At 34.9% G+C, this 60,842-nt stretch overlaps 1 long non-coding RNA gene across 1 annotated transcript; it reads right to left on the bottom strand.

Moving 5' to 3' along the window:
- Positions 1 to 34,224: 34,224 nt before the first annotated feature.
- Positions 34,225 to 40,943, bottom strand: LOC106147000. The gene is made up of 3 exons (XR_001231695.1): positions 40,848 to 40,943; positions 37,014 to 37,050; positions 34,225 to 34,463 (listed from the first exon to the last, which is right to left on the bottom strand). It is a non-coding gene; the product is annotated as an uncharacterized LOC106147000 (long non-coding RNA).
- Between the last annotated feature and the right edge of the window lie 19,899 nt (positions 40,944 to 60,842).

Genomic DNA, 60,842 nt, shown 5'->3' with positions numbered 1-60,842 from the left:
TGCTTCCTGCTTTCTTTCTTTCCTCCTTTTGTCTTTTTTCAAAAACATGGCATGTAGCAAATAGATGTCTAGATTTAAAATCAATTCTGCCATTTGGAGCGAAGTTACTTTTTAACCCAGGTGTACAACATGCTTAGCAGTCTTCAGACCAGTTTAAGTTGCTTCCTGTTGATGGCCTCATTTCAAATGCAGATGTGTCCAGGCAACACTCTCCCTTTTCTCTGCCACTAACATGAAACAAAAGAAAAATAATGAACTTTTTCATTTTTCTTCAAATTTCTCCATAGTAGAAACTGTAGCAAAATGGAATAATTTCCAAAATCTAGCTCCAAGTGCATATATTGTAAATGTCTTTCTAAAATTTACAGAAGCCAAAACACTATTTTAAGCCCTTTGAACAAATCACCATGACTCAGAATGGCCAGTACTGACTATGTTAAAGTCATTGTTACCTGTGACACCATGTGAAAAACAAGGAAAATAAATCTAACCTTTTAGCAAACCATGTTTCTAAAATCATTGACGTAATACTTTTGCTAATTGTCTAGGGGATAACTTTCTGTAAATGGTGAATTTAGCTAAAATGAGCAGATGATTTAAGGTTGAAAATATTATTATTATATAATTGGCATTAAGAACCTCACTGGAAACTTCAGGGCAAGTCTAGATTACTGTTTCTCTAAATAAGTTGTTTGAAATAAATACATATATTACCTCTTATAAGAAATGAGATATTTTGAATGTTAACTAGTTGTGTATTTTTTTTAAATATAAGTACCCTACACCACAGATAAAATATTCATGTGCAATTAAAAGTAACAGGGAATGGAATTTGCAGGAAGACTGAATTTGTGCTGCTGTCACCTTCAGGTCAAATGATTCATTAATAATTGAAAACAAAGCCAGGGGATTTTTTTAAAAAGTAAATTTGACATCTGAAATTAAACTTGCTGCCTCTAACCTTGATTCTTAAGGAAATAAAAACTAAAATACAATCTTATATGGTTGGATATCAATTATTTGCCTTGATAATTATATATAACTTGTTGAATAAAAGCCAAAGTAATTCCCCAATTTTTCTTCTTCATTTTATCATTCATCTAATTTATTTTGTTAAAAATGTTGTATTCACATCCATCTACAGTTTGCATTTTTTCAAATAGAAAACAGCTGATTTATTTAACAGTCCATCTGAAGTATTTATGTAACTTAAAAGATAGAAAGAAAATTATTTCATAGGCTATGTTATGGTTGATATATTGTGTCAACTTGGGGAGTCTAGAGGTTTGGCAACGTATCTCAGCAGGGAGCCAGGGTGCTTACTTTGTATACATCCTGAGCCTGTGCAAGAGGAGGGCATGCAGAGGGTGTGGATATAGAGGACCACCCCCATTCCCCCAGAGCAGGTAGACTACATAAAAAAAGATATATATAAAGGACTGGTTGCTGGTTCTTTGGAGGAGCTCCAGTCTTCATCTTCAGCTTAGTTATCTCCTGGCTCCTGGTGCAGACTGTTCAGCTTCCACCTGGGATTCTTCAGCCTTCTAGTGTAGGCTTTCTGGCCTTCATCATAGACTCTACAGCATTCTGTCACAGACCCATCAGCTTCCTGATACAGACTTGTACAGACATTGCAGTGAGCTCCAGGTCTGGGGCTGGGCTCTTCAATCTCCAGCTTGCAGACACTCTCTGCATGCTTCCTCATCCAATTCTGTGGCTGTCCATTACCAGTCAAACTTATAATTTCTTATACATTTACATGTCTTGTGTTATATCTGTTTCCCTAGTAAACCCTGATTGATACAAGCTATTTATTTAGGGGACAAATGGATACTGTTCCTTGTTTGAACTTAATAGATGCAGGATATTTTGAATACTAGGATAGTTTTATACTGTCTTGATAATCAAATTTCTAAAATATATTCAAATATATAACTTTATTGTGTGGTCTCAAGAAATTTATTTAATTCCTTGCAGTCTTTATTCCATTATCCATTAAAATGATAATAAAAATATTTATCCCATAAAATCTTTTATCATTATGGAGAAGTTCTGTATGTTAGTTGAGATGCATGAGTGGTTGTTGCTTACTAAGCACATCTCTTCTTCTTTCAGGCTATTGCCTTTCCTTACTGCCTACAATGTTTTGGATTTATGTGCATTGTTCCCTTGTCCTTCTCTCACCTGTTTGGTAAGTATTGTCCATGTTCTCTGACATACAGCTGGAGCCTTGGGTAAATAACACTGATGCACACCTGTCTGTTGGTGAGAGATTTAAGTGTCCTTCATACTGGGAGTGGTTTCACCAACTCAATTAAAGCTGCTACTGGAAAAAAGACTGATAGTCCCCGATCCAGAAGAATGTCTTCCAGCAAACTGCCTTCAGATTTTAACCTTAACACTGGTTGTTCCTTGCGTCTCTAGATTACCAACCTATACTACAAATTTTGGAATTGCCAACCTATATAATCATATACTCTAACTCCTTCAAATAAATCTCTTGGATTTCTTTTTCCAGTACTAACATTAGTAGTACTATTAGTACTAAATAATAATAATAATAATAAGAGTACTACATGGTTAATGAATAAGCAAACACATTATGATGTACTGTGCTATATTATGAATTCAAATAAAGCAGAAATAAGAGTGGAGAGCAGTCAGTGGCACATAATTTTCAAATAGAAGGAGCTATAATTTAGATCTGAACATTTCCCCAATGCCCATGTGCTGAAGGATTTCTTAGTCTCTAGCCTGTACATCACTGGGAGGAGATGGGCTGTACTGAGAGAAAGTAAGTTTGGAGGGGACGCTCTTAAAGGAGATACTGGGAACCCAGCTCTTCCCGTCTCTTTTCTTCATGGCTGCCATGAAGCAAGCAACTCTTGTATCACAAGCTCCCTGTCAAGACGAGCCTTCTCTCCACAGCCACAAAAGCAGCAGAGTCAATCAATCATGGGCTAAATCCTCTGAAATTATAAGCCAAAATAAACCTTTACTCCCTTTAAACTGATTTTTTCAGGTTTTGCTGCAGTGACAGAAAGCCAAATAACACAGACTGTGAAGAGTGGATGGCATTTGAGCCAAAATGTGAAGAAGGTGTTATGGCTTATACCTAGATGTCCCACCCAAAGCCTCGTAGGTGGGGCTTTTCAGAGCCAGCTACATTTACAGTGGGATGCTGGGATTAAGGATGCCCCACCCCGGGTGTGGGTGGCAGTAATCAATAGGCTTACAGCTTGATGGAATAAAAAGAGACAGAAGCTGCTAACATTGCTGCTGTTTGCTGCTTTGTTCATTCCTGCCTACCCTGAGCTGTTTCTCCTTTGTGGTGCCCCTCTACCAAGCCAACCTGCCTTGGGGCCAGGCGATTACAGAACGAAACCTCTACAAACTGTGAGCAAAATAAACATTTTCTCCTTTAGCTTTGGGTGTTGGGTATTTTGTCTCAGCAAGAAGAGAAGCACGAAAAAGAGAAGGTGAGATAAACCTTGCTGGCAATGGGAACAACAGAAGTCCAAAATGAGAATAAAACAAAGAGAAAGACCAGGAGAAAGCCAGATATGCTCAAGAAATATGTCCGTATGTCTAGACAAGAATGAACAAGAGAGAGTGGTAGATATATAAGTCACAGAGGCCAGGACAAAAATCATAAAGAACACGGAGAGAGGATGGTAGTACTGTAACTCTTCATTTGAATGATATAGGAAGATTGAAAAATATTAGCATAGGTTTGCAACTTTCTAAATTGGGTTTTCATATATTCTGGCTACTTAATTGAAAAATAATCAAATGAGAGTCTCACAGGCAGTATTCGACGGCCTATACCGGAGGAATTCTTAGGTTTTCACAAATCAGGATAGGACTAAGCACATCTGAAATTCTTAGGATAGGCAGGCAGGAAGAGAAGACTACGGCAGTGTTGGAACCCCACAAATCCAAGTCATAGCTTGTTACAGGCTGGGTTCTTGCTCTCCCTAAAGGAAATTTTAAAATCTGTTGAAGATTTTCCAAATGACTAAGTTATATACATTAATGACATTCTCCCTATTTTGTATAAGATAATTACAGCATGTAATGGAGTATGTAAAATCTCTTCACCACAGCACCAAGATTAGTGTCTGCCTGAATGAATGAGAGGATTTGTTTATGTTAAAAATGATCGCTGCTTCCTTCCTGCCCTCCTCCATTCCTGAGAGACTCTCTGTTGCAGTATAAGTCTCTCCATACAAAAGCATACAAAAAGGGAGGTCTAGGGAATGTAGTAGGTTTTTGTAGCAAAGACATCAGAAGAGGAAGGAACAGAAACAAAGAAACCAGTTAGGATACTAAGAGGCCAAGAATTGGGAAAATCACATCCAGAATGGATGAAAATACAAAATGTAAGTCTTCCTAATGTCAAGACTTGTACAGTGGTGAGTCCAGGGGGATTAGAAGACAGGGAAAGGTTTGCATCTTTCCAAGGTCCCAGAGAGTTTTGGAACCTTCTTGCTACTGGACAGTGGTGGCTGGGACAATACAAGTGTTTATTTATACAGTCCTCCCTAGCTCTGTCTTGCAAGAAACTTCTTGGGGACATCATAGCTTCCCTCCAACAAGGCTTTCAGCCATAATTCTTTGCATTCATCCCTGAATGCCAATGCATTTAGGGTGATTATTAATCCACTATCTCATGCATAGTAAATTCCCAATAAATACCAATTAGTACTACTGCTTTGAAGTCAAGAACCTTTTCTTTCTAAGCAAGCTAATATTGTTTCAGATTTCTTAAAAGTTAAATGTATAAATGGATATGAACCTAGAATGTGCTAAGGCTATGGTTTTAGAAGAAATAAAACAGGCTTTGAATTACATTCTAGTCTTTTTATAATCTGATAGCTGTATGTAATTTACTTATTCTCTTATTATGTCTTGCTGTATTTCATAGAGTTCTTTAGAGGTAAATGGAAATATTTATGATCCTGTAGCTCATTGTAGGCTCCGTATTAACCTTTTTTTTTTCTTTCTTTTATAAAACCAGCTTAAAATAGCACTCTGGGTAGACCCTGAAGGCTTACTTTCTCTACTCCATAGAGTTCTAAGAGTTGTCTAAGATTGAGGCCCAAAGCAGAGTAAAACTTTGATTACTCACCTATGCCTCTGTCTTCAAGAATTTTGCCTATTTCATCTCCCAGCAGTTGAAGTGTTCCCATTTTAACATTTAGATCTTTGAGCCAGTTTGGTTTTAGTTTACTACTTGGTGAGGTATGTGGTTCTAGACTCAGTCTTCTGCTTATGGACATCCAATTTTCCCAGCTCCACTTAACAAACAGGGTATCTTTCACTTAGCATGCATGCTTGGGTACTTTGTCAAATATCAGCTGGCTATTCCTGGGGTTGTTTCTGCTTCTTCTATTTTGTTCTACTGAGAGTCATTTCTGTCCATCCCTTGTACTCTAAGTAACAATTTGGCCATCCTTTAAGATTGTAACACACAGTGTACTTACTATTATTATTCTCTAATAATTTTGGTATGAATTTTTATTTTTTTTAATAGAAGGGTGCTTTCATATTTTCTTTATTAATATCTACTTTTGAAGGCCAGGGGTTTAGCTCAGTGGCACAGCACCTGCTTGGCAAGCATGAGGTCCTGAGTTCAATTCCCTGTACCTCCCAAAAAAATCTACATTTATTACTTTAAAATACTAAATGAATAAAATATTAGATTCTCTCCTCCAAAAAAATTAACTGTATTTCCTAAATTTCCTCCAGTGAGGTGCTTTCTTAGTCTGTTTTCTGTTGCTAATAACATAGTATCACAGACTGGGAAAGTTACAAGGAAAATAGGTTTATTTCTGTTAACATTTTTGGTCTAAGAGCCAGTGTTCACGCTGAGTGAAGGACAGAATCTTTAGGCGGCACGGGGCACAGCATGATAAGGCATAGGGCAAGAGCCTTAGACAAACTGCCTTTATTTATTTATTTATTTATTTTGTTTTTTTTCTCCAGTACCGGGAACCGAACTCACGACCTTGCGCTTGCCAGGCAGGAGCTTTGCCGCTGAGCTAAATCCCCAGCCCCACAAACTGCCTTTATAACAAAATCTTCAGCTCACTCATTAATTCACTAGTTTCATGAATGGATCAATCTATTTTTGAGAGTAGAGCCTTAGTCAGTTCTTAAAGTCCTACTTGATCCCACCTCTTAGTATGTCACAGCAGGGATTAAATTTCATCCCATGTTCCACGGGAAAGCAATCATATTCAAACCATAGCAGGCAACTTCTCCATTTAAGAAGTTTCCCTTGGATACAGCATCCTCTCATTTTAGGTGTTTGTGTAGGTGTAGAGCCTAACTGGACAGGCTTTCTGTACATTGTTTTCTGGTTTGGTTATACTTTGTGTAAGCACTGTGGCAAATCCTGAATATTATATATATATATATATATATATATATTTACAGTTCATATGCTTATTTTAATAAAGCTACCATAGTACCACCTATGTGTACATAAATGTATACATTGCTTCTTGCTTTGTTGAACTCTATAACAGAAAATTTCTTCTAGAGCTAAACTGACCAAGGCTTTAGGTATTTTTGGTTAGCATACAGATCTCTGCTTTGTTTTTAAATTTTAAGTTAATTTTATTTTCATGAGAAATAACTCAATTTATTTTTCATAAAAGTGTAAATGCCAAGAAATGTACTACTGGACCATTGATAAGTGATATACTAGAGAATTTATATTCTATTTTCTGTTATGTAAAACCAACTAAAATACTAATTTATACTTAGTGTCTTCTAATAGCTATTCCTTACAAAATTATCAAATAAGGAACATAATAGATTACAGGATATTGCATGTAACCTTTAAATTGACTTTAATTAACCTTTATGAAAAGGTTAAATTAAATAAATTAATGTGCATATATATATATATATACACATATGATAATGTGATTCGAACAGAAAAAAAGAGCATTCACAATCAGTTAGCACATGCCTACTATTTTCCAAGCACCCCCAAACAAATACAAAAGCTGAGTAATCTGATTTTTCTTTCGGAATAAAGAAGCTCAGGGTCAAGACATTTGAATTGTTCCTCTAAATAACAGTCCTCTGTCTGTCAGACTGCATGTCCACACTCTTCCTAGAACATACAATTTTCAATTTTAAGGAAGGAGAGTTCTATTTTACTAGTTTATCTCAGCTTTTACCCCAAAGATCTTTTAAACTTCAGTGCTCATGTGCTTATCCCATGTGATTTTTCTCTGGGGAAGTTCAGGGTGGGGCTGCAAATGATTTCATAATACTCAATTACGGAATCTAAACCATATGGCTGTATTCTATGTTTTTGCAAACAGACTGTTATCGCCACACAACGGTAGCAGTACATGTGTAATTACATGCTCAGACAGTAGTGGAACAGCAAGCTTTGCTTTCTTCCACAAAAAAGTATAACAGTGTAGCTACTGAGGATAGCATGTGACATTATTTTATATCTTTTGCTTATAATATAGTAGAATTTTAAAATGTAGGCTTCTTGGAAATTAAAAACTGTATTTCAAGTGAAGTATTTCCTCAAAAAATAGTTTACCCTGAGTTTTGCATAAATAAATGTATACACTAAAATTATGTTTCAGAATATTTGTTTATTTATATTTTCTTAAATATTCTGCCAGTTTTTTCAGTACTATAACAAAAGCTACTATGCTTTTTTCACCATTTATAATTTAATACATTCAAATTAGTGCTGTTTGAGTAAATCATATCTAATATTGGGAACATTGTTAAAATTCTTTCAAGTTTAGTAAAGGAAGAGAAAATCTTTTCTGGGAAAAAGCTAAAGAAAGTTTCAACAGTCATTTGTGTATTTAGGCAAAGAAAGACTTGAATAGCTCAACTCATGGTCTCACTCTGTTAGTAAATAGAACTACACTTACATCTCCTCCAAAAAGAAGTGATTACTCAGACCGTGCATTGTCTGTGATGAATGCAAATTGCAAACTAAGTGATTCTTCTAAGAACATGAGATTGTTTTTCCTAAGTAACCTATTCTAAGCCAGACACAAATCATAGATATAGGAACAGATGATGTTACCCAATGAAGAAAAAAAATCTGCTTTTCTCAAAAATGTTATTGCGGGAGCATGAAAGATTACACCTCCAAAGAAGATGAGATTGAATTTTCCCAGCAGATATGTTAAAGAAAATACCAAATATCAAATGCTCACATTATTTAGGAAATATACTTTTTTCAAGGTCATGAGATAACAAGTTTGAGTATGAAAGAGTATGAAACAAAGCTGAAAGAGGCTTTGTTTGCAACACAATATTTATGTTTGGACTGAATTGGATAGGTGAGTACTGAACAAAGACTTTGCTTATGTAAAAATAAATTGTGCTTGATAACACTTAAATCATACATTAGTAGTAGCATATTATCATATATTTGATTGATAAGTGATTCAAAGAAGAATAATAAATATTTGAAAGTGAAATATTTGACCACAAACAATCCTATGAATTTTGCATTATCTTCTACTGTGAATTTACATATGTATATATATGACCTCTTAATTAAAAGATCTTATTTTAAATGCTCAAAATATTTTGGAATGCAAATTGATGATTTAATGGTAAAATGCTCCAGAACATATGGACTACATTTCTCAGTTTCATTACAGTCCCCTTGGGTTTTCAAATATTGAGAAAAATCTTAAAAGAAAAAGAATCAAAAACATGTGAAAAATAGCTGAGTGTTTCAATGAACTCCAAATCAGCAGAATTTGCCCCTCCCAAGTGTATAATTGACCTAATTCACAGGATTTTTGTACAACTACATATTTTATTTTTGTCAGTGTCGTAAACATCATTTACTAGGCATCATAATACCCAAAAGTTTTCCTTTTTACTCATATTTTCTTTTGAAAAGCTGAAGTTAAAAACAGCATTCTGAAAGCCCATCAAAAATGAAGGAAGTGAACAAATAAAAGTCAGCAGTCTCAATCAGTCCATTTTGTTGGCTTATTATTTTTAAATATCTATTAAAGGGTGGTATGGCTTATGTAAGACATATTACTAATTTTTTATCTCTAAGTATTTGTTTCATTTGATCAAATGATCTGAAAATAGAATTAAGCACAGTATAAATTTTAGATTCATATCATATTGTTAATTTCAAACAACCAGAGGACAGATGGCTGGGGGAACAGCTAGTTCCCACTGGAGCCCAAGCAGTCGCTACCCAAGACCACCACTGGGCTGATAGCCAAGCCGGAGATTGGAGCAGGAGACATTTTTAAGTGTGTATTCTTGAAGGTCTGAGAAGGAAAAAAACCCAGACTTCTAGTTATTTTAAATTTTCAGCTATTAATCAGGAGAAAGATGAAAACCCCTCTACTTTCTTAGAACATTTATGAGAGGCACTGGTAAAACATAGTTACCCAGCTCCTGATTCAATAGAAGGACAGAGTTTACTTTAAGTCATGCTTATTACCCAGTCAACCCCAGATATTAAAAAAGAGTTACAAAAGATAGCTTTTGCTCCAGATAGCTCAGCGGATACTTTAGTAAAAACTGCCTCCTTATTCTTCTCTAATCAGTACCAGGAGAAAGTCAGGAAGAAAGACAGAGACCAAAAAGTGGTTGTGTCTGTTGCAGCCTCAAAAAAAACCAACCCTAAGTCTGATTCCCTGGGCTCCAAGAAGAGCTCAACGACCAAGTTCATCTGCTATTGCTGTCAAATGCCAGACCTCCTTAAGAGGGATAGCCTTTCAGAGGCCCCCAAGCCATGCCCTGATTGCCAAGGTATCCTCTGGCAGTGAGTCTGCACTCTGAGGCAGAGGCCCCAGAGCTCAGTCTTACCCTCCCAGGTGGTCCAGAAAGACTGAAGGCCCCAGGACTGCCTGCTTCCTCTGGCCAAACTGTCATCTCTACCTGTCATCTCTACAGAGGGGCCCTGAGTAATCATGATCAGAGGGAAAAAACAGCCTATTGCTGGACATTGGCACAGGTCTCTTTGTCCTTCTCCAACCCTGACCTTCCTTCCAGTCTTCATACCTCAATAAAACAGATACATAAAAATATATATCTCATATCTTAAGCTGTAACTGGGATGACTTTGTTTTTACTCATTCCTTTTTGTTATGCCTAAAAGCCCAGCTCTCATCCTGGAAAGATTTTCATCCTGTCTAAATACTGTAATATATAGTGCTGTTCATATACAAAAATTTAGAGTTTTTTCATTGGTCAAAATAAGGTGTTAGTCTAGTTTTCATAATTCATCAAAAATTTAGAGATAATTATAACTAAGTCTGGAGGTACTTATGACAAAATGTTAGACTCCATCAATGCAGGGGCCTAAGAGCCAGAGCCTTATAATAGCTGTCCCTTAAAAATAGTTTTTAAACTTACCTGTCAGCTCTAATGCTTGTGCTTTGATCATTCATGCTCTAATTTCTTGGAAAATTTCTTCTTGCCTTGGGAAGACTAGACCCCAGTTAATCACACAGACCGAACCTATAACAAATATGCTGAATTCCTTTTAGATTCTTTTTACTGGGATCCACCAGATCTTGCCTAAAGAAAGGGTTATATGACAGCTGGTCTCTCTCTCTTACATGAAAAAGTAAAATGAATAAGACAAGCTATCTTCCAAAATTGGATGACATTAGACATTCTAGCAGCAGCACAGGGAGGTCCTTGTGCAATATAAAAACTAAATGTTGTGTGTACATTCTTATTCCTTTTCCTAAGGTCACAGTAGCTGTTCAAAATATTAGACAACAAATCAATAATATGTCAGACTCTAAAATCCCCTGGACCTTATTCTTATTGTCTTTAGGGGAAGTCATTACAGACTCCTCTTGGAAATCTTTGTTGACTGTACTCATAATTATCCTGTTGTTCTTATTACTTGGCCCATGTATACTTGTTTCTTTGGCTTTGTGTCCTCCAGACTTAAAGCTATATGCCTACCCAGGATGTAAGTGTCTGGTGTCTATTGAGAACCTTTAGATAGACCCTCTGGAGAGTATCTTTGACTGCCAATCAACAACTACCACACCCTTCAGCCTGAAGAAGCCAGGGCAGTCATTGCCCATTATTCCCTCACTGCAGTTCAGGTTACTTCTTCAAAGGGGGAAATGTTGTAGGTAGCTGAGGTAGATAGAAATATTACAGGCAGTTAGACAGGGCCAGACCCTAGAAGGAGCCAGTGCAGAAGATGGGATATCCTGCAAGTGGAGAGACAGGCACTTCCGCTGTGGGCCAGACCTAAAGACAAAAGCTAAAACAAATGCACCCACATACTTCCCTAGGGGTGGACATCAGGGACTGATATTCTAAATAGGTAGCAATCACTTTAAAAAAACCAGGAAGAGTCACTAGCCCCATCCCCTACAGGAAAAATCCCTGTTCTGCTATGTGACTTTCTTTCCCATTCGATCCTGATTTAATCAATTTTATCTGAACAGTTATATTCGTAAACTTATTTGTTGACCATAGTTTTGTCCCACCTCACGCCCAGCTAGCAAGTTCCCATGTTTCCCACCTTAGACCTGCCTCACCTCCTGGTTTTGCCCTATAAAAATCCCTAGGAAAAGCAGGGTCCTTAGCTACCCACTCATGCCCCCTCTGTCCCTCTCTCGGACAGAAGTTTTCTTTCCCTCAATAAATATATTCCACTCTCAAAAAAATAAATAAATAAATTTTAGATTCATGCTATTTGAAAAATATATTAAAAACTTACATGCTTTGACTTTATTTGAAATAACAATGATTATGATTCTCAACATCTGCACCATATAATTTCTTTACAATTGTGAGAAAATGCAGAATCCACTCATGCTGCAAAAATATTTTAAGACTTCATTAATTACATGATAGAAATAATTCATGCTTTCATAATAATAAAAAAGTATTTTGTTGTGAAGTTGAGAGAAGAACAAGTTTCACTGAGCTCCAAAACATTTCCTGGGAGACAACTATTAATTAGACACAGAATAGCCAAGTTCCTGATGTTTGCTTGCTTAAAGATAAAGCAAATATCTTCTTACATTCCCTATAATCTTCAGGACACTCTCATTCTTTTATTTCCAAGTTAAGTTCTTGTCACCTCTGATTCACCACTTTTCTTCCTTTCCCGGTTTCAGCCAGAGTTTAAGTCCTGTGCATGCTCTGGATTTGAGTGTTAAAATTTCCCTTACATTCCCTCTGTTATCACTCTAATCTAGATTTTCACTTGCTTATCCTCAAACTGTCTCTTACAGCACACCCTAAATGCTATGATTCACCCTGCTTTGTCCAATGTATTTTTCATCATCTGAAATCTCATGACCCACTCTCAAATGATTCAAATCTGATCATCTTTTAAGGCCAAGATCATATTGCTAGTCATAACTTTGGTAATAAACGGGACAAGGAATGAAATGCTATTATTTCATGTATTTGAAAGACCTAAAATGATGTACTCATTTTATGATATTTCTTTAAATTGTAACATTGTTCTGACTAATGGATTAAAAGTTTAGAAATTAATTTTTTCTTTTTCATTTTATGAAAAAAATAAAATGATTTCATAGCAAAATAATAGGACAATAACAATAGCTAATATGTTGTATATTGCTATCGTTAAAGTAGTTACTTAGAGTAAAAGATATGGTCACAGAAATTCTCTAGTCTATATTAACATGAACCTTCCTTTTCAATGAAGAGACATTAGTAGTAAAACTAACTTGCATTGTTTTTCTTTTCTCTTCCTTCCTTTCCTCTTTTGCCTAACACAGTTCCTTTTGAATAATTTTTCCTATTTCACAGTATCTGTTCTACATTGTAGACCTTATTTACTCTTTTAGTTTCTCATACCAGTGAAACAATAGGATGTTTATACATATGAGTCTGATTTATATCACTTATGAGTATGGTCTCAGGTTGTATCCATTTACCTCTAAACTTCTCAAGTTTATCCTTCTTTATGGCTGAGTGCACCTATGTTTATAGCAGCACAGTTTGTAACAGGTAAGTCTTGGAAATAATACAAATGCCCATCATCTGAAGAATGGATAAAAAAATGTGGTATTTTCAACTTTTTCTGATATTTTTGAACCTCTACCTGCACAAGTGGGCATCAGATTGCCAGTTAGAGACATTATCGTACAAATTAAAATATATGAAATATATATTTGTAAAGCAAATAAAATTATTTTAAGGATTCCAAATTAAATTTAATCAACTATGACCTTCTTTGTCACAATGTAGATAAGTAAATATTTTAGCTGGTGCAGTCAATGAATACCTATTGCTACTGTTAGTCTATGTATGTTGTGATACCTAAACCAAGGCCTTGTTGGAGCTATCAGTGGAGAAATATCTAACTATTTAAATATTTTAATTTATGTCATTTCATATGAAACAAAAATTACAGGATGAATGTAAAATTTTAGATTTCTAAATTTTTGAGAAAAATTGAACTTTGTTTGTTTGTTTTTCTCCCGTACCGGGAACCAAACTCACGACCTTACGCTTGCCAGACAGGCGCTTTTTGCTGCTGAGCTAAATCCCCAGCCCCTGAAATACTTTAAAAATAGTTCCATAAAGCTTTAACAGCTACATCTGTCTGTCTATACCTATCTATATCTACCAGCAAAGGAAGATGAGTAATAGTACTTTACATCTGCTTTACTTTACATATGATTTGTTTGTTTGTTTGTTTGTTTTATAATATCTGTGCAAGAACCGCCATCAGTTAGGACTATAAGGGAGGACTATAAGTTTTCTTCTAATTCTAAGATTCTGTCATTCTCTGATCATATAAAAATTATATTTTAAGAAACACTATAAACACCAAAGAATCACACATGACACACACAGTGCATAAGGTTAAAAAGCATATATGTTCTCTTTCAGTATTCTTCATCTATTATACTTCAAATCCTAGAGTAGTAAGTTTCCAGAAATAAAAGCAAAAGAGTAATAAAGGACTTTCTTGAAATAGTCTATTATGCTGATGGAAATCTAAAGCAAGAAGATGTAATATAATAAGCCAGGATATGTGTTTCACAACATGAGACAATCATGATAAGAAATGCCTAGCAGGTTAGTAATGTACACTCCTTTCTTGGTGTCTATATGATTTTTCCAGAGATGATTTCCATGAAGGCAGCAATTTAAGGAGGGAGACTCACTGACTACCATTGGTAACATCCAGTAGATTTATATCCAGGAAGGAATGAAAGATGGAGAAAGAAGTAGGAATAGAAAGAAGGTTTATTGCAGGCACACTGAAATATTCCCCATTCTGCTTGGGCAGGTAAGTTCTTTGCTGAGGTTATCATCTTTGGAAATCAAACACCTGTTTCTTCAGCCTTTGAAAGCAGACTCATGTAAGTGACTTTCAAGGAGGTCAGGGGCCTTCAGTCTCAAACTAGCACCGCATTGTTGATCCTTCTTTTCTGCAGCCTCCAGCTTCTTGGACTGAGAAGTTATTGGGTCTTCTGGCTCTCCAGTACACAAAAGGCCACTGTGGACTCTTGGTTCTGATTCTGTAAACCTATCTAATAAATAAATGTATATGTATATATATATATCATTATGCAAGGAGATATATAAATATTATATATACTAGACTAATCATTAATGGCTATGCATGTACACAATTTATCAGGACTGAGTCCCCAAAGTTTGCACTGTGGTTTGTGTCAGTAATATTCCCTGCCATACAACTCCAATTTCATCTCTTCCAACTACATGTTCTGTAAAGAATGAACCCTACAGATTGGACTATGAATGGAACAGAAAAAATAGACATGTCCAACTGAAATATACAATGTGATGTAAAGGAAAATGATTTATTTCGGAAAGGAAAGTGCTGCAACTTTTTCCCAGTTGGATTCTGGTTGATTTATTATCAGTTAATTAGAACATGTCAAGTAGGATTAAATATTGAATAACTCGAAAGGATTTACAGTCATGGTCCTGAGACTAGCAGTGAAAACTAATGTGCAGCAGCATTAATTTCAAAAGACACAGTAGCCAAAGGAATGTAAGTTGTCTCTGTGATGAAATAAAAGAGTTGTGCTTGCAGATAGATCATTAGCTAATATTGACTCTTGCTCTAAAAGCTGTCAGGGCTTTGCTATGCAACTCTGAAACAGCTGGGAATGTTGTGTCAGGGGAGAAGCATTCTCCCCTCTCCATGGGGAGAAGCACTTTAGCTGGGTTGCAATGCAAAAGCTAGTTAATCACTAAAAGCATAACAGCCACATATTTCCTCACTGGCCAAAGAAAAATACATTTTTTACCATATCTTGAAATATTTGCTTTATTTCTCAGACATCTATTAAACACTCACAAAGTGATAAGTATTGAAGATTCTCAGCAGTAGATACAGGACACATCACCTCTGCTTGGAGAGTGACCAGATTGCAGGGGTGCTATCATTGAGTAGCTGTTAGGAGGTGGGGTCTGGCCAGAGAGGCAAGTTGCTGGGGAGTCACTTGGAAAGATATATCTTGCTCCCTGCTTCTCTCCTCCAGCTCTGCTACCTCCGACCGCCATGAAATGAGCAGTTTTCCTTCCCTCTGCCATGCTGGTTTTTGTCCTGGAGCTGACCATGGGTATAAGCAGGAGCCAAAATTAGTTTTCTCTCTTGAAAGTGGTGGGTGTCTGGTGTTGTGTCTCAGGGATGAGGAAGTGACTAAGACAGGGTAAACATATAAACTCATCCTGGGCAATGAGACCTGGGTAGAAATCAACACGGAGTCTAGTACAAGTTATGTTCTTTGTACAAAGAGAATGGGTCAGCCAAACTAATCTAAGTAAACACTGTTTTGTGCATTTCCTTCCTTCTATTTGTAACAGTTTTCTAGAGCTACGAGAGTGCCTCCAACTGGAGGGCTTAAACAATAGGAAATTACTGTTTAACATTTCTGGAGGCTGGAAGTACAAAATCAAAGAGTCTGCAGGGTTGGGTCTTCTGAGGGCTTAGAGGGGAATATATGGTCCATACCTCTTTCTTCACAATATATATGGTCATTTTCTTTCTGTATCTCTTCACATCATTTTGCTTCTCTGCATATCTGGTTCTGCATCCAAACTGTCCTATTCATAAGGGTACTAGTGACATTGTATATAGATTCTATCTCCAAAAGGTCACATTCTGGGGAATTGGGGTGTTGTGACTGAATGCTTTTGCCCCCTCCCAATTTATATGTGGAAACTCTAACTTCCAAGGGAATGATCTTAAGAAGTGTGGCTTTTGAAAGGTGACTACACTATGAAAGTGAAGCTGTTATGGAGCTGACTGTTGGTCTTGTAAAACAGCCCCAGTTTGCTTGTACACCTCTTTTATCATGGGAGGACACAGATATAAGGTACTGTTTATAGAACAGAATAAATATCCTCACTAGACACTAAATCTGCTGGTATCTTGAGATTCACAGTGTAGAACTGTGACAATTTATGTTGTTTTTAAGTCACTTGATTTATATCATTTTGCTATAATATTCCAAATCAACTCAGATGGTGGGCTAGGACTCCAGTATATCATTCTTAGAGTGCACAGTTCAACTCATGATACACCTCAACTGTGATGTTGATGTATACTGATCATATGGATCAGTTTTTCAGTTACTGAGATAAAATATCTGACACCCATGATTTAAAGAAACAGAGGTTTCTTTGACTTATGATTTCAGAAGGTTCAGTACATGATTAGTTGACTCTAGGTAGAAATGGCATGGTAGAAGGTTGTGGTGGAGGAAAGATGCTCAGCCCATGGAAGAAAGGAGCAGAGAGATCAGGCAGGGCCAGAGAAGTGTGTACCCTCTAAAGTCATGCCTCAGTGACCCATTTCATCTAACCAGGACCCTAACAGCATATTAAGCTATAAACTCAGCAATACAGGAATCTTCTTACCACTGTAGCACTCCCACAATCTAATTACACTACAAAGCCCCTCCACTGAACTTTAGAACTTTGAAAGACTTTTTAGATCTAAACCACAGCACAAGGTAAAGTATCTTGCAATCATGAAAATGATATTTAATTTCAAAAGAAGATATGAGTATGGAGCAAGTAGCTGGAATAAAAATCAGTGATACCACTAGAAAGCAATGCAACAGCCCTGCCTAATTCAGAATCATAAATTCTCAAAACTACATTTCTAAATAATGAATATAAGTCAGTGCCTTGTTAATGAATTAATATTTATTGCAGAAATTGTTGAATACTCTGGAAAACTAAGTATTTTCTGAATTAAATTTTATTCTGCATTCATTATGTGTAAGTATGTCCATCTGAAAATGATCTCTTCATATATGATTTTATTAAGTGACTTATATCTTTATATTTCCCTAATAACAAAATTTATGATTTCAAGAATTGATAAATTTATTTTGATTGTCAAGGAATCTGAATAGAGTCCATCAAAGGAAACAAAGACTTATTAATTTCTTCATTTATAAATGGCACAAAAATGCTTTGTTTTTACACAATTAACCATGGAAATATTATCTCCCAGTGATTTGTAAATTGATTTGGTTTGTGATGCAGTTGATTTACATAGCATTGACTGAATGCTTTTGTTGTTGTTTATGTTTGTTCAGTGCCCTGTTTCTTGAAAATCTTACTTATTTTTTCATGTAGAAATATTTTGTTCAGTGTATGTAACCATGATAGATGAGATGATTTCATTGCTCAAATGTTTTTCGATTCCATAGCATGCTTAATGTTTATTCTTGTTTACAATCAATTTCATACTTGTATTGTAATGACTGGTATATTCTGCACAGAACACCTTGGATGGCATATTTTAATCTTTTCCATTAGTTATGAGAGCTTCTTCGCTGTTTAATTGTCTTATTTTTGCTTCTTACTCTATGTAGGCAGTGAGGCACATTTTGTCCTATTCACACAAATAAATTCGCGTATTATGTTTACCTTATACATGTTCTTTGTATTCCAGTCAATATATTATTAATTTTATGTAACCTTGGAAACACCAAATTCCAAAGAAGGAATATTAGATTGGGAAGCTGTTTTACAACTGGCCAACTGTCCTAGTCCACTTTGTGCTTCTATGACAGAATGCCACAGAAAGGGAGAACTTACAAACAATAGAAAATTATTTGATTCTGGAGGTTTAAATGTCCAAGACTGAGAGGCCTCATTTGCTGAGGGGTCTCTTAGTTCCTCATCACATGGCAAAAAGCATCAAGTGGTGAGACAGTGAGAGAATGAATTTAAACTGTCCGCTCTTTTATAGTCACTGCTGATCCATTCACAGGGATGGGAACCTCATCACCTAAACACCTTGGGGGGAGACATATGAATCATAGCAGCAACAATAGCCAGACCTCAATTTTTATAAAGAGGAAGCACAAATCACTTTCTAATGAGGAAATCCTGAGGTAATGTACCAATGGAAATTTACCATTACCTATGATCCATTTTAAGGGGAGCATCATCTGAGAGATCTTATGGAAATTGTTGTAAATAAGTATAAATGTTTGAGTTAAGGAGATATGGTTAATTTACAGTAATCTCAGATAGTTGATTTTCTTAGGTTAAACAATAAACAAAGCAGTAAGAATTCAATTAGAATTTTTACTTTGAGAAGAAGTAAAAAATTTTATTTTATATTTACTTTGCTGTTTGTTTTAAAATCAGATGGTGCTTTCTTTCTTCTCTTGTTCATTTGGCTAAATTTGGGATTGATATAAAAATAATAAGATTATTGTTTGGAGAGAGCAATAGTCCAATAGATGGAAAGAAGGTTGAAAGAACCTTAAAGAAAACAATGCTATCTGCGTCTTTATTGTATAATTCTTATACAGGTTGTTACCTCATATTTATATTCTTGCATAGTGAGGTAACCAGTACATGCATATTTACCTGTGCTAAGTCATGGTTACATGACTATGTCCCACTGTGCATCTGTTCTAGACAAATGTCACTTCCTTGGGTGTCCTTAGATGCCTTTGAGCTTTGAAGTGGTCTGAGTGGTTCCCCTCAGATATTAACTCAGATATTCTCATCACTGAAGATGCTCAGGTCCTTGCTGTTACTGAGGATGGCTGTGGCTCTCTTCAGGTAAGCTCTGGTTCTTAACTTGAACATCAGTTCCTGGCTTCCAGTGCAGATCCTTCAGCCTGCTGGCACAGATCCTTCATCCCACTGGTGAACTTTCTATCTTCCACCACTGGCCTTTGGCTTAAAATGTAGTAATAAATCAAACTAATATTTTGTTAGGCAGAATATTCAAACATATATGAACAGATATATTTACTATCAATAAATATATTGCATTGTGAATAGTGTTTATTAAATAAAAATTGTCATGAATAAATATTCATGCTAAAAATAAATTATTATGAATATATGTGCATAATAGTTAATTATCTAGTAATATTAGTAAAAGAGATGGAATATCATGACCTAACTTGGTTGGAATTTTTTCAGTGCTAGATATGGTCTGCAGTTATATACAGTACTTAAAGGTATCTGACAGCTTCCAACCCTCAAAAGAGGAGATAGCTCATGGTAATTCACAATTGGGATAAGTGTATGTTTGCCCACTCTTCTGTCTAAGAGAATCCGCAAGTCAGATGGTTTTGAATAGAGAATCTCTCACAGGAGTTGTTGACACCATTGCCCCACTTTATTCTCTGGACCACTCAAGAGCAGGCAATTTATGAGACCCTTGGATGTGGGTAGAATGGGAGAGAAAACATTCTGCTACTCACTGTGAAACTTCATCGAAAACAACACATCAAAAAGCAGCAATTCATAGGGATCAGTTTAGAGTAAGGAAAGAGCCAAGAACAGTTCAAGTCAGTGGAGCTAACAGTCACCCCTGCCTTGGAAGCTCCATTCCACCTTGGAATACATAATCTTCAAATAAAAGTTCATGGAATATAGATATAAAGAAATGTATTTCTTGGTGAGATGAAAGGAAATTGCAGGTTTTAAGAGAGTAAAATGATGAACTTCATTTAGATTGCTACTTCAAGAAATGTTTCAGTGTGAAAATAAATCTCTCCTTGACTCACCTAATAGGCAGTGCCAGTGCAAATAAGGGCTTTCACTTTCTCCTCTGTACAGAGAGTCATGGCATTTTAGTCCCTTTTGTCCCAAATCTTACTGTCATCATTACCACCTTCTGTTTTTCTCACTAGATAACACATGCAATGTTCACCAATCCTTCTAAGTTTCAAAGTTAAATAAGTATGTTTTATTTAACAGAGCTAAGAAGAAAGTAGGTACATAACTGCTCGCCGAATTACTCTGTCAAATGGAGTCAAGACTTTTCAACCATTTCTCTATGTAAGCTTTACATAAACTCCTGTGTCTTTGTGATGTAAATTAATAAGATCATTGAAAAAGCAGTGTTCATCAGAATTTGGAATGCAGTTGAGGCATTTCTTTGTTGATGTAAAGTTTGCAGAAGCCCAGCGAACTAAGTACCTGGGATAATTTTGAGTGTTTGAAATATTTTCTTTTGAGGAGTGGCCCTCCATGAAAAATACAGAGATTGAGACAGAGGATTTACATAGTATGCTCAAAAACACTCCTAAAACCACATTCACTGGAACATAATGTAATACATGTTTCAAAAACCACTTTTTACAGACACATTTAGTTTTTGTTACACCCTTTGGGGAGTTAACTGAGAAAGTATTCCTGTAACACTTGAATGTTTGGGATGCACTATTTAGAAATTAATATCCTATTGGCATATGTGTTATATTACCTCATATGCTTCTTTGGCTAAAACCTGATGACATTTTAGAGGGAGGAAAAGAGTAGCCTATCAACTATGTTCTATCAAATAGCTTAGTGTTTTGAATCTAGGAATGCAGAACACCCAAGACATGTCTAAATACTAAATTCCATGCCAAAGGAACAAACTTCTTGCAGGATTCAAACAAAGTAAGGGGTGTGTAGAGGGAGTGGTGCATACAAATCAGTGACTTTTGTCATATTACAAGCATTGAATAAAAGTCAGAAATATAAGAACCAGAGGCAAACGATTTCATGGGCTATCTATGTCAGTGAAACCTGTGTATTCCAACTTTTTTCTTCTTGTTTCCCTGACAGCAAATACTTTTGAACTATACCATGCAAAGCCACAGTTGAAGATAATTCTTTATATTTCAAATTCTTAAAATGTGGACCAAATCTAGTCTTTTTTTTTTTGTTTGCTAAGACTTTTGTTGTCATGAAAGGATTTCTACTTGGTCATATGCTTCTTACTGGAAAAGTTATTTTGGCAAATTCTCTTTGCTCTTCCCTTGAGGAATGTGCACAGTTGGGACATCTTGCAAAACTTCATGTATGTATTGATAGATCTATTTTGTTTTAAATTTTACATATGTTGATATCTTGTTGTCTTGGCACCCAATAAAAATAAAGCACATTTCAACTTCAACACTAGTATTGTTGGCTAAAACACTGGAAAACAACTGAATTTAATTAAGCACAAAGGCATGATTCAAAGACATGTTAGACATAAAATTTGAACAAATCCCACTATTCTATAGTTCTCAGTTCATGTGAACAATCCCTGTTATAATTTCTCTCTCGTTGCTGTAAACTCAGGGACATGAATGGTTCAAGTTATTTTTTACGAATTTGCAGTCTGAGAAACCAAATGTGCCTCACATGTAGCAGCTTGGATTCCAGAAATTTCTAATGGGTACATTGAGGTAAACAAGAGAATAAAATGGGGATCAGAACTCTCAGGCAAGGAATCAGAGAAAGGATCAAACTTCAATAAATAAATAAATATCAATAATGCTTTTCAAACTTTCAAGTTTGAAAAATATTTTACAAGAAGGATTTCAGTTTTACAATGGGAACAAGCATTTCTATTCCTCACTAATCCAGGTACTAAAAAGCAAGGTAGTAATTAAAAGTGTCCAGAGAGAAACCCCAAATTCTCTTCTGGGGGTCTTCACTTCATCCATTATTGCCTATGGGATCTGTTAATAATTTCTAGGGCAGTATGGAATCATGGGCCCCCAAGTGGTGATGGCACTATGATTTTTATTCCACGATGTTCCAGCTCTGGGAGGAAATGTGGATCTATTAGTTTGAAATTCCAAACTTTTATTTCCAAAGACAACATTACATAGTTCCTTGTCCCAAAAATAGTCATAAAAATATACAGACATAAAGATGTGGCTGTACTGGTTTTTGATCCTGCTTAGCCACTAAGGACTTCTCAATTTAGGACAAGGCACCACTCATATTATGAACAAAGTCTTGGCGCTCCCTTAAGACCTTTGCCCAGGGAAGTGGGATGCTCTAACCATCCCATTTTTTTGTTTGTATATTCCTAAATATTGATAATTTTTCAAGCTTGAAATTGGCCTCTGTAAGTATAATTTGCATCATAGAAACTATCTATAAATGCTATAAATCATAGTATTTTGCTTCAGTTATTCAATTTATTATCATTTCACTACCTAAAGCTAAAGAGCTGTCTGAGTCTGTGTTCATGTGATCCAGTGCTAAATCATTGAAGTCCACCTTGGGAGTTGACAGTAAAGATTTGCAGCACTGGCTAATGAAAATTCCTACTTTAACTGTGAGTCAGTGCTTAAGAACTCTACATAACTAATCAGAATGTTATCTTGACAGAAAATATTTCATTCATGCTTCATAAAGATGATAGAAGCTGTCCTCCCATTTCATGTTTTGGACTGTGACAACACTGCATCACTTCAAAAATAATAACACGTCATATCTGCCTAACATCCGCACCAGACATACGTGCCAATCCCAGAAACAAATATTTTACCTCTACATGAATTCATCTTTCTTGTTCTTGTGTTGTTTTATGATGGGTATTTTTTGCCAACATTGTTTTAAATTTATCTTACACAGTTCTAAATGTAATGGTTCTGAGATGGGCATTTTATGTAAATTAAAGGAGAAATAGCCAGGCGTGGTGGCACATGTCTGGAATTCTAGCACTTGGGGGTCTGAGGAAGGAGGATTGCTGCAAGGCTGAGGCCAGGCTGGGCTCCATAGTGAGTTCCAGGCCAGCATGAACTGTGTAACAAAAATTTGTTTCAAAAAAAAAAAAAAAAGGTGAAATCATTGTTTAAATAATACAGTTTGGATTTTTCAAGATTTAAGAAGCAACTTTTATGCATCATTTTAAATGTTAAACTCTCCTGGAGAGCTTCTCTCATCGAAATGTAATGAATAAATTTTATGTACCAAGATAGACAATGTGATACAGTTGAGATAATTAATCGATTATTTAGCTAACATTTAAATACAAGATTGGTAAGTTTTTAAACATCATTTTTATAACTTCAACCTGACATTCATTTCTTCATAAATTACAAGTCTTTCTATTGGGAATGAAAACAACATATATCATACTTTACCCACCCAGTTAGAATGTCTGAGGGCTGAGAAAAACATTGTTTGTTCATTAGAAAAATATCCACAAGCAATGGATTTTCAAACCAATCTCCTTCCCAGAAGGTTAGAATTATTTGATGATTACTATGGAAGACCTGCAGTGAGGGATTTTTTTTTTTTTTTTTTACAAATTAAATAAATATGTCATAGGAAAGAGAAAAATAAAGAAAAAATATTGTGCAATTTACAACTGCTGAATCTAACAAAACTCTGTTTTGGGGGGGCACGATACAATTGCTCCAGTTATTTATCAACGTATAGTAATTATATGTTAGCGTGATGCTTCAGTACAAGTACACAATGTATAATTTTCAGGTGGAGGAAATGGCATAGCTGCTGCTTAGAGCATATATTATTTCAACTTCTCTCCAGCTATTTTGAAATATACAATTAATTGTTGTCAACCACAGCTATCCTTCTGTGCTTTACAGCAGCAAAAGTTGCTCTTTCTACCCAACTGCACTATATACCCCATAATAATCCTCTCCCTATTTCCCTTTCTTTGCTCTTATGAGCTTCTGTCTCAGTTAAAAAAATATTTTGCCTGCAGTATTTTGCATGGATGATATAGTGCTTGGGGTCTCAACCCAAATTATTTAGTCTGCAATGAAAGTCAGTTGACATGTCACTTCAGGCCATGTATTGTGGGACATGAAGAAAGTTTCACTGCCATTTGTGAAAGATGGTTTCTTCCTTAAATTAACTTTACTCATAATTTTAGTTTTAGAATTCTTCTGCAAAAATAGCAATGCCTATCATAAAAAGGGAGACATTTCACCTGCAACCCATTATGAGAACATAAACATCATTCCTAGTTCTATCTCAGAACTCTCCTTTGCTGGCCCCAATGGAGTTATTACATGATACTTCCTACTAAATAATTCATGAATGAGGTGAGTACCATCCCAAGCATACCTTAACTTGATAGGGTTTACTATGGAGTTACATGGGGGACCAGTTGACAAAATCAGACCTCACCAACAGTGTGTATATAAGTAGTACTAGGATAACATAAGTCATTTGACCTATGAAATTAATTTCCATTTTCCAGAGATTGAACTTTTTTCTATTTTACATATTAAACAGATGTTTCAGAAATATTGTTAAAGCTTATAGGTTATAGATGAGTATTATAATATATAATTTCCCATGTTATTAATCTTTTTTTTTTTTTTTTTGGTACTGGGAATCGAACTTGGGACTTGCACTTGCCAGGCAGGCGCTTGTACCACTGCACTATATCCCCAGCCCACTATTTCCCGTATTAATTAGGCTACATGAGGCTATACTACCAACCCAACATCTCAGTAGCTGAACACAGTGCATTTCTCATAACTATTAATTGTACTATGGGATCGGCTGCCTCTCATCCAGGTAGTGACTCAGTACACCAGGGTGCTGATACTCCTGATTCTGTTGCTTTACCACGGGCTCTCCATTCAGTATCAGACAACGTGATAGCTAGAGCTGTACCTGTGGTTGACACAAATGCAACAAGGAAGAAACACATATCACTTCCTCTCACCTTTTACTGGTCCTGACTAATCCAATGGCCTGCTAGCAGGTATGGTTTTTTGTATTCTTCTGCAATCAAGGACAATTGGACATTGTTGAGAGATGTTATTTTCCATGAATCAATAGATTTTCTTTCCTCTCCTGAGTCCATATCTGATCATTGTGATTTATAGAAGATCCCTAAATCTGTCCCCCAGGCCCTATTTCCTTACTCCATTAAGGCTATGGCAGCAACTACATGATTATTCCTGTACAACAACAATGTTACTAGAGTAGTGCTATGCTATTAGGTTGTATTGCCCACTTTCTGAGAGGATAGCCAAAAGGGGAATTGTTAAAATGGAGGTCAGGCTCGAGAATACCCTGAGCAGATAAAGTCAGCGAGGTCACATCCACAAAACATAGATGACTTCTTACAAATGTCTCTTGATAACCATAAACGAAAATGAGATTGCCATCTTGCCCTGTGGTGATAGTGAATTCTGGGTAAATAACCTCTATATTTGGTTTCAGTTAGCCAGCCATCCTTTCAGTTTGAGTTCCTCCAGTTTGCAAACTATTTATTGTATGAAACATAAATTTAATAATTTCAAAGTTTAGTCTAATTTTGTTCTTGTTGATATAATATGTAAATCGTGTTGAAGGCTTTACATGTGAGTTATGTTAATTTTAATGTTTTATCTTGACCCTATCATCCCCCAACCCAGGAACACAAATTTGCATGTAATTCAGTTTTGTGAGCTTGAATTTCAATCTCCAATTTAAAAAGTTACATGGGAAAATACCCAGGTATGACTCACTTGAAAACTCTTGGTTTTCTCATTTTAAAATCTACTGAGGAAAAAACATGATAGCTTCCTACAACTTCTGGATGAGAGTTATGCGTTTCTCATGTTGCTGAAACTCTTGGCCAGGCTACTTCTTGTTCTCTGTATTGTTTGATGCATGGAAGCCAGTGCTCGAAGCCAAGCTGTTTCCAAGACAAAACCTGACAGTTTACAATGGACCGCGAAGCAGTATCTTACATCACTATTCTATTCAGCATTTCACAGAGCTTGATTTTGAAATATCTTTTTCCCTGGTTATATTTATTTTCTTAGAGTTACAGGTAGCTACATTTTTAAACAGTAAGGAAAATGGGGTAGGGTTATAATTTTTAAAACTTTGTGCTGCTTCACTCAATTGAGGGGGACATGTACAGCTGTTTAGCTTTTCACTACCCATATCCAGTGCCTTGTTTGCCAGTATGCAAATCATATATTTATTACAGTTTTAATCTCACTGAGGCAGATGCGTCAGTTTGAGAAGCCTAGAAATATTTAGTGGCATGAAAGTGTTTTGGTTTAACTTTTCTACTAATATTTTGGTGTTAGCAGGCTTTGTCTAGAAACTGCAGGTGAGATTGTGATCCTCTACACATGTGATTCAGGAATGTATCCAGTTCAAGACAATGAAACTGTACACAATCCAAAAATTAAAGAGAACTGCAAGGGAAAGTCACAGGACAAGGAGAGCACCTCATAATATGAAGAAAAATAAGAGAAAATCTGAGAATTTATAACAGTGGAAAGAGATTATAAAACACCTAGAAGCTTGGGAGGGCCACTTGTCTGCTGCTTAGCTAAGATACAAAGAACAGAATGAATCTGGGGAGGGGTTATGCACACAAGAGCTCAAGGCATTGCTTGGCTGTTTCCTCTGTTTACTGTCTTCTGCTCTTTTGCTTTCTATATGTTCTTTAAAAGACTGGAGCTGAGTGTAAACCAATCCTCAATAGCCTTGATAGGTAGAAAAAGCCACATAATTTAATATTTCTGTTTCAGGCATAATTGTAAATAAATTTTTAGTGTCATGAAAATGTTAGAATTTCCAGTTATCCTTTGAAAATATAGTGGAATTCAATTAACACACTTTAACTGACTTACAGAAAACGTCCTTATTACAGTTCTTCTAGGGCTGGATATGCCAGTATTTGGATATGGTGTGGATAGAGTGAAAAGGCTACCCAGAAAAGGAAAGAAAGGAAAAGAAAAAAAAAAGAAGAGAAGAGAAGAGAAGAGAAAAGAAGAGAAGAGAAAAGAAAGGGAAAGAGAGGAAAGGAAAGGAAAGGAAAGGAAAGGAAAGGAAAGGAAAGGAAAGGAAAGGAAAGGAAAGAGAAAAAACAGTGCTGGATTTTGAAGGAAATGAGTACATAAGATGTGACATGCAAGGTAAAAAGAAAATCAAATACAAATATATGTGGCCAATTCCTAATTCAAGTAAAGAAAAGTGGAAAAAAAAAAAAAGAATTTGTCACAGCCAAGGTACTCTTCCATAAACTCATGCCTAAAATCCTACAGAACACAGTGGCAAAGATGACATCACATTTCTAAACCTCTGATTTTACTTGATAGCACCAAGGATGACCTGAACCTCTAGTCTCAAACTGAGCCACAATTATCTTGCATATGGAGTTGTGAAAGCTTAACAAGAATGAATAACGTATTTAGAATTTTTTTTCAAAAATTGAATGTTAGCTATCAGTGTTTCTATAAGTTTATGACAGAAGGCAATAAACAAAGTCAGGGGAAAAAAAAAAGAAGTGTAAACAATGACTAAACAGAATTCAGGAAGTAAATGAAGATATGTAGAATCTAATGAGACAGTTTCCTCAGCAATGTCATATACTGAGACTGAGGAGGATGCCCAACATATTTGGCAGTAGAGATCACATGATTACCTCCTCTTACAGATCCATAACCTCTTGATAGGTCTGTCTGGAAAATAGACTTTGAAATTCAGAATTGCTGTCAAGTAGTTTCCTGGGGCGCACTCTTGAGAACAGCTCCTTTGGATGATTCAGAGGATATGGCGCTAGGCAAACAGAGGACCTGACATTTGATGTAGTCACAGTGTTCTCAACAAGACTTCTGGAGTAAGGTAGCCCCTCCAAGTTGCTCCTCTTTGAGGTAAGTAGTGGCTCTTTTCTACCCCTTTATTACCAGCTAGACTTTTGTTTTGAACCAAATGGCAATAACCCCAATACATCCAAGTTTCTTCTTATAACTAAAAAAATCTACTGGATATAGTAAAGCAAATGAGAGAAAGATCTGTGGCTCCTAATATGGAAGGTGAACAAAGAAGACGGACCATCCAAGGACTTGAGAGATAACATGCTGGTGGGTGTCCTAGGTGTGCTTACTGCCTCTCACGGCGTATCCCAGAGAGGATGCTTCAAAAGCTTCTAACCGTGAACTACCCACAGACAGGCTGAAAAAGTGAAAGACAGTGGTAAAGAAAAGCCCGCTCCCCTGTAGCCAAAAATTTAGAAAAATGATAACCAAATAATGGAAAATTATTTTGGCACTTGCAGCTCCATATCAGCCACATATCAATCAAAAATATCAATACACCCACTCCCTACCCCATTTTTTTCTGTGGAGCTGTGAGAATCACATTGCTCCACTGGGCAGTGCTGCAGAAATAGGGAGTAGAGCTTCAATTCTCCCATGTAGAACCTGGTGATGTTTCAACTCTCTCACCACGATACTGTCACAAAGGTCTTACGATAAACAGCCGCTACCTCTACCCAGCATCAATCAAACTGAAGAGGCAGATTTTTCATCACTAGACATCATACTTCCCATGCTCATTCCACCCTCTCTGCTGTCAGAATCTAAGGAAACCTTGAATCTCCATGTTCCTAGAAAATACCATTATAGCATTTTAAAGAACATATCACCACAGCTCAGACAGTCTGTCCATGTTGTTCACACCCCTTATGATGATATTTTTGGAGACAACTTGGAAGGAAAGTGACCCAGCTTCAATATCCTTAGACTCTTCTTTCTTAGACTATCCTTGATACCCATTGTCTTACATTGTGTCTGGAAGAAACAGGCTCTGAAAAAGAAATTTGCACTTTAACAGAGAGTAGTTTTGAGAAAACACACCTGTACTGCAAAGGAAATAAAGGTGGCAGGAGGCAAAGATGAACAGGTGTGCATTCGTAATAATGTCAAGAGATCTCAAGATGTCTGACACTTAGGAGTTCGTATTCACTAAGCCCAAGGAGATAGACCTTTATAGAGGAAGTCTGTAGTTAGACAAGATATGACCCTGTTCCATGACTGGTCAAATCACTCAGACTGAAAGTCTTTCCCTGGTGCAACACAGCTAGTGGGCCTTGTGAAATAACACTCCTAGGAGCTCAAGACTGAGTCCTGTTAACCTGAACAAGGATACTGGAAATTGCATCCCACTGCAGCCCACTATAACCTACCTGTGATTGTGAGCTATTTTTCTGTTCTGAAACTGTGTATCATCCCTTTAAGTATCTGGTTAATGTAACTATATTTAACACAGATGGCTGTTCCCATTTCTGTGTACAATCTTGTGATAAATATCCATTACTTGGTCTAATCAAGTGCATCTCTAAAGTGTTTTACTCTCTTTTGGTCTTTTTTATACTATGCAGTAGTTGACTATATTCTTGTTTTGGAATATGGGATAATTACATGTTGTGCTCATAAAAAATGATGTGCTCATAAAAAATTGTTCCTTCTATCTATATAATTCTTGTCTAAAAATTTTAACTTTTGTTAAATTACAATATGTATCCACATCATATGCATTCAGCTGTTTAGGTGTTTCATAAGTTGAGCAAATTTTTCTATTCAGCATACAGACCGAGAGGAAGAACATTTTTAGCCATATAGTGCCAATCTCTATGTCTTTTGGTGCACATGAAGATTATCTCTTTTCCTTTGTAATCTGTTGCCCTGGATTCTAATGGCATTGTCTGCTGATGCCGGCTTTTGTAATTTGTGTAATTCAAATATTATTCCTTCGTTTGGGTTATTTATTTCAGTCTTACTGTATTAAATTTGTGAGATTTCTCCATATGATCTTATGCATCAACAGCTTCATTGATCACATACTCTATGCCAAGTGACTGTTACCCTCATTACAATGACACTTCTTGAATATTCATACACACTACTAAATGAATAATTGAAAACAATTTCTAATAGTTAATGAAACTCTTTGAAGAATGCAATGTGGTAAATGAAGTTATATTTTGGCTGACCAAGTTGGCCAGTACTCATTTACCCTTGGCTATATTTGAAGCTATAGTCACTGTACATTAGGGAACAATTCAAATAGAACCTGCCAAGGTTAGAAGAGCAGATATATACTTTTTATGGCAAGGAAAATATTCTTTCCAGAAAGTAACTATAAGTAAGATTTATTGTTAAAGTCAACAAGTCTTGGAAATTCACTTGGAAAGTGAAACACAATGTCTGCTGAGTCTAGAAGACAGTGCTGAGAGTCATAAAAAACAGTGTTGTGGAAAGGAGCAGAAAACCATATCTAAAGTCATTCCATTAATCAGTCGCCTTATGAAATATGTAGTCAATTGCAGAAGAAAATTTTTCACTAGGTGACATAGCTTCATAATGTGTATTAAAAACAGAATATCAAGTTTGCTCATACTTTACAAACATTGTTGTGCACATTACTGTAGTGGATATATCAGCTTAATGAAAGAAAAAAGCAAAACAGATATGGTGCAGCTTATTCCCATACAAATGAGTGTCTCCCTACACCCTACCAGGAGCACATGTCTTCAGAACAATAAAAGAGTCTGTGAGTGGGCAGCAAGGGCAACCAGGCAGATCTCAACTCCAAATGATCAGCTATGAGCATGTAATTAATTGTGCAATATCTTCAAAACTCAGTAGAAACAATGAGTCACATAGAATTGACATGGCCACAAAGAGCACCTACCCTGAAAGAAGAGATGAGAACATTTTCAATACTATTGGAAGCTTAAGAATTGGTGGAGAGGCAGGGGATACAGCTCAGAGGCACAAGCGCCTGCCTGGCAAGTTCAAGGTCCTGAGTTTGATTCCCAGTACCAAAAAAAAAAAAAAAAAAAAAAAGGAAGGAAAGAAAGAACTGGTGGTGATGGCATTCTAGAGAATGTGACTGCAATGTTGGAAACATCTGTGTTGGAAATCCAAAATTTCAATAAAAGCCAACGTGATGAGAATGCAAAGGATACCAGGGCTAATGAGAGGAAAGAAGTGGGTCTGAAAAGGAGAACAATACTGCAGGAATTTATGGACCATATAAATGATTTTGGCCTTGAGACTTGACAGTGATAGGAATCAAGGCCAGGATTTTAACATCATTACATGACCAGATTTGCATTTTTACTGGATCAATGCAAAGAATGTACTAAAGAAATACAAGAAGACAGAAACCAAGTGTGTCTCTGCTATACTTCTATAAGGTGAATAAATAAGAAATACTAAATGAGGACTCATTTGATACAGGCTCTACTCTTTTTTTCTGTGGTGAATTTTTTTATGTGTTTGTTTTGCTTTGTGTTGGTGCAGGGAACTGAACTCAAGACCTCTTGTTTGCCAGGCAGGCTCTGTGCCACTGAGCTATAACCCTGACCCTAAATATTTCATATGATAGTAGAAAATTAACTTGCATAACTTTTAGGTTCTTATGATGTAAATCATTATAGCAATAATGTTTGTCATAAAACTGTTACAAGTAAAAATGATGATGTACAGAGCTTAACACAAACTAAAGAGCATGTTTGTTACATTAATTAAAGTAAATTCAAATAGCTGAAATAAGTAACAACTTGCCAAAAAATAGGAAACTTCATGTTGATGACTATAGTTATAGTTAGATAATAAATTCAACATTTTAAATTTTCCTACATATTTTGGGTACTCACCAAAAATAATGAAAAAAAAGTTAATTTTTTTATTTTAAAAAGAATAAAAAATAACAACAACATGGAAACAAAACAAAGAAAAAATATTAAAAATTATACAGGGTTTCAAAGCAGGATGATAGGAATTAACAGTGGTTGTCATATTACATATTGTTATCTCCAACAAAGTTGCTCAGATTACCAGATGTAAGAATGCAAGACTGACCAAAGTAGTAGACAGAATAAAAAATAATAAAAGAACTCAAGGTTTTTATAGGTAAATGGATGCAACTAGAGACAATACTCATAAATGAAATAAATCAGACTCACATGTGTAAACATCAAATTGTCTCCCTAGTGTAATACCCTGAAAGAGTAAATAAAAGCCAAAATATACATTATATGTTATGAAAGAGATAGAAATTGCTTAAAGGAAGGAACAACTGGGATGAGGGAAGGGAGAAAAAGAAAGAAAGAGGGAAACATTATACATATATAGGAGGATAGCTGGGATAGTTGTACTGCTGATGTCTACTGGTTTATTGAAATGCAAAAAACTTTAATGCTAAAGTTTTTTGACCAGTTTTCAATGCTTATATCTGGTAATCTGAACAATTAATCTCAAGACAACAATATGCAATATAGCAACCATTGGTTAATTCCTACATCTAGTCTAGCAAAGAAAAATTAATTTAAATCTACATCTTCCATATAGCATTAATCAATGATATATGAAAGCAATGTCATATTGATAACACACATACAAACATATTTTCTAGGTGCAAGTAAAAGTTATTTTATAAAAATGAATTCACGTAGTATATTGAAGAATAATTTAAATCTCTTGGAACATAGCATAGATAATGGATGTAAGTTTATCAAAACCTACATTCTTCAAGAATCATGTCAGAGACAAACTATGCATTCCGTTTGTTTCAAGTGATGACAGTACCTCATTTAAGCTATTTTCTTTGGATACAGAATTCTGTCAAGTGTAACTGTTGGCAGTTCATACAATAAAATAGGTTATTTGAGCTGGATTATAAAATTAATTTTCTCCTGGTGTGGAAAGGTGATTAACCAGTGAGATTAGAAGAGAAAGTCAAAATCCTGCATTTTTGTTTCATAGTTTTAAATTGAAAAGTAGGCCACTATTAACCAAATATAAAGATAATTTCAACCACTTACCAGTCCAATTATTTAAATACAGTTTGACCAAACCTTGGATATTTTTTATTAATTTTTATAAGACAATACAGTATGCAGTATCTCAAAAAAGCTAGGATTAGTGGTCCCATTCAACCCTGCAATTCCCTTTGTGGTTTTTTTTTCAGAAAAATTGAAAACATTGTATCACAGCAAATGTGTGCAGCCATGTTTATAGCAGTGCAATTTGTCATAGCTAAATCTTGGAAACAATCCAAATACCCATCAACCAAGGAACAGATAAAAACACATGGTATTTTATACAGTGGAGTACTACTCAGCTATAAAGACAGATAAACTCTAGGCTTTTGGAGGTAAATGGATGCAACCAGAGTCCATATTCATAAGTGAAACAAATCAGACATGCATGTGTAAACGTCATATTGTCTCCCTCGCATAAGAAACTGACAGAGTAAATAAAATCCAAATGTTACAATAGACATTGTGAAACAGAAAGAAACTGCTCAAAAGGAAAGAACTGGAATTGGGGAAAGGAGAAAAGAATGAATGGAAAATTAAACATATACATATATATATATATATATACACACAAAATAGCTAACATAATTGTACTACTAATGTCTATTACTTCATTGAAAGGAGCAATTAGTGCTTATACTGTTTGATCAATCTTACATGTCTATATCTGGTAATCTGAGCAACTACTTTGAAGATAATATGCAATGTAAAAACCATTATTAATTTCCTATGATTTTGTTTTCAAATTCTGTATCATTTTTATTGTTTTTTTCCCTTTAAAATAAAAAAAGTTTCAGAAAAGCCAAAGAAAAGAAAAGAGATCCAGGAATATAAAAATGACAATTTTATCAAATTTGTTCAATAATTCTCTGTGTAAAGTACATTTTAAAACATTCAACAGACACTGTAACATTACAGTGTGGTCAGTCTTATCTAGTATCTTGTGAAACTTGTTTGCATTACGGTCTTTCTATGAGCAACACACTTTACACTGTTGCATTACTCTTTCCTTCTTTTCTGTGGCTAGCATAATTTGCATAAACTATCTACCCACTAAACTTAATGGTGAAGATGTAGGTGATGGACATTATGATTAGCATTTCATTATCTTCTATTTTTCACTTATTTGGTCTTTTACACCTAATCTAAATTTTAAATCACTTGTTTTGAATAAATAACAAATGGATTCCATAATGTTTGGTCCACCAGGGGCATAAATATTTTGTATCTTTCCTCCCTTTTTGATTACATGATAGCTTGTTAGATGTTGGTCACCTCTGTCACCACCACCCATAGAATTATTATAATCATTGACCCCTACTGGAATTATTTGTTTCATTTTGTTTTTCAAATTCTATCATTTCTATATTATGAACACTTAACAGTAAGGAGACATTTTTTGTCTTTCCACTTCATGATACAGACTTCCTCTCTGATTTGCTACCATTTCTCCCCTTTCCAGATTTTCTTTTGTAGATTTTTTGGCACTTCTTTCTTTAGTCTAAATGTCTCAGTTTTGTCAGTTTTGTATTGTTAAAGAATATCACTGCGTTCTGGAGATGTATGAAAAACGTATAAAACTTACAAGAGTTTTTTTGGGATGTAACACATCATTACAGGTTATTTCCTAAAAATAAAATAAGCATAAATTAGTAAAGGAAAATAACCAGAACTTATTATTAGATTTCAATAGAAACAAACATTGAAGGTGAACACAATGTTCTTAATAAAAAGTACACAAAAAATATTCAACATAAAACAAATAAAAAGATAAACAAGTGTACCTCATGGAAACAAGAATCAGCTGGTTGAAATGACATCTTACTGGGATGGTCAGTATTTAAACACAGGTGCTGTGCAAGTGGTGGAGCAGGTAAACTGTTAAGTGTTTAAAAATGAGTACTTTCCGAATATCATTACTGAGGAATATTCTTTATTGCCCTAAGGACTGAGCATTCATTTCAACAGCAAAGCACACTGGCTCTCGATCACATGGAAGAATATGTTTGTCAACACCCTATTTTCAGGGACTGGGGATTTAGTTCAGTAGCACAGCACCTTCCTGGCAAGCGCGAGGTCTTGAGTTCAATTCCCGATACTGGAAAAAAATAAAACAAAACAAAACAAAACAAAACAAAAAACCGTCTTTTCCTGTTGTTCTATATTCGAAATGATTGAATGAAAGAGCAAAGGAGGATGAAGGAAAGAAGCAGAAGAGAAAGATAAAATAAAAACTAAGGCTGATGGTAGGGAAGAGGAGAAGGTGGAAGGAAGATCAAGCAGAAAATAAAACACAGAATCAGGAATCATAGTTGCACAATTTAAGATCTCAGGCTGTAAGTTCAAAAGACAGTTTTTGTTTCCTTTATTTTTAGTTCAATTTGCATATTTTATTTTTGCCTGATAAATACACACATAAAAATTATACTTATTAATTGTGTATCACAAGATGTTTCAATATATACAGGCAATATGTAATGGTTAAATAAGGTTAAACATATCTATCTCTTTAGTATTCATCACTGTGTTGAAAATTGTCAAACACACTCTTCTATCTTTTTTAAATAGTTCAAAATTGTCAACTGTAGTCACACCACTGTGAAATACCACACCTGATCTTCCTACTCCTGCCTGTCTCTAACTTAGTACCTGTTGTTCGTGCTTTGCCCACTTGCACCTTTCTCCCGACCTCTGCCTTTTCTACTTAAGCTCATTTTTACTGTCCATTTCTCTAAGATCAATTATTTCTGATTTGACATACGAGTGACATCAGGTGACACTATTTATTCTTTACCTGATTTATTTAATTTCACATAATGATGTCTACTGCCTTCCAATTTGTCACAAATGACAGGGTTTTATTCCTCTTTTGTGAATGAACTCTATTGCATCGGGGATATATACCGTATTTCCTGTATCCATGCAGCAGTTGATAGCCTCTCCTGTTGTTTCCATGTATGGAATATTGTGAACAGGGCTGCAATACACATGAAGTAGAGATAGCTCTGCTAAATATTCAGGAGTGGGGTTGCTGAATCATATGGTGGTTCTACTTTTGCTTTTTGAATGAACACCCTACTTTTTCATAATAACTTATTAATTTACATTCCTAATATCCTTGTGCATTGTTTTATTTTTCTCCACATCATCCCCAGCACTCATTATCTTCAGCTTCTTTGAGAGTAGCCATTCCACATGGAGAGAGGTCATACCTCATTTATTCAATAATTCTCTGTATAAGGTAGTTTTTTTGCAATTTTTTTTTGCAATTGCCTGATAATTAGTGGTTTGCAGCATTATTTTTCATATACCTGCTGGCTATTTGAATCATTAATTTTCAGAAGTATCTAGTGAAGCATTTTTGTCATATTTTAAGTCTGATATTGGCATAAAACATGTATTCAAAGTAATGGAACAGAATTGAGCAATATCTATCTCTGTCTCTATTTCTACCTCTGTATTTGTATCTATATCTCTGTCTAAATGTATATCTATATCTATATCATCTATATCTATATCTATCTATAGCAGACTTATTTTCAACAAAGTTGTAACAACCCGCATAAAAGAAGGATAGTTTTTTTTCTCGAACTGCTGCTGAGAAATTGGATATCCAGATGGAGAAGAATGAAACCAGAACCCTGTGTTCACTAGTTACAAAAAACCACTTAAAATGCATTACAGACAAATTTACAACCTGAAAAATACTGAAAATACTAGAAAAACCTTAGGTAAAATATATTAGAATGTGTGAAGAAGCCAGAAATTTTTGGACATGATTCCAAAATCATAGAAAACAGAAGCAATAATAGACAACTGGGATGACATCAAATGAGAACTTCTTCTGCACAGCAAAGGGAAAAATCATCAGAACCGAGAGACATCTGACAGAATGGGAGAAATTATTGAGGTTTAGTGCTAGACTCACTGTTTTACATAATTATGTTCAATTACTATTATTTATTGGAAAGATTAACTCAGATACATTAGGAAAGAGTCATGATGAAAGATACTTTCTGGAAAATGTAGTTATGTCATGTGGTATTTTCTTTAATTACAGATGAAAGGAAAGTAAAATGAGAATGGAAACTGAGATGCTTTCATAGCCTTACAAATATAAAATGATACAATTAAATTTTCAAGGGCTGGGTATTTAGCTCAGCGGCACAGTGCCTACCTGGCAAGCGCGACGTCATGAGTTTGATTCCCGGTACCTGAAAAGAAAAAAAAATTTTTTTTTCAAAGATATTAACCTATGCAAATGCAAGTTACATTAAACTGGTAGGAATAAATCCCTTTATTTTATATGTGGTAGCAAAAAATATACAACTAAACATGAGGAAAATGTATTTCTGCGAGGACAAGGCCTTATAAAGCATATTCTCATCAGTTACATCAACCACAAAACAATAAACTGCAGTACAAATTTTCTGACATTATTTTCACCCTGCTGATTCTGAACTCATAAAACTGCCCATTTTCCCCATCGAATTGTCTACAGTATTCTCCTAGATTTCTTCAGTCTTAAAATTGTTACTTAAAATAATTCTCCAAACAAAATTTAGCTATATAATCAAACTATTGCTACATCTCAAGTATATCTAATTTTTAAATATTTAATATTGTGAGAAATATACTTTTTAGTGATATAATTAAGAGAATATTCACTGTACATTTTATGAAACTGCTAAAAGACTACATTACAGGGAAAATATGTTTTTGTATGTTTACATAAAAATTATATTTCCAGTATTAAACACATCTTAAGAATACGAACATTTGGTTAAGAAAATAATCTTAACCAAATGTTAAAATGTGTTTTTGAAAGTTTTAGTAGAGGTTTCCCAAATACATAGCTCATTCAACAACTTATGAGTTGAACACATTAAGGACAAATTATTACAGATCTTGCAAGATGAAACAGCCTTCCTACTTAGAAATCTTCAGGTATATTGGGACTATCAAATTAACACGGTTTTTCAAGACTTGGAAAATAGAACAATTAGTATTGAATATCCATAAAACTAAGCTAGCAAAGGTGAAAACAATTAAAATATCTATAGTTTAATCTAAACCAAGTGAACATGATAGGACATTTTTAAATGGGAGAGAAAATCACGTATTGGACAGAGTTCAGATGAAAGGTGAGAGAAATAACTGTGATGCATTCAAACTCCAAGGGAAAAGGTTTCCATAGTTGGAGAGGAGAGGGAAGAAAATAGATGGGAGCGTAAACATTTATCAAGTATGAATAATTTGCTGATTCTTATGTACAATTGAATGTTAGCTAATCTAATTTTGATTAGCTTCACAAAAATCAGAACTATTGAATCTGTTTACATTGAGAACTCAGAGAACTTTTCCCACCTTGCTTTCTTTCTTTCCCTTCCTCTCTTCCCCTATCCTTCCTCATATCCTTCCATCTATCATTCACTTTTCCCTCCCTCTCTCTTTTTCCCTCCCTCTTTCCTTCCTTCTTACATTCTTTCCTTATTTTTTGTTTTCTGTTTTTAGGCTTGAAACAAAGTGTCCTAGTAATGTCTCCCAAATGAATTTTATGAATAAATTTAGTCTGTTATTTTAAATTAAATGCACCATCGAATTGTGAACATCTTCATTGAACGCAGGCAGCTATTACTCATATGAACTCGAAAGCAAGCAAGCCAGTCTGCATGTGTTCTCTTCCAAACCTGAAAGTCAGGCCTGGGAAAATCGCAACACAATGAAAACTACTCTGCGGTTGAGGTTGGGATAACAGATGTAGGACATGGAATGGAAAATCTGACACTGTTCTACTGGGCTTTCTTCACATTTTCTGAAGTATAAACTGTATATACGCATATGCATAACTATATGCATATATATGAATTGCATCAAGAAACTCAGGTAGAATTTTACTGTTCAACTAAGAGGAAATTTTAGTTGTTATGAAACTAACCATGCTTCTGGCCTGCCAGAGGGAGACTCCCCGCTGGCTCAGCTGGTGGAACACATACCTATGGTGTTCATCTTGGCTAGTGCTACATCCAAGATGGACATTAAGTCCGTCTTAAGTTTGACAGGATGCCCCACTGTGTGCATATGTCTACTTTAATGGTCACAAATTAGCAAAAAATACCTTTTGCACAACAAGGACAATCGAAGAATGAGGCAGAAACTTGCAGAAAAATATCAAAACCAAAGAGAACTCCATGTGAACTCCAGCCTCCTGGAGCCAACACGGCCAAGATAAACCTTATTAGAGGAAGATGAAGAACCAATAGGAGGGAAGCACATGCTGTAGGACATGTAAACATGTGACCCTGCCAGGAGTGAATTGTTAGTTCAGCCTGGAATGTGGAGAAGATTCATACTGGGCAATGGTAGGAATTGAATTAGGTCTGGTCAAATAAACTAAAACATTTTAAGGAAGCAACATGTATATTTTCATGTGTTTATACATTTTACAATGCAGATATTTAAATGAAAATCTAATTCATACTTACCTTACCCTTTAGAGTAGAGAGCATTATTGCAAAAGGAAAAAATGAAGACTCTTTCTCCTCTGTCTGTTAGAGCAGCCAATTACTTTTTTCCATTATTCTCTATAGACTACTTTACTTGTAGTTAATTATTCAGATAGTCAAGCTGTCAATAGACATGCTTAATTTTAATAGACATGAAAATCTTTAAAGATGTGTTTCATACTGTATACTATTTGCCATGATTTAGCATGCAGCAGTGGACATCAATTATTTTTCCCAAGCTATCTTTATGATATTAAGGACATTAGTTTATACAGGGCAAAATGTTTTTCCAAAATAATGGCAGTCAATAGATATTTCTAAGGTACAGATCAATATTTTGTTGCTTTTCCATATGTTCATTCTTTCAAGCCATATTTTGCACATTCAATATGTCTGCATTTTTAGCCTTCTCTTTTTCTCTGATTTCCTACTGCATGAAATACTATCAACACAATTGTGTTAAGGAAGACAGGAAAACACTGAGTGCCTAGTTGCTCTAAGATAATTACATGTTTGTGATAGTTCAGATTGCTGATTAAAGAGGACCGTAGAAAACACAATGTTTAAAAGCAAAGACTTTAGATTGAAACAGCTCCAAGTGGAAGTCTCAGCTCTATCATTTGTAGCCATACAACTTTAAGCACATTATTGAATTTCTTAAAATTGACCTGCCCTCTACAGAAGTGAGATAAAACAGTTGTTAAGGATGAGAATGGTGGGAACATAAACAAAATTCTGTACATAGGGTCTATATCACAATACCTGAAAAATTAAGACCCTGGAAACAATCTTATTAGAAGTGGTAGTTTGCAGCAAAGATTTATGATTTTTTAAATATTCCTTATTATGAAAATTTAATCTAATTATAAGTATTCTATCTGATTATTTTACTAACAACAAAAATCCATGCTGAGAGAATTGCCTTATAATTGCTGTTCATTTTTAGTATTTAAGTAATTAAATCAATGTAGATATATCCATGAAAAACATTCTTTATACTGACTTTCAGTATATTCCAATCGTTATAGAGCAATCTAATATTTAACTTATTTGAAATTGTTTTGCTATTCTCAATAAAGATACATATTTTTCTTTATTTAAATATGATATATTTAAATATAAACAACTGAGACATGTATCCGTTAGCAATGACATAACCATGAAATACTTGATATATTACATATATTTATTTATTCAAATGCAATGCAATGAATTGTTCTAGGGTTTAGAAATTCAAAGGAAAATAAAAATGGTGAGCATAATTCCTTCATGAAGTTTATAATTTAATGAGGAAAGATTTTTTAAGTGAACAGATAATAAATAATCCCAAATTGTTATAAATTTTGTGAGAACAAAAATAGCTGAAGTGTTTTAAAGTGGAATATTGTTAAGGTTTACATAAAAACATGTTCCCCCGAAGCCTCATATGTTCAGAGGAGGGGTTTTAGAAGGTGATTGGACAATGAATGTGCTATGTTCATCGAGGGATTAATATGAGCCCATACCTTAGTGTCCTGCTGGGAGTTGGGTTCCAAACAGAAGAGGCAGGTCACTAAATGCTCAGCCTAGAAAGGGATATTGCCCTTTCTCTATTTCCTGGATGTTGTAATGTGAGCAGCTTTCCTCTGTTCTGCCTCCTTGTTATACTTTTTCTTTCTTTTTTTTTTTTTTTGTCTTGGAATGGCCAACCATGAACTACAGAGTGAGCCAAAATAAACTCTCCTTAAGTTTAGATGTTAAATATTCTGTCCCAGCAATGAGAAAGCAGCTAAGACAAACATAATGTGAATGATGCAATCCAAGTTGACTTTTCAGAAAGAAGCAAACTGTTCGTTGATAGCTGAACAAAAGGTACAGCTGATACCTGAACTGTAAGCTGATAGTTGAGCAAAGGAGGGTAGGGGAGGAATAGTGTAGACAGGGGAACAATGTGTGCAAAGAGCTTGGCCAGCCCCAAAAAACTGAAAGAAGCATTTGGACAGCTGAAGATAAAGTTTAATAACAAGGAAAAGCTTATCATTTTGGGGCCATAGAAAGACTGCCTTGAAGAGACATTGGAGAAGTTTAGGAAGCATATCGACTTGGTCTCATAATCAAGCTCTTACTGCTCTATCTACTGAAGGAACTAAACAGAGAATTGAACAGACAGGTTATGGTGAGACTAAAAACAGTGAGATCGTTTGATAGCCTGTACTAGTTTCTCATCCAAGTAAGAGGTTCGAGGTGTTTGATTTCATTTGAAATATGTTTCAAGAGAGAACTCCTGAAACCTTATCAGTAATAATTATGAAAACAAAACAAGATCACAAGTAAAATTTGACAAAAATACAAGTCAATAGGAACTGCTGATGGAATGTAATTTGATAACAAAACTAAGGCTAATTTGATATTGTTTACAGAAATTATAAAACTTTATACAATATTGTTAAGGAATTCCTTTTATGTTTCCAGAGCAAAATCTTACATATGAGTATCAAAACATATATGATCATTTCAGCAGTATTGATGTAGTGTAAGAAGTAACTGTCTAAAGTAAAATTAAATATGCACCAAAATTTCAATGGACAGGATATATAAGTATATTTTCAATGTATGAATGTAATAGAAAATTATTCAGTTGTGAAAAATGCTACTTGTCAAACCTCATTAATGTAAATCAATTGCATAGATATGGTATTAAAGTTAATGAAAGAAATCACCAAATATTATAACCAGGGACCATTAATATAAAGAACCATTCTTAAAATGTGATCCAGCTATATCAAAAGTATTTTTGTTATACTACCAAAATGAGAGGGGATGTCAGGGAGATTAAAGGAGGGAAGAATTAGACCATGATATTGAAAGTGTCACCAAGACAGTATGAGAAGAAATACGTGCAACAACTAAATATAAAGGTTGGTGCCCCAGCAAGGAAGCAAGAACCTTAGCTCTATAAACCCAAAACTGACTTTGGTCAACAGCTTGAATGAACTTGGAAGTAGATTCTCCCCACAGAGTTTACAGTAAAGACTGTAGTCCATCAACAGCCTGAAGGTGGTCTTCAAAGAATCTAGGCAGAATACCAAGTCCAGCCTATCCAGATTTCTGGACTGCAATCTGCCAGACAGTGAAGTTTTGTTATTTTAAGTTGCTATGTTTGTGTGAAATTTTTATTGCTGCAATTGAAAAATTGGCCTACATTAATTGTTAATGTTATTCTGTCCTCTACATTTTATTGATATGCCCTGATCAAAGCTATGATCCTGAAAGTCTTCAATGATTTACACTGAGACAAACTAAAACGTGAGATTTGATGAGCATCTTACTTCTCCATCCAAATTGGTGTTTTGGGAAAATATTTGCTCTGAGGGATGTAGTCCAAAGACAGACCACAATTTCCAAGTCTTGCTTCCTAGCCAAAACCAACGCTAAGTTTTCCCAGTATCCAGGATTGAGATCCAATCATTTTTGTGAAGCAGGAGGAAAATACAGCTACAAGAACTGGTACAAAAATATAAAAGGGATTATGACTCCCAGATGTCAGCCCTGGGGTTACCAAAACAGTCAGGAAGCCTAGCCATACGGAAGGTGCTTATCCAAAGATCTTCCAAGGAAGCTATAAAATGAGACAGCTATGCAAGACAAACCTCTACATTATCAATAACATCATAAATTAGGAAAAAAATATGAAAAAATCATGAAGACAAAAATTGTGTTGAATGTGACCTCAACTCCAAATAACATAAGCAAAGCTTTTATAAATCAAGAGGGGAAGAGTGGTTGAAGGGAGGGGAGGGACATGGGAAAAAAAGAAGCAGCAAGATAGTTCATGTAGAAATACAAATTCCCTGTGATAGACATCACCACTCCGTATATTTAAATATACCAGTGAGATAGAAAGAAAAAAATTTCTGGAACAACAATGTGGAAATTACTGTATACTTTGAAAAATGTAAATTCTTGGACTTTGAAATGCCACTTTTTATTTTGAAAAGTGAATACAGAATTGCTAGAATTAAAATATTTAGACACATTTTACATGCAATTAGTTTTTAATGAAACCAGTAATAAAGTTGTATTGTTTTGTTTGGGGGTAGGACTGGGCCTGGCTCTGTAACTACAACTCATCATTAGAATTTCTATGACTCTTTTGCTAATTCTGAGTGGTAATGTTTCTAATTATTTGTATGCAAAACCTGTGCTAGACTTTTCCTGGCTCTCTTAGTACATAATGTCAGCTCTAACCCTTTTTAAAGTTTTTAAACCTATGACAAAGATGATGGACTGTACTTCTTGTAAGGAACCTCAAATTATTTTGAAAATATGATACAAAAAATGGAATTTATATAAATATGTATAATTCCTGGTTTCAAGCTTTAGCACCACAGACACACACACACACACAACACACATACACAAAGTACATATAACTGTTTGCTTTGGAAGCTTGTGTACTCTAGTGGGATTAGTACAGAGAAAATTAGAATGACTTTTCAAAGATAGCATAAATTCAGAGTGTTCTGTATTTTATGCACTTTTCAAAATTCAAAGACACTCATGATCTTATTCATTTTATGTATATCTTACACCAAAAAGGGAAACAACAAAAATGGCATGCAAGAGCAATGATGAGGTCACTCACCAATGTCTCTAATTCACACAGATTTACATCAGATATAAAACAGATGAAGAGGGGACCATGTGAATGAGGGGGCATATAACAGCACAAGTGTATTACAACATTAATGCTACAAGTAAGATAGGGAACTTTAATTGCATTCATGGTAATATTCAATGTTACTTTCTGCTTGGTGATTTTATCATATATCTATTGTACATATGTGTTAGTTACTTTTCTCTAGGTGCTGAGACAAAATACTCCACGCTCAAAATTAAGGTAGGAAAGGTTTATTTACCTCTCAGTTTGTGGAGATTTCAGTCCATAATCAGCTGGCTCCAAGGCAGGGTGGCACATGGCACAGGGGCAACACTTCAAGGCAGCAGAAGACAGCAAAAGCAACAAGAGCAAAACGGGGGAAGCAAGACTCTTTTCCTCCCTTCCATTTATTGTACGCCGCTTATCCATCCACCCATCTCTTTGTCCTCTTCTTCCACAAGCTCAGGATGTTTACAGATGACCCTGGTGCCCTACTGAGTCACTTCGTTAAGCTTCTAAAATTCTCAATTCTCAAGTTGGCACAATGTATAAACCATCACGTCATATAATTACATATGTGTAATACAAATATATGTATGCATATATGTATATAACAATTGTATATGATAGCACAAGCACATCCAAAAAATAGAATCTCAGCTTGATGAATCTTTAACTTTGTAAAATTGACCAAATAGCCTTTATCTGATGTGAGTATACTTATTCATGGGTGAGCAGGACTAAACATTGTTAAGATTAGATAAGATGATGTCCTCCATGTAATGAAAGTGTAATGAATAAGAGCCGAGGATGTGAACTTCCACTGAGTGATATAAGAATTGATGCTCCTGGAAAAAATTTAAAACTCTTAGAGCTCTACATTATCAATAACACCACAAATTAGAAAAAAAAAAAAAAAGAAAATCGTGAGAACAAAAATTGTGTTTAATGTGACCTCAACTCCAAATAATATAAACAAAGCTTTTATAAATAAAGAGGGGAAGAGGGCTGAATGGAGGGAAGGGAAATGGAAAAAAGAAGCAGTAAGGTATACCATTAGAAGTACAAATTCCGTGTGGTAAATGTTATAACTATGTATATCCAAAATATACCAATAAAATAAAAAGAAAAATTCCTGCCACAACAATTTTTAATAAGAACCTATCTTCACAAAGGGTTGTAAGTTGATTTTAAAAATAAACAAATTACTATACCTGGGCTACCCCTGTTAACAAATTCACTTAATAGGACCTAGACTGTTAGAACCCTGATTTACTCTGCAGAAACTGATGGAAATTCCCACTGGAGAAGGAAGCCAAAAGTCAAGTTTTAAATGAGTTCCGGTAACAAAATTAGCAATCTAGACTGGCAGCCTCCTGGTCCCAAATAAAAGATATGTGTTGTGTCTGCAGAACTAAGAACACTACAGTTAGACTACACTGACTTAAGAAGGTGAAGTTATCAAATATGAAAAATATATATTTCTGAAAAAACAAAAGTGAGTTGAGAATACAAAGAGCAAGCATGAAACAATAAAAAGACAGAGAAATGTGCTGAAATTTATGTAATTATTGATATTTTAAAATGTCAATGAATGGACTGAAAAATAAAGGGAAGAAGCATAACTGTAGATAACAAATCAATAAACTAAAAGACATACTGATGCCAGTAGCCTGAACAAAGCACAGAGATGCCAAGAAATGAAAAATCCAAAGGCAAACTTAAAGGTCATGTTGAGCTGAATTAGAAAGCAAGAAATCTAACTGGAATTTACAAGGTGGGAAGAGAGAATAGAAACAATATATAAATACTGTTGGAGAGGTTTCCAAAATTGATGGGAAAATCCAAGATTTTAGATTAATAAAGACAAAATAGTCCAATTAGAATAAAAACAAATATATACTTTCTTTCTAAATAAATGCAACTGCAGGAAACAACTAAAATCCATATTTTTAAAAGCAAAGGGTAAATGTCTCAAAAATTGTCCATTAATTTGGAAGGCAAAGTGCTCAATGGCCAAAATAGAAATAATAGTCATTAGAAAAATACTTGAAAGCTTTGAGAAAAACATATTCATCAATTAAGAATAATGTGTTCAAAGAATGATACAAGAAGCATAGTCCCCTTGATTGATCAATATTGCATGTCTCTATCTGTTTTCATGAGAAACCACTTTGAAGATATCAATATGTAATACAAGAAGCATTGTTAATTTCCTACCACTTTGTTTGTAACTCTGTATTGTCTGTACTATTCTTTTGCTGTTTTGTAAAAGGTTGTCTGTCTGTCAATGTTTTCCTCCTTTTATTTTTAAAATAAAAAAAAGAAGCATAGTCGAATGGTCTTCAAAATATTATTTTTGTTTTAGTTCTAATAGTTACTTCAAAAAAAATTATAAAGTTACTTCAGAAAAAAAATCATAAATATATATTTCAGTAATTGTAAAATTGAGGTTAAATGAAGATGTGTTTATTTTTGAATTTTAAAAATTAAAGGAGGAAAACATTAACAGACAGACAATCTTTTACAAAATAGCAACAGAACAGTACAGACAATACAGAGTTACAAACAAAGTGGTAGGAAGTTAACAATGCTTGTTGTATCACATATTGACATCTTCAAAGTGATTTCTCATGAAAACAGACAGAGACATGCAATATTGATCAATCAAGGACTCATTGACAGTTTCAGCAAAGAAATAGAAGACAGTAGAACAACTATGTTAACATAGCTGAAGATTTGTTTAACAACTTTTAACTTTGTATTTAAACAACTTTAAAATGAAAGATTAGACACTGGTCTAATCAAGCACAATCAAGCAATCTACAAGTTTCATTCAAATTTCATCAATTACCCATTAAGAGTGATTTTTAAGTAAAAGAAAAGATGAGGTTAAATGAAGATGTGTTTATTTTTTATTTTAAAAATAAAAGGAGGAAAACATTAACAGACAGACAACCTTTTACAAAATAGCAACAGAACAGTAAAGACAATACAGAGTTACAAACAAAGTGGTAGGAAGTTAACAATGCTTGTTGTATCACATATTGATATCTTCAAAGCGATTTCTCATGAAAACAGATAGAGACACGCAATATTGATCCATCAAGGACTCATTGACAGTTTCTTTCAGCAAAGAAATAGAAGACAGTAGAACAACTATGTTAACATAGCTGAAGATTTATTTAACAACTTTTAACTTTGTATTTAAACAATTTTAAAATGAAAGATTAGACACTGATCTAATCAAGCACAATCAAGCAATCTACAAGTTTCATTCAAATTTCATCAATTACCCTACTTATCCCTTAATTTTGGTCCTGGATACGATCTGGAATCACATATCTCATTCAGTTGTGATATTTTCTTTACCTACTCCAATCTAGAACAATTCCTCCATTATCATTTATGCTTATGACATTTCTTGTCTTAATCAATGGATAAATTTATTCAGTTGATAAACTAAGTAGTATCACACTGTTTGAAGACGTGTGCTGAGAGGGACATGGAATCACTTTGTGGTACTCTGTCAAAAAATTAATAATTAGGGGCTGGGGATTTAGCTCAGCTGCAAAGCGCCTGCCTGGCAAGTGCAAGGTTGTGAGTTCAGTTCCCAGTACCGGAGAAAAACAAAACAAAAACAACAACAACAACAACAAAAATTAATAATTATTAAATTATCAAGATATAACAGACAAATTCTAATTCATAATCACATTTCAAAGTGAAAGGTTCTTCTGAAAGTTTCTTTGAACTGTTAATGATTAAAATTTTCTTTTCCCTTGACCAGTTTCACACGTTTGAATCTGGTTATCAGAATGACTGATGTGAAATTAACAATATGCAGTTTAAGAACTGTTGTCGAAACCTACCATCTTGTATGGTGAAGCTCTGCATCATTTCCAATGTTGTTTTTATTACTTGTTACTGCCTTTGATTGTTTGATCAATCTTACATTCTTACATCTGGTGGACTGAGCAACGTCATTGAAGATAACAGTATGTAATGTAACAACCATTGTTAATTCCTACCATTTTGTTTTGGGGTCATGTATTATTTTTGTTATTTTTTGTGTTGCTTTGATTTTGTCTTCATTGTTGTTTTGTTAGGTTTTTTAGTCTTTAAAATTAAAAAAAAAAAAACAAAGAAGCATGCCTGAGAGATGATGTGAAACACACAGAGAAATTAATCCACAGGTAAATACACCCCAATGAGCTATGAGATAGTGAGAGGCTATGTGGCACAAAGAATACATTTCAAGCAATACAAGTTAGAGTATGAAAGGTAGAAATATTGATTTAGCTGGGTTTATACTAGAAAGCACATTAAAATTTCAGTAATCTCTTAAAATGAGTCTGTTACCATCTGTGTATTTGTGTAGCCTCGAAATTGATATGTTGAATTTCTAGCCTCGAAAGCATGGTATTAGGAAGTGGGGCCGTGTAAGAGGTAACTAGCAAATGAGACCAGAGTCCTTGTGGTTGGAATGAACGCTCTCTAAAAGAATCACTAAGGAGATCCTTTGCCTTTCTGTCAGATGAAGACATAGCCATAACCTGTGAATCCAGATACGGGCAAGAGAAAGAAAAGAGACAGGGACAGAGACAGTGAAAAGAGGGAGAGGAACACTTAAAATTTAGCAACATACATGTTGTTGTGGCATAGTTACAAGAGTAAAAATGCATTGAAAGATTAAATAATGAATCAATTAAGGAAGAGCACATTGACACCACTTTTGTTGTTTTCTTAAACCAAGTACATAACTTATGGATGTTCACCCTAAATTCCTGCTACCTTTTAGAATACTACAATGACTCAAACTATTAGGGAAAAAACACAAGGTGTTAGTGAAAGATGAAAAGAGCAAAAATTCTGAATTTGATCTGTTTCCTATTTATATGTCATTTGAACCCAAGAAAAATCACCTACCTTATTTATGTTTCTTCCCACTGATACACTTTATAATACACCTCCTCTCTGCTCAGAGACCAAAAATATTGTATTCAAGAGTGATTTTTAAGTAAAAGAAAAGATAAAATGCTCATCTTATGATCATATAATTTTAATTGCAATAAACTAATTATTGTTACTATCTGAGGAAATAATTTACACCATCTGATACCTTTGAAAATAAGATTTTAAAACAAATTAGCTTAAGGAACCTCTCTACACATAGCATGATTAATGATCAGAATTAAATACCAAGAAAAAGCAGAGAGACTTTTTTTAGCTTGTGCAACACAATAAATGATGATCTTAATAGTTATAAGTAAGCTTACGCAAGAAAAAATAGCAATGTATTTCACATAGCTTAAAATGTTCATTTCAAAATCATGTTCATCAGTTGCACATTATTTCATGTTAAAAATGAATCAAAAACGTTGGATTGTGTTGGTCAAATTATTCCACGAAGGTGTAAGATAGTTACTACTGAATGATATATAAGATTAACATATTTCAAGATAAGTGCTTATCAGTGATGCTAGGAATTCTGGAACTATGAAGACATTAGGTGAAACATTTTTGTATCAAAACATTAACAACTAAATACTTAACTAGATTTTCAATCATGATCAAAATTAGAGACTATCAGTGCAGAAAGTAATCTTTCGAACCCATTCATTAGAGAGAAAAAAAGAATGTTCTCCTGAATAGGTTCTTAGGCCTAACTATAAAGTTCAAAGGCAATGTGATTTCTTGGAGCAGCTCATCCAGGAAACTTCTTAACAAAGTTATACTTTGCAAAACTTGATCAAAGCGGATGGTCTCTGGTTCCATTCACAAATATGTAATAATCACAAACTACAAACACAAAAAATTAGGAACCATAGACAAAGTGCTTAAAAGTAAGAGCTCTGGAATGAGTCTGTCTGAGTCCAAATCCTGTCTCCACCACTTCCTCTGTATGGCAAAAATAACAGTAAAGATGCTCATACATAGTATTCTGCAGAACGGAATGAGTGAATGCATACGATGTGCTTAAGCAATATTTAGCACATAGCAGTTCTTCATCCTCTCAAAATGGTTATTTGCTCCATGTATTGGGTTGAGGTACCATGAAAGGAATGAATACATTTGCAAGTAAAGGCACTGAAAAGTCAGAATTTTTAAATATCTGTTATATAAGTTAAGCATTCTTCCTCAAGCCTCTGAACCACAGAGGACAGTGGTTGTGAAATTTAGCAGGTGTTGTCTCTGTAGTGTAAGATTACAGTTCCTTGGACTTGGAATACTTCAGTACAATTTGTAAACAGCCTGCTATTTCTTTTTGCTTTTATTTATGTTTCTCTATCAAATAATGTTTCCAGAATTTTTCGGGATCTGGCTCAGAACTCTGTTATTTTGTTTAGACGCAATAAACATTTTTCTGTTGAATTATCTACTTTTTCTTCTTTTAATTTCAAAGTTTTTTTTAGCTAATCTCTAAATGCTTATATTATTATTTAAAAGTATAGCTTATTAATAGCATTTATGCCTATGAATTATGTTTTTCCTGTGAAAGATGCTAATGAAAATGAAACACTCTGATCCACAGAAGAAGGAAGATTCCAGAAGTAATGTTATCCAATAACACCTACCCAAATTCCCAGAATTTTTGTGTATCATCATCAGTTTCAGAATCATGGGCTTTAAAAGTCAAAAGGAACATAGCAGTCATCAAATTCTCATTTTTATGTAAGCATTTCAAAGTCTACTTTAGTGATATAATTCATCAAGCTGAGAATGTCATACAAATCCACTTACTGAATTCTGAGTCACTCCTAGTTCAAAAAATACCTTAATTTGATTCAGGAGTAAAATATAGAAAGAGATTTACTAAATAGAAAACAATTTAATTAACATATAGTTTATATTACTTTCATAAAATCTAATTTCCCTTTTTCCTTAACTGAAATGTTAATATTTCTATTTAAAATTATTAACTTTCAAGTATTTCATCTCTTTAACATTTTCTAGGACTAATACTTTTTTGAAATTTTACAACTTTATAGTCTACTTCTCTAGCACCAACAAGACGTTTCCCTTGACTGATTAAATGGAAAAGTGCCTTCCATAGATATTCAGAGCATTAAAAGTTTTTACAAAATATTTCTTGTATTTTGACAAAAATTTACAATTAATTATTTGCCACTAAAAGCTTCACACATACTCAGTGTTTTAGAAAATGTGTACTATTTATACAAATTTAACACTCCTAATGTCTGCATAATATGTTAGGTCTCAAGTCATGCACGTTTTGAATAAGATAAGCAGCTTTCATCATTTGTTAAATGCAAAAATGAAAGAAGTTTTAGAGGAGAAAAAGTTTCAAAGGGATAAAATGTTCTCAACTCCTAATGAGCATCTTACCATTGAAACAAACTTTCCTTCGGATGATTAGAAAATCATCAATGTGGACCACGATTTCCGTATCTCCTTTTGCATGCTCATAATCCATTGCTAGAGCTTTGGAAATATTTCATCATTTATTTCCTCCAAAAATTTGAAAGTACCAGACTGCTTGAAAATGTGGAAGTAGTCACAAGTAATGTAACGACTGGAAACTCCACTCTCATTTTAGCACTGTTCAAAATCTCAATGTGCCTGTCACTTTGTTTTTAAAACTCAATACAACCTTAAATATTCATTTGTTCTATTTAATAAATTTTGATTATATATTATGCATACTCTATATCCTTTTTTAAAAATTATATTTTGAAGTTTAGATTTGAGGCATCTTTAGATGTTATTCAAATTTTTATATGGAATCAGATTAAAACTCTGATTTGCAAACCACACACAATTTACTGCAATTGATACAAATATTTTAAAAATCAATAATCATCTTTTTTTTTTTTCTGGTACTGGGACTCAAACTCATGACCTTGCATTTGCCAGGCAGGTGCTGTGCCACTGAGCTAAATCCCCAACCCCTCAGTAATCTTCTTTAACAGAATTTTTTGCCTGTTTGCCTTAAGAACTTGAGAGTCAGGCATGGTGGCACATGCCTGTAATCACAGCACTTGGGAGGCTGAGGCAGGAGAATCTCTGCAAGTTAGAAACCAGCCGGGGCTACAAAGTGAGCTCACGGCCAGCCTGAACTGCATAACAAGACTCTGTCTCAAACAGACAAAAAAAGAAAAAGAACTTGAGAGAATGTTTATATCTGTGTTGTAGAAACTAGATCAATGTAAATAGGTTTCAGTCTCCTCCCACACCTACCCTATGCACACTTTAAGCAGTAAATTCTCTTGGGGCCATATTGAAAATGTATTGCTTCCTATTGGGGCTACTTACTGACTTCTCTATATAAAGATGACCTTTGCAGACTTAGTTACTTTCATCCCAGATTTCTCTGGTAGCAGGGTTCTGTTATTCTTACCTTGTCTGTTTGGCTTAATAACCTTTTGACACATTTTTACTTTTGATTGTCATAATCTTTTGAGTTTTCTGGTGTGAGTAATACAATAATTATTGCCACTGTACTAATTGTATGCTTTACAATAATGAGCATACTAAGCAACTCAACATCCTTTTATAATATGGGGCTCACATTTGTCAAACCTGCAGCCAAAAAGCACTTTTCACCTAGAAATCAAATAGGTGATATATTTTATTATCAGTTTCCAATACAAGGAATATCAGCTCAGATTGTGTCCCATCAATATTATGGTGCATTGGAACAAAGAAAAACAAGGTCATACAAGATTCTAGCCACATTCTAAATTATGGACCTATGGCACATATCATTGAGGATGTCCTTTTTACAAACCAGTCTTAGGAAGTATACAACAAAAATAACATTACTTTTTCATTATTATTTTAAAGAGAAAAAATAAAAATAAAACAGATTTTCAAAACAAGATAATAGGAGAGTAACAATAATTAATGCATTGTGTATTATTATCTTCATAGTAGTTATTCAGAGTACAAGATATAGACCTGAAATACTGCCCAAATAATTTTAGCACAAGTCTTTCTTTTCAATTAACTAAGAGAAGCTAGCTCTATAACCACCTTAACTATCATATATATATTTTTTCTTTTCTTTTTCCCTTCCTTCCTTTCCCCTTTTCCCCAACAGAGTTTCTCTTTTCTTTTGAACAGTTTCTTCCCCGTTCACAATATCTATTGTACAAATCGGATCTTATTTATTCTTTCAACTTCTCACACTAAGGAGACGATAGGATGTTTACACATTTGCATCTGGTCTAATTCACTTATGGGTACAGCCTCGAGGTGTATCCAGTTACCTATAAAAGTCTCAAGTTTATCCTTCTTTATGGCTAAGGAGTACTCCATTGTATAAAGAGACCATATCTTTTTTATCCATTTCTCTATTGAAGGGCATAGGTTGTTTCTAAAATATAGCTATTACAAATGCTGCTATAAACATGGGTGCACATATATCACTGCAGTAAGATGTTTATAATTCTTCTGGGAAGGTTGCCAGAAGGGGAATAGCTGGGTCAAATGAGACATCTAATACTAGCTTTCTGAGGATTCTGCACACTGATTTCCACAGTGGTTGCAGCAGTCTACACTCCCACCAACAGTGGAAAAGAATTCTTTTTCCCCGCGGCCCCTGCTGCATTTGTTATTGGTTGACTTCTTGATGATACCCATTCTTTAATTATAGCAAGTTGTTCTTCAGACAAATGTTTTATATCTACAAAATATAAAGAATTGAAAAAAAAATCAGGCCCCTCAGATTCAAAGACTCCCATCCAAAAATGTGCATCTGAGATGAACACACATGTCAGAGATTAAGAAATACATATGGCAAATAAATATATGAAAAAATGGTCAACGTCACTGGTCATTCAAGAGATGCAAATTAAAAATATTACTTTGTTGAGTAAGATTTTTGAGAAAACCTTACGAAGGAGTTATTTTTCAGACTTATGAGGCTTCCATCAATACTAATTTCAAATTAAGCCCTATATTTCTAGGAACAGAATGATCAATGCTCCTGCAAGACATTCTTCCTGGGTGTCAGGTAGTATACTTTCTTTTAAGAGTCAGTGTGGTGTAGAGAGGAATTCCAAGTTGATGTGTTGGAAATTAGATGCTTCTGAGTTCCCAGTCTCTGTCACTTTTTAAACATATTGTCCGTGGCTAGTTATATAACCTTTCTAAAATTTTACTTCCTTAGCCACCAAATAGGCACAATAATACCTACTTTTTAGAGCTGGTGTGACATTTACAGAGAAGTGAAACATATATAAAACTTAAATAATGGTAGAATGTCCATGATTATATTCTTGCTAGTTGAAAAGTCATGGAAGTGTTAAAATACCATGGCAGATAGTGATGAGGGGAAATAATTGTAAAACAATACACATTTCAAAATTTTACCTATTTCAGGTCAATCACTGATAAGTCTTCTCATAACAGGAGAATGTGCTAAAGCCCCTTCTTATCCTAGGCCACTTCTGTCATGTGTTGAGTAGCCCCTGCTGCCCAACATTCACTAAAGCAGTGTGAATCTCTTTTTATTTTTATCTTGCCCCAGTGTTGGGTCTAGAATTCTCAAAGACTTTGATCAAAATACTAATGGATAACACATGAGCATTATTTTAGTTTGCCTTCCTCATGTTGCACTGTGATGTGGTTTATGTCTTCTCACTTCTCTTTCTAGCAAAGGAGAAGAATGGTTGTTAATTGAAAAGATTCCTGCTAAATCATCCTTACACATTTTGTTCACATGATCTTATTAGCCTTCACCGGTTGATGTGGCATTTCCATAAATGGCAAAGAAATATGGTCCTAGGTCATTTGTTTCATGTATCAGAAACAACAGGGAGAGTTCCACAGATCTCTTCCACCATAATATTCATCACATTTTATAAGTGTTCGTTATGCAAAAGCCTCTCTTCCTTCTAAAAAGTTAGTTCCCCACAATTCTCAGAGTTTACACAACACAATAACAGATACAATGATTATTTATTAATAAAACTATAAAAGAATAAATGAATGAAAGAAGCCCCAACATAGGAGGATGGAAAAAAATCAGACATAAAATGAATCTTCTTGGGGGCTGGGGATTTAGCTCAGTGACACAGTGCCTGCCTGGCAAGCGCAAGGTCGTGAGTTCAATTCCAGGTACCGGAAAAAAACCAAAAAAAAAAAAAAAAAAAAAGAAAAAAGAATCTTCTTGTCTTAAGGGTTTACAAATGAAAGGAAGCATGATACATTCTGTGATCAAGAGAAGAAAATCTCTGGAGCAAATGCAATCAAAATAGTTAAGGAGATAACACATACTGGGTGCAGGTATTGAGAGATGAATGCACACTGGGTAAATCACAGAGAAGGGGAAGGATGGGAAAGATAAAGTCATGTAGCATGGGGTAAAGTGGGACAGCAGGTGAGAGATTATTCAGCCCCTCCAGAAGCCAAAATGCAAGGGACACAAAGGAGGAAAGGGTACATAAAGCTGGCATTGGACTCAGAAATGAAAACAGTATGGTTGCAAATCCAAAAAAAAAAATGGCCTAAGAGAAAAAGCACAAAAGGATGTTTCGACCTAGAAAAAACAGAGTTTGTAAACAAATAAGAAAATGCTTTAAATGTGCAAGAAAACCAAAAGAATGTCAGTTGAAACAGCAAATTTTAAGCTATGCTTCTGTTTTTGTTTTTAGAAAAGAAAAATATCCCTGATGCTGTTAGAAATTGATGCTGATTGTATTTCATAATTTTTAAATAGAGAGCTGAAGACATTTAAAAAATAGAAACAAAACTTTAGACATATGTCAGTAGGAAATTCAAGGAACAGACAGAGAAGGAAGAGTAGTAAGGTAAAATAAAACAATTAGCAGGGTTCAGGGTTGCTAAGAGAACTTGTAGTATCCATTTAGACATCACCGCCATGTTTGGGCTTCACTTAAAAAGTATGATTAGTGTATTCACAGAATAAGGAGAAGCACCCTGTGTGTTTTTGTCCTCAAAGGAATTACTATTAGACAAAAAATAATTTGCCTTCATGACACTTCAGGTGGGTCATTGACATATTAGTCATTATAAATAGCAAATGTTTTGGAACTCAAGAAAGCAAAACTTACAGTAAACCTTGCCATTTTTCTCACTATACAAGCCACAAGTTTTTGCTAGTTACCACAAGTCATAAATTTGTTACTTTTCCAAGTAGGGGTCATGTTCCCTTTGGAAGGGAGATACTGTAAATCGTGGTGTACCATTGCTGACTATAGAGATTTTTTTCCTACACACTAGTCATTGTACATGCACACAAAGCAATATCAGATCATGAGGGAGATTTGTAGCTCAAAGCCCTACTCACTTCTATAACGTTTCCTTGCTACAGAAAAGCCATGTCATATTTGTGGTAAAAAATCATTCTTTTTGTTTAGAGAACAAACTCCAAGAATGTTTTCTCTGAACAAAAATTGAAAATGAAAATAAAATCAATTATTTTCTCTGCTGATAAATGAATTGCTGTTATGCTTAGCAGGCACATAAAAGCAAAACAAGGCTTGAATTGTTTCAGAACAAAGATTTGTGGACCTTCTACAAAGCTGAGCAAAAAATATGAGAGAGTGAATTTGCTTTTAAATTGGGAGCACAGAGCAAAAGGAAGACAAAAGCAAGAAAGCGACCATTCTTCTTCTCCACGCATTCATCACAAGCTTCCATTGTACTAAGCAGCTAATGTGAATTCTTAGTGAAAAACACCCATAAGGATGTCCCAAAACTCGGCAATGAATAATGAGTGAGGGCTATGTTACAGAGAGAGTGCAAACAGAAGCTCTCTGCTATGATTGTTTTTCTCATTTTCAGGGCACTGCTAACACAATGTTTCCATTATAGCATTTATGAGGCACAAACAAAATTATTTTACTACGCAGATGAACTCCAGAGTGATGTCATAGAAAAATCATCTTGTAAAATTAGACATAATGTAGAGAATCAAATTTAAAGAATCCAAGACTGATAGATTTTTCTTTTAAGTTGGAGCCGGAAGTGTTTAAAAGGCAGAAATAAACCAAGAAAGGAGAGAATTGCTTTTCATTTCAGGATAGCTAATACAAGTTACAAAACAGGTACAGTGTAGCCTGTAAGCCAAGATATCTACCAGGGGAAGAATGCCCTATAGCTCAGTTCTACACTGCAGGTAGCAATCACCTGAAGATATTAACGCAAAGCAGTTTTTAAATATAAGTTTGAAGAATGGTCTGACAGAGTGCATGTCTAACAAACTTCCCAGAAATACCAATTCTACTTGCCTCTGGACCCCATTATTTGCAAAAATTGTCTTGTCTACTATGAACATTTTCCATGTCATGGTATTCATTACTTCAAGGGAAACAACTTCCATTTGGGAGCAGTTTAAACTTCACATTAAGACAAAATTTGCTTCCCAATAATTTCCATACATTGATCCTAGGATAGTCACAATTATGAAATCTAATTTCCTTCTACATGAAAGGTAAAAAGAGAAATATATCACTTTAGACTTTTTTTCCCAGAATTTTGTGCTCTCAAGATCATAATTGTTTTTGGATTTCTCTGCTGTCTTGTTCTCTGCAGAATGGTGATTCAACCTGTAAAGTCTATCTCACATTGAGGCTGTAAGACATGAACAAGAGACTCCTGTTTAGCCTGGACTTGCAGTGATTATTTTATAATCTTATGTTTCCATAATGCACATGAAGTATTTCTTTTTTTTTTTTTTTCTGGTTTTTCTCCGGTACCGGGAATCAAACGCACAACCTTGCGCTTGCCAGGCAGGTGCTGTACCTCTGAGCTAAAACCCCAGCCCCTACATGAAGTATTTCTAAATTTGCCTAATACTCATTATTTTAATTAGCCATGGTCTTCCATAATAATCAAACCTGTCACTATACCTGGTTAGTTATTCCCCACAAACAACCCGCACTCCAATGTTTCATGAAAATAATTCAATAGGTCACTTTCTCCCCCACCCCAACTTTCCTTTTATTTTGCACAATAAACTCTCATGCAGACCTCCTCCCTGGTTTCACCTCTATGTTCACAATATCTTTCACTTCTTTTCATGTCATTATTCTCATATTGTAGCCTCACACTTCCGAGAACTATTAAACTCCTCGCTTGCATGTGCAATTCCAGCTCAGCTTCTTATTGAGCTGTCCACAGCCTATTTCTGTCATCCTGCGTGCCTGCTTCTCCTCAGGCCCTCAGATTCTGACCATGCTTTGCCCTGAACACCACTTTTTCCTCTCTTAGTGCATAAAAAACTAATCCATGCCTTTGTTATGCTTCTGCCTCTAATCTCTCCCTGCAGTGTAATCCTTCCTTCCCATCTGATTTCACTTTCCTTTCAACCCAGATTGCACTTTCTTATTCACAGTTTGCGAAGGTTTGTGCACTGCATCTACAGTGCCTAATGCAGAGTTCCACACATCTGCCAAATTCCAGCCCTGGGAAATTCTCACTGTCTGTGTTTTGTACTCTCTCTGGATAAAAACGGGTGCCTCAGGGTAAAATGTCTTTCAATTTACTTATCTCATTAGAAATGTAAGTAATTCAGACTTCACTGTTGATTCCGTATTTCATTTCCTATAGCAGCACATCGAATTCTTTTCAACATCTTGAAGTCCCTAACCTCCCTAAGAGCATAAATTTTAACAGATCAGCAAATGGTCTCACCAACAGTTTCACTGACATTATCATGACTCCCCGGGGTGGGACCGCTCAAGTTCCCTCCTCCTTTAAGATTCTCTGCATTTTCTTGCTGCATTTCAACCTTTATGGAAGAAGGTTCTTTCATAAATGCCAAAATTCAACCATCAACATATTTCCAATTAATATCTTTCGGGCTAGATAAATGCTCTATCAAGTACTTATTTTTCTTTGTATTTTTTCTTGTATTTCAGTTTTCCATACATATATAATCTCCCATATGTCACCCATATATATTTTACCCATAAAGATACTTAAATTTCCATATCCTCTGTTTGGATCACTCTTAATCCCAGATCTTTCATAGCTTCACCTATAAAATGGATGACAGTTATTAATAGCCTTCTAATTTCCATGACTGGAAATAATACCATTTCTCATTTGATACTTGCAAGCCCTGTTTAGCAGAACACTGAAGCATGCACCTTTGTTCCAGGTGTCCACTTGGATTATAGTCACCCTAATAATGAGGAAACCGTACTTACTAAATAGGCTTTTATTTCTGTTGGTTGATATAGATTACTTTTAATAACATTTTATACCATGGAAGCCTTCATGTGAAAAATATCCAGAAATAAAAAGTGTGACTACAATACTTCTGAAAGAAAAATAGCAGAAAGCAAAAAAGAAAGGAAGAAGTGAGTGAAGGAAAGAAAGTGTGGAAGAAAGGGAGAAGAGAAGAAGGGAGATGGAAAGAAAGCTGACAAGCCTCACTAAGAATCGACTATGAATTCTTTAAATTATTCACTGAGAAGCTTCCAATCCAGATATCACATGGATGAATTTTTTGCATTTAGAAATGGGAAGTTTCAGAATGTAAAATAAATTTGTGTGAACAGAGGGCAACAGTTTTCTTTCTTCCCCTACATAATTTCTAATCTGGCTTGTGTGAATGACACTAAAACTAGACCAAATAGGTCTTTTGATATGTGATTTTTTTTTCCCCAATGAGACAGCAATAGAGTTAAGTAGTTTGTAGTTGCCAGATGATGATAACGGCATTTCTTCCTACTTCTCATTTTGAAACATCCATCTTATTAGGGTAAATACTTTGCCTCTTCATCTAGTACTTTTAATAGAAAAAAAAAAAAAGAAAACAATAGCTGTTATGTTGTTCTTTTCTACCATTAGTGTCTTGCTTAGATCACTTCCTACCATTTTCCTTTGTAAGTCTCACCAATCACAGCTGTTGTTATCTTGGAGATATGGAGATTAGCTCTCTACCTCCACCTCTTCCTAGAACATGTAGTGGTGAACAATGGATTCTTTGTGTAGTCTCCATATATATCTGTGTATGTGTAAGCATGTGTATATGTACACATGGTTGGGTATATGTTGATAGAATGCATTTCAATGAGTGTGGTCATTTTGGTGCTGACTGAAATAAAGAAATAGAATTATCCTACCTCCTGAAGAATGCTTACCTTCCTGCTAAATTGATTTACCTAGATGTGAATTTGGGAGAAGTCTAATAAGCTCATTCATAATATATAAACACTAGATTGGTCCTAATCCAATGTCAGAAGCAAGTTCTCATAACTTTTGCTACATCCTGTTAATTATGAATGAGTCGTTAAATCTAGTCTACACTCGGGTATAGTCAATTGCTTCCAAGGAAAAAGAATCAGAGTGAGCCACCTTGAAGTTGCCCCTCATTCAAACCATCTAGCTGCTCACCAGCTCTGTCAACCCCCAACTCATGGAAATCCTGTGTGTCTTTTCTTTGTAAGTTGTCTTTCTCAGATGACCAATTTAAAGTCATCTCTCCTGCAGAAGTGCAGAGTGCTAACCATTCTGACAGAGAAAGCACCCCAAGTCTCAAGGCAGGGAGCCCTATAAAATTCTGTGGACCATTAGGAATTTATCAAGCGAACTTGAAAGATCAGTAAGACTTGCTGTAGCATGTGGCTGTTTAAAAACAAAGACCCAAAAGAGATGTCTAGAGAGGAAAAATGTTGAATTCCTATAAAATTTAATTGAAAGATCAAGTTGATAATCTGAAGTTGCAGTTATAGAGACACTGAAGATGAGACACACATTCAGGTACAATGTTGGTGATATAAGGTTTTCAACTCCTCCCCTCCTGAATTCTAACCTCTGTTAACCCTTTTAATGAAGACAATGGATTTTGGGTGGTGTTGGCAGTGCAAGTAGTAGGGTGACTTTTTGAAAATGAAATGATTTTTTTTTTTAATTTTAAAGA

Source organism: Chinchilla lanigera, unplaced genomic scaffold (assembly GCF_000276665.1).
Source record: "Chinchilla lanigera isolate Chin_1 unplaced genomic scaffold, ChiLan1.0 scaffold00006, whole genome shotgun sequence".
In the NCBI taxonomy this organism is placed as follows: Eukaryota; Metazoa; Chordata; class Mammalia; order Rodentia; family Chinchillidae; genus Chinchilla; species Chinchilla lanigera.
Note: the sequence above shows the minus strand (reverse complement) of the source record. Positions and strands in the feature narration are given on the sequence as shown.